The sequence below is a fragment of the Saimiri boliviensis genome, chromosome 20 (assembly GCF_048565385.1).
Source record: "Saimiri boliviensis isolate mSaiBol1 chromosome 20, mSaiBol1.pri, whole genome shotgun sequence".
Lineage (NCBI taxonomy): Eukaryota > Metazoa > Chordata > Mammalia > Primates > Cebidae > Saimiri > Saimiri boliviensis.
In genome coordinates, this window is record NC_133468.1 from 6,820,507 (window position 1) to 6,881,454 (window position 60,948).

The 60,948-nt window shown below is 54.5% G+C and overlaps 4 protein-coding genes across 5 annotated transcripts; 2 read left to right on the forward strand and 2 right to left on the reverse strand.

Moving 5' to 3' along the window:
• The first annotated feature begins 1,557 nt into the window (after positions 1-1,557).
• On the forward strand, positions 1,558-8,662 carry F12 (coagulation factor XII). Its single transcript, XM_003936097.4, has 14 exons — positions 1,558-1,664; positions 2,051-2,108; positions 4,855-4,954; positions 5,094-5,164; positions 5,468-5,578; positions 5,697-5,828; positions 5,967-6,071; positions 6,218-6,383; positions 6,469-6,653; positions 6,757-6,988; positions 7,229-7,365; positions 7,449-7,598; positions 8,097-8,245; positions 8,336-8,662. Exons 1-14 carry the CDS (start codon positions 1,608-1,610, stop codon positions 8,501-8,503), a joined length of 1,821 nt encoding a protein of 606 aa, XP_003936146.2. The 5' UTR covers positions 1,558-1,607; the 3' UTR covers positions 8,504-8,662.
• Positions 8,663-8,756: 94 nt separating this feature from the next.
• On the forward strand, positions 8,757-12,028 carry PFN3 (profilin 3). The gene has a single exon (XM_074390716.1). The coding sequence runs from the start codon at positions 10,354-10,356 to the stop codon at positions 10,765-10,767; it is 414 nt and encodes a 137-aa protein (XP_074246817.1). The 5' UTR covers positions 8,757-10,353; the 3' UTR covers positions 10,768-12,028.
• Positions 12,029-12,079: 51 nt separating this feature from the next.
• SLC34A1 (solute carrier family 34 member 1) lies at positions 12,080-27,478 on the reverse strand. 2 transcript variants are annotated; one of them, XM_010346605.3, is made up of 13 exons: positions 27,398-27,478; positions 26,640-26,768; positions 26,353-26,502; positions 26,139-26,267; positions 25,922-26,065; positions 24,825-24,936; positions 24,509-24,704; positions 24,327-24,422; positions 18,657-18,726; positions 18,225-18,392; positions 14,266-14,382; positions 14,041-14,165; positions 12,080-13,138 (listed from the first exon to the last, which is right to left on the reverse strand). In XM_010346605.3, exons 2-13 carry the CDS (start codon positions 26,746-26,748, stop codon positions 12,635-12,637), a joined length of 1,920 nt encoding a protein of 639 aa, XP_010344907.1. In that variant the 5' UTR covers positions 26,749-26,768; positions 27,398-27,478; the 3' UTR covers positions 12,080-12,634. The 2 variants fall into 2 exon arrangements, with proteins under 2 accessions (XP_010344907.1, XP_010344906.1); XM_010346604.3 differs by having other exon boundaries at positions 24,509-24,734.
• Positions 27,479-39,345: 11,867 nt separating this feature from the next.
• Positions 39,346-54,880, reverse strand: RGS14 (regulator of G protein signaling 14). Its single transcript, XM_010346606.3, has 15 exons — positions 54,450-54,880; positions 46,577-46,598; positions 46,204-46,382; positions 45,771-45,863; positions 45,529-45,672; positions 44,997-45,140; positions 44,737-44,848; positions 44,294-44,403; positions 43,637-43,840; positions 41,225-41,301; positions 40,855-40,981; positions 40,700-40,781; positions 40,547-40,593; positions 40,353-40,467; positions 39,346-40,071 (listed from the first exon to the last, which is right to left on the reverse strand). The coding sequence occupies exons 1-15, from the start codon at positions 54,492-54,494 to the stop codon at positions 39,869-39,871; spliced, it is 1,704 nt and encodes a 567-aa protein (XP_010344908.1). The 5' UTR covers positions 54,495-54,880; the 3' UTR covers positions 39,346-39,868.
• Between the last annotated feature and the right edge of the window lie 6,068 nt (positions 54,881-60,948).

Consider the following 60,948-nt stretch of genomic DNA (forward strand, 5'->3'; position numbering starts at 1 on the left):
TGGCACACGCCTGTAGTTCCAGCTACTCAAGAGACTGAGACAGGAGAATCACTTGAACCTGGAAGGTGGAGGTTGCAGTTAGCCGAGATTGTGCCACTGCACTCTAGCCTGGACCACAGAGCAAGATTGCATCTCAAAAAAAAAAAAAAAAAAAGGAGACATGACCAGAAATACTGGTGGCCTCTGGGAACTGAGGATAGCCCTTGGCTGACAGCCTACAAGGAAGCAGGGACCCCAGTCCTACAATCATAAGGAACGGAATTATGCAGACAACCTGAATGAGCTGGAAAGTGAATCTTCCCCCAGAACCTCCAAAGAACTCAGCCTGGATCTCAGCTTTGTGATATCCAGAGCAGAAAACCCAGTCATGCAGAATGGGATTTTTTAACTACAGAGTTGTGAACTAATAAGTGGGTATTGGCCAGGCACAGTGGTTCACACCTGTAATCCCAGCACTTTGAGGAGCCAAGGCGAGTGGATCACCTGAGGACAGGAGTTTGAGCTCATCATTGCCAATATGGTGAAACCCTGTCTCTACTAAAAATACATAAATTAGCTGGGTGTGGTGGTGGTTGCCTGCAATCCCAGCTACTTGGGAGGCTGAGGCAGGAGAATCGCTTGAACCTGGGAGGCAGAAGTTGCAGTGAGCCAAGATCACGCCATTGCACTCCAGTTGGATGACAAGAGTGAAACTCCATCTCAAAATAAATACACAAATACATAAAAAGTGGGTACTGTTGTAAACTGCTACTAAGTTTATGGTAATCTGTTACATGACCATAGAAAACTAAGACATTTTCTGCTCTTGTGTCAGTTTGCTGAGAATGATGGTTTCCAGGTTCATCCATGTCCCTACAAAGGATACGAACTCATCATTTTTGATGGCTGCATAATATTCCACAGTGTATATGTACCACATTTTCCTTGTCCAGTCTATCATCAATGGGCATTTGGGTTGGTTCCAGGTCTTTGCTATTGTAAACAGTGCTACTATGAACATTCATGTGCATGTGTCCTTATAGTAGAATGATTTATAATCCTTTGGATATATACCCAGTAATGGGATTGCTGGGTCAAGACGGTGGGGTGGGGAGGTGGGGAGAGATAGCATGGGGAGAAATGTCAGATGTAAGTGAAGTGGAGGAAGGCAGCAAATCACACTGCCATGTGTGTACCTATGCAACAATCTTGCATGTTCTTCACATGTACCCCAAAACCTAAAATGCAATTAAAAAAAAGAAAGAAAACTAACACATTTCCCAGTGGACTCCAAGATCCCCAAGAAAGAGAGTGTCTCTTTGATCTCCTTAACCCCTCATCTCCACAGGACCCAGAGCACAAGAGTGTCCCTTCTCCTGCTTCTAGTCCCACTATCTAGAAAAGAGAGGGGGAGTCCAGCTCTGCATCATTCTACCCCTACCTACCAACTCCCAACTTCCCGACCCTCCACGGGTGACCAAGGAAGCCGCTCCACTTGGCTATCCACAAACAGCCTGTGCCACACCAGGCTCAGGAGGGCAGCTTGACCAATCTCTACTTCCAAGACCTTTGGCCAGCCCTATTGATCTGGACTCCTGGGCAGGCAGTTGGACCAACAGACAGACGCCATGAGGGCTCTGCTGCTCCTAGGGTTCCTGCTGGTGAGCCTGGAGTCAACACTTTCGGTGAGTGCTGTGGGAACCAGGATTGTGCCTGGGGCGGGGGGTCGCTATCACATGCCATGATGGTCCTGGGGCAGGGGGTCACTATCACAGCCATGGCCTCTGCTCATGACCTAAAGTTTCAGGTGACTAGGCCTATGTGGAAAGGTGAGGCCAGCCCTGAAGGCCCAGGCAAAGGAGACAGACAACCAGAGTGGGTGGATACAAGGAAGGGCACAGCCCGCATTTCTCGGGGAGATGGGCCTTAAGAAGACAATGGGAGGAGGTAGAAAAGGTTTGGGAAGAAATCTCTGCATTTCTAGGCTGTGAGAGGAAGCTGCGGACTAGCAACAGATCGGTAACAGGCTATGACTTCTAGGCAGTTCCCTGCCTTCTTCTCTGCCTTGTAGATTCCACCTTGGAAAGGCCCCAAGGAGCATAAGAACAAAGACACAGAGCACACAGTGGGTAAGTGGCCTGGCTCCCCCTCCAGAGATACCCTTGGGTGGGGATGTGTATGGTGGGGCGTGTGCAGTCTTAGAGCAGTCTAGTCTAGTGCCTACCAGCTTCTAGGTCTTATGCCCATAGGCACCAGGGTCTCAGAGTGATTTTGAGCTGTGTGATCCTTGAGGGCAGGGCATGGGCTGTGTCTGAGTGCCCACAAGCCTGGCTCGGAGCAGGTGCTTGAGGTATGTGCTGCTGGCACCATCACACCTGGGCTCCTGCCAGCCTCCCTCAGTTTCATCAGCTTCTCCTCTTCTTTTCCTTTCCCCAGCACGTCTCGTGGGCAGAGAGAAACATGCCAGACAGAGGCCAGGGCCCTCAATGGGCAAGGAATGGTCAAGAGCTGGTCTCTGGCATTTGAATGCCTCTGAATTCCAGCTTTATTACTTATGAGCTGGTTGTCTCTGGGCGAGTGATTTGAGTTTTCGAAGCTTCTACTCCCCCTTCTGTGAAACCAGGTTGATAATAGTAAACCTCTTAGGCTTGTTGGGAAGGAAAACCCATGCGAGGCACTCAGCCCATTGCCTGGTGCATGGAAATGCTTTACAAATATTAGCTTTTATTATTAAACTACCTTTTAGATGAGGGGTACCTGTCATTTCCCCCTTCCTCAGGCCCTGCCATAGCTCCCCATTGCCTTCATTCTTCCAGACACTAAGTACCTAGAGGCGTGGTGTGGAGGCTCACGCCTGTAATCCCAGCACTTCAGGAGGCCCAGGCAGGTGGATCACAAGGTCAGGAGTTTGAGACCAGCCTGCCAACATGGTAAAACCCCGTCTATACTAAAAGAACGAAAATTAGCTGGGCATAGTGGCATGCTCCTATAGTGCCAGCTACTCAAGAGGCTGAGGCAGGAGAATTGCTTGAACCTGAAAGGTGGAGGTTACAGTGAGCCAAGGTCACACCATTGCACTCCAGCTTGGGCAACAGAGCAAGACTCTGTCTCAAAAAATACAAATTAAAAAAAAAAAAAAATGTACCTGTGTATGCAACATAGCAGGGCCTGTGAACCAGATGGACCCTATGCTGGTGGGTCTGACCTGGTGGGGTTGAGTCCCTGAGCATAGCATTGAGGCCCTGTGCATTCCAACCTTGAACTCCTTCAGTCTCTTCTCTTCACCACACACCCAAAAGTTTCTCCTCCCTCTTGCCTTACCTACACTTGGTGCTCTAACCTTGCCTAATTCCCTGCTTAGGGTCCCCCTCCTCTCCATCTGTCCATCCTATTTGCATCTTTTTTTTTTTTTTTTTTTAGACGGAGTCTTGCTCTGTCCCCTAGGCTGGAGTACAATGGCGCCATCTTGGCTCACTGCAACCTCCACCTACTAGGTTCAAGTGATTCTCTGCCTCAGCCTCCTGAGTAGCTGAAATTATAGGCAAGCACCATCATACCTGGCTAATTTTTGTATTTTTAGTAGAGATGGGATGTGTCTTCATGTTGGTCAGGCTGGTCTCGAATTCCTGCCCTCAGGTGATCCGCCCACCTCAGCTTCCCAAAGTGCTGGGAATACAGGCATGGAGTCACTCTGCCAGGTCCCCATTTGCATCTTAAAGGTCTAGCTCAGATCCCTCTATTTCCATTGACTGTCCTGGTTCTTGGCAAGTGCACTCTGCCTATGACAAAATAGCGGCAAATGCGTATTGAGCAGGTACTATGTGCCAGACACCGCTCAGTGTTCCACAGCATCGCCTTATAAGCCTCACAACAATTCCTCTAAAGAAGACCCAGGCAATTCTCATTATTTGCGGTGGTTGTGTTCATAAAATCACAGTGAACACTGAACTAGCAAACAGTATTACGTTCCTGTGAGCCCCTGCTCACAACATTTTCATTAACCAACAATATATAATCTTGTTTTATGTGTGATTCTGTCTAAAGACGTTTAACTTAACATATGTGCTGCTGATTCATTAATGCTAAGCTCATGGCACTATAGCTCACACCTGAATGAAGTGTATCTAACACACGTTTCCTCTCTAACATAGCCTTCTTGTGCTTAGGAACTAGACAGCTCTTCAGCAGTAGGCTCAGGGGCCATTTCCAAAAGCAAAATCACCAACAAAAGCACAAAGTGTGAAAAACATTGCACTAAGGAGACTGAAAAGGACACTTGTTCCACACGAGCACTGAAACAAGAAGCAGCAGCGTGTCATCTTGTTGAACCTTAACTGGTACCACAATGTGCAAATTTTTCACTACTCTGTGCATGTCCACAAATGGCCATGAAAGCATTTGAGTATTGACTTGGGAGTTACAAATAACATTTAGCAAGTAGGTACATTCTCAAATATAGAACCAGAGAATAATGAGGATCAACTGTACTATTATTATTGCCATTTTACAGATGAGGAACCCGAGGCTCAGAGTGGTTAACAGTGACTTCAACATTCGACAAGTATTATTTATTTATTTAAGTCCACCTAGACCATTTCTCAGGATCAACAAGTATTATTAAGTGCCCACTTTGTGGCAAGTGCTCTTCCAGGCCTTGAGACTCCAGACTTACTCAAGGTCACACAGATAGCAGGTGGTGGAGTCAGGAGTCTACTCCAGCTATCTGACTTCTGAACCCAACTTTTAAAGCGGAAAGTGTTTTCAGTGCACAGCGACCTTTTTGTGGGTCTGTCCTTTTCCCAACCAGACCCTGAGGGGCAGTGCCTGGGCAGTTGAGCACAGGGGAAGTCCTCAGGGAGTGTATTGTCCCTGCAGTTCTCACTGTCACCGGGGAGCCCTGCCACTTCCCCTTCCAGTACCACCGGCAGCTGTACCACAAATGCATCCACAAGGGCCGGCCAGGCCCTCGGCCCTGGTAAGACTACACAGAGCAGCAGGAGCAGGGGCCTGGGAGACATGGACTCTGCCTGTCCTTCTGTACAAGGAACTCTGCTTGGAGGGAGGGGGCTGTGATAGGGGAGGGCGGGCCAGGGAATCCTTGTCTCTTTCTACAGGTGTGCTACCACCCCCAACTTCGATCAGGACCAGCTATGGGAATACTGTCTGGAGCCCAAGAAAGTGAAAGGTGCTACACACAGCCTCTAGGGTGGCCCAGGGCTCTCTCCTCCCGCTTCGATACTCTCCTTGGTACCACCAGATCCCACACACCTGGGATTCTGGGCCCAGCCCCTTCTCTCCCTCCACAATGCCCTTTGGAAATCCAGAGGGAGAGTTCTGGGAAGGAGTGGTCCCATTTTGCAGGTGGGTAAACTAAGCCCTGGAAACTTGGAGTAGCAAGGTCACAAGGCAGGTAGGTTCAAGTAGGGCCTTGGCACCCATCTGTCTGACTCAGCTCCCTGCTCTTCCTCCCACCATGTCCATCTCTCAGACCACTGCAGCAAACACAGCCCCTGCCAGAAACAAGGGACCTGTGTGAACTCACCGAAGGGTCCCCACTGCCTCTGTCCACAACACCTCACTGGAAACCACTGCCAGAGAGGTGAGGAGATGCCGAGGGACAGGGGCAACCCCGGGTCTACAGAAGAGGTCACCGGATACCCCAGAGACTTGGCACAGTCGTAGACTCTCCTGAGACCACTGTCCCTCTTTGTCCCCAGAGAAGTGCTTTGAGCCTCAGCTTCTCCGGTTTTTCGACCAGAATGAAATATGGTATAGATCTGAGCAAGCAGGTGTGGCCAGATGCCGGTGCAAGGGTCCTGATGCCCACTGCCAGCTGCTGGCCAGCCAGGGTGAGCAGATGGTTGGGAACGGGCCAGGGAGGAGGATCAGGAAGAGAGGCTGGCAGGAGGCTGGGTGGTGTGCCAGGAAGGAGAGCTCTCTGGAGGGTCTGTAGGCCCAGGGGTGGCTCACTGTGTTCCCTCCCCCAGCCTGCCGCGACAACCCGTGCCTCCATGGGGGTCGCTGCCTAGAGGCGGAGGGCCGCAGTCTGTGCCACTGCCTGGTGGGCTACACCGGACCCTTCTGCGACGTGGGTGAGTGAGGGTCTGGGGGAAGCAGAAGGCCAGCCCCCGAGATGGGAAGGGCTTGCCAGGAACGAGAAGGGAGAGTGGGGAAAGCAGATGAGAGGGCAGTGGGAGAGCCCAGCCCTGTCTGCAGGGAGCCCCCTCTCTCCCCTCAGATACCCAGGCGAGCTGCTATGATGGCCGCGGGCTCAGCTACCGCGGCCGGGCCACGACCACTCTCTCGGGTATGCCCTGTCAGCCGTGGGCCTCGGAGGTCACCTACCCGAACGTGACTGCCGAGCAAGCGCGGAACTGGGGACTGAGCGGCCATGCCTTCTGCCGGTGCGCCGCGTGGGGCTGGACGACCCCTCCGCCCCAGGGCCCCGGGGTCCCGGCGCTCTAACTGCGCCCCCTCGTGTGGCTACAGGAACCCGGACAACGACGTCCGCCCGTGGTGCTTCGTGCTGAGCGGTGACCGGCTGAGCTGGGAGTACTGCGACCTGGCACAGTGCCAGGCGCCTCCGACCCGGATGCCCCCTAGGCTTGACGACCTGCCCATGCCCGCGCAGCCGACATCGCCGGAACCTCAGCCCACGTCCCGGACCCCAGGAGGTTAGGAAGTGGGGGAAAGCAGCAGCCCGAGGGGGCGCAGGGCGAGCTGGATTCCGGCCGACCGGCCGCGGGCTCCCGGTCCTCAGCCCCGGCTCGTCCGCAGCCTCGCCGACCGGGCGGAAGCAGCCGCCTCCCCTGACCAGGAACGTCTCCCCGAGCTGCGGGCAGCGGCTCCGCAAGCGTCTGTCCCCGTTGAGCCGCATCGTCGGCGGGCTGGTGGCGCTGCCCGGGGCGCACCCCTACATCGCAGCCCTGTACTGGGGCCACAGTTTCTGCGCCGGCAGCCTCATCGCCCCCTGCTGGGTGCTGACCGCCGCTCACTGCCTGCAGAACCGGCGAGTACCCGCCCGCCCGGCGCCGCCCGGAAGGCCGCGGCTCCTCCGTCTCCCCGCGCGGCTTCCGCGCCGCACCCCAACCCGCGCCCTGCCTTTTCCCGCCCCACCCTTCTTTCCACGCCCCTCCGGAGCTCCCCGGGAGGAAGCCGGGAACACAGGATGGGGTTCGGGAGCAGGGGGCTCCCCCAGAACGCTCGCGGTCAGTTCCGAGCGCGCTGCCTCGCCCCTATCCGCCCGCAGGCCCGCACCCGAGGAGCTGACGGTGGTGCTCGGCCAGGACCGCCATAACCACAGCTGTGAGCAGTGCCAGACGCTGGCCGTGCGCTCCTACCGCCTGCACGAGGCCTTCTCGCCCGTCAGCTACCAGCACGACCTGGGTGCGTGGGGGCGCCGTGCGTGGACAGGGAGGGACGGCGGGGCCGCGGCATCCGCGCCTCACACTCCTCTACGCCCGGGTCAGCTCTGCTGCGCCTGCAGGAGGATGCGGACGGCAGCTGCGCGCTCCTGTCGCCTTACGTTCAGCCGGTGTGCCTGCCAAGCAGCGCCACGCGACCCTCCGAGCCCGAGCCCGCGCTCTGTGAGGTGGCCGGTTGGGGCCACCAGTCCGAGGGTAGGCACGACTGCCAGGGGAGGAGATTTGTGATAGCCCGCGACTGTGACTTTGGGATCGTCCCGGGGCCTGCAGGAGAGGTGGCGCTGACCTGTGAGACTGTGCAGGGCCTCCCAGGGCCTGGGATTCACTGCTGGGATCCCCAGATCTCCTGGGGGTGCAGGTAGAATCGAACTTGCTCTTGGTTCTCTCTGGGCGCCGGGCTGCAAAGGCCAACGAGGACGCTGGCCCCGCGCTCCGGCTTAGTTTGGTAGCCAGGTTCGGTGGCTCTGGCTAGGAGGTGGGGGTGGAGTTTCTGCTTCTGCTCCCGAACTTTCAAATCCTGGCTCTTCTCCGGACCTCAGTTTCCTTGTCTATGAAATTGAATTCATGGCACCTGCTCCCCCTTGGGGAGGGGAAGAGCAAGAGTGGGTTTAGAAGAGCCTGCCGTCCATCGTCCACCGTCCGGGCGGCGCGTGCTGTCAGGTGGGGTGCGAGGAAGGCGCTCTGCTTTCGCAGGGGCGGAGGAATATTCCAGCTTCCTGCAGGAGGCACAGGTGCCCTTCCTGCCCCTGGAGCGCTGCTCAGCCCCGGACGTGCACGGAGCCGCCATCCTCCCCGGCATGCTCTGCGCAGGGTTCCTCGAGGGCGGCACCGATGCGTGCCAGGTGAGTCCTTAGCCGGGTTAGCGCCCTTCCCTGAGGCCATCGGGCACAAATCCCAGGCCGACGGCGCTGAGCTGCGAGTTTCCGGCCTAGGGTGATTCCGGAGGCCCGCTGGTGTGTGAGGACCAGACCGCAGGGCGCCAGCTCACCCTGCGAGGTGTCGTCAGCTGGGGATCGGGCTGTGGTGACCGCAACAAGCCAGGTGTCTACACCGACGTGGCCAACTACCTGTCTTGGATCCAGGAGCACACCGCTTCCTGATTGCTCAGGGATTCGTCTTTCCCTCCTCAGCGATTCCGCTGTGGGAGAGGGGCTGGGGCATGGACGGCAAGATGGTGTCCCATTCCCCCAGTGAGGCCAGCGCCGTGCCAAGATGGCGCAGGAACTCAATAAAGTGCTTTGAAAATGCTGATAAGGAAAGCTCTACTGCTTGGGTCCCGTCGGGAAATGCCAAGACAGAAAAGCGATTCACCCTTCTCCACAGCTCTCAGAAAACAAGGTCTAGGAGATCTCAACCTGCAAGATCTAGATCCCGGTCCAGCTAATGTTGACAGAGCCTAGGATACTGTATACCTAGCCCTGTGTAAGGAGAAGCTGCATGTTATTCCTCGTAAGAAACTCACTAACCTTTTGTTTACAGAGCAATAGTTCTCAGACCATACATTAAGATCACCTGGGGAGCTTTTTGAGCCAATCTGTGTCCAAGTTCCACTTCAGACCAATTAAATCAGTTATGTCTAGGGATGGGGCATAGGTACTGGTATGTTTTTAAAACTCCGCAGATAATTCCATGTACAACCGGCCAAGGTTGAGAATCATGGTTAGAAATACCTGGCATTGTCGGAGTGGTAATCCTAGCACTTTGGGAGGCCGAGGCAGGCGGATTGCCTGAGCTCAGGAGTTGGAGACTAGTCTAGGCAACACGGTGAAACCCCGTCTCTACTAAAATACGAAAAATTAGCCGGATATGGCGGTGTGTGTCTGTAGTCCCAGCTACTCTACTCAGGAGGCTGAGGCAGGAGAATCACTTGAACCCAGGATGCGGAGGTTGCAGTGAGCCAAGATTGTGCCACTGCACTCCAGGCTGGGCGACAGAGCAAGACTATGTCTCCAAAATAAATAAATAAATAAATAATACTAACAATATTTAGCATTGGCTGTGGTGTGGACCCTGAGGGCTGAGTGACATATCCTTGTCCCCACCCCAACATGCACTAATGTGGTGGGTCTCAGAGTCCCTTGGCTAGCAATATATCACCAGGGGACTTCTTAGACATAACAAATACTTGGGCTACACTTTATACTGCTGAACAGAAAGTCTGGGATGGGAAGCATCAATCTGTTTAACACCGTTGCAGGGGATTCTGATGTTCTTTTATGCTTGAGTACCACAATCTGGGGGTTTAATTGTTGGTTCCCTGACTCCCCGGGTGATCTTAATGTATGGTGTGCAAACTGCTTTATAAACAAAACAGTAGTTTCTTATGAGGAATAACATGCAGCTTCTCCTTGCACAGGCTTTGGCATACAGGTGGGGGTCTGGCTGTCCAAACACGGTATCTTTTTGTTCATAAAATCATCTTTTCAAAATTAAAAAAAGATTGGCCAGATGCAGCCGTTCATGCCTGTAATCTCACTTTGAGAGTCTGAGGCAGGAGGATTGTTTGAGCTCAAGAGTTCGCGGCCCGCCTGGGCAACATAGTGAGACTTCATCTCAATTAAAATTTATTATTATTATTATTTTCTTTTTTTGGAGACAGGGCCTGGCTCTGTGGCCCAGGCTGGAGTACAGCGGCAGGAACCTATAATAGTTTACTATAATCGCGTTATTGAGTTCAAGAGATCCGGCCGCCTCAGCCTCCGAAAGCGCTGGGATTACAAGAGTGAACCGTCACGTTCTGCCAAACCCGTCCTACAGGGTAGTCCTAGAACTGCCTGGGCACTAAACGCCCACGCCCCACGTGCCCTAGCCTGGGTGGTCGCTACAGGACGGCCCCTTGTGTGACGTCACAGCCCCGCCCCGCGAGCGTCATAGCACTGCAGGCATTCCCGGAGCGGCGCCCCTACACAGCCCAGAGAAGCGCGAGGTCGGGGGACGCACTCGGAGCACGATGGGTGACTGGAAGGGCTACATCAGTGCAGTGCTGCAGGACCAGCGCATCGACGACGTGGCCATCGTGGGCCACGCGGACAACCGCTGCGTGTGGGCTTCGCGGCCCGGGGGCCTGCTGGCCGCCATCTCGCCGCAGGAGGTGGGCGTGCTCACCGGGCCCGACCGGTGCACCTTCCTGCAGACGGGCCTGAGCGTGGGGGGCCGCCGCTGCTGCGTCATCCGCGACCACCTGCTGGCCGAGGGCGACGGCGTGCTGGACGCGCGCACCAATGGGCTGGACGCGCGCGCCGTGTGCGTAGGCCACGCGCCGCGCGCGCTCCTGGTGCTCATGGGGCGACGTGGCGTCCACGGGGGCATCCTCAACAAGACGGCGCACGAGCTCATCCGCGGGCTGCGCATGCAGGGCGCCTAGCCTGGCAGCCCAGGCCGCCCACGGGCGGCCCGGTAGCGCGGGCCAAATAAACTGTGACCTGGGTGTGGCTGGCGCCTCCTCCACTTGCGCGGTGCGGGGAGTTGTAAATAAGGAAACTGATCTTTGCAAGAAGGTTACCTGATGGAGCCGGGATTTTGAGTCTAGAGGCTGCCAGGATCCTGTGCCCTCCACCCTGCTCTCCCATGGACGCCTCGCGGAAGCCAGGGCCTGACTGCTGCTCCTTGGCGCCTTCCCAGGGTCCTAGGGACTTCGTAGCTGAGGAATAGTCCAAGGGTGGGGGCCTTCTCAAAGTCTGTTTCATCCTTAGCGTCCTTTCTCACAGATGTTTCCACACATTAGGCAGGACAAGTAAAGGGAGCCCTCTCTCTATCCCGCGAACACCTCTCCCCATCAGAGAGTGGGGCCGGAGGCCTGCGTGCTTCTCTTGCCCTCCACTCACATCCCAAACACTAGCAAGTAGTGTGAGTGGGTAACAGGATGGACCTGGTAGCTTGTAAAGCAGATTTGGGGCTCGCAGGGCACCTGCACCTTCACCCACATTCCTCCGAGGAGGCCCACTGAGAGGGCACATGTCCAAGACCGTCACAACCTGGGACCTTACATCCTGCCTTCCTCAGGCCTTCCCTAAGGCCCAAGAGGAGTTCCTGAACTAGAGAGAGGAACTCTGGCATCCCTACCCAAGGGGACTCACACTGTAGGCCTCAGTTTCAGGGTGACCTACGGAGGAGTGGGAATTGAAAAGCTTGGGTGGGTTTGAGGCCTGGTTTATTGCCCAAAGATAGTGGACAAAAGTGAGAGAGAAGGTGTCTGGTCCCTGCCCTCCATGTGCTGGGGCCCAGGGCATGACCTCCTTTGCCCACCACTACCATCCCCATCCCCTCTCCTCACCCAGCAGCCCTGATGGCAGATCCCACCTGACGCTCATTCTGGAGCCTTGATCTTGTCCTAGCAGGGAGGAGTGAGCGTCTGGCTGAGGTGGGTGAATTTAGAGGGCAGAGGGAGACCAGAGGAAGTTCAGCCAGGTGGGGGTCAGGGATGGGGGTGCAGATTCCTCCTGACACTTGCTTTGGGGGTGTCCCCAGGCCTAGGAGGGGCTTCCAGGGAGTTTGAATTGTGGATTGGACTCACTAAGGCAGACGGTTGGGGTGAGCCTGCAGGGCTGGCTTCTCTGGAACTGCACCTGACCAGGGCAGAGTAGGCTGCTCTTGCAGCAAGTCTTTGAGGGGAGATGGTGCTGCTGAACCCGATGGCTTGGTCTTCCCTTTTGCCATTGATGGAGACCAAAAAAGACTTCTGAATGCCTAAGAAGAGTTTAATTCCTCTTGTTTTTTCTATCAGGCAAGTGTTGTGAAGGGAGTTGCGGTGGAGCTGAAGACCCGGGTGAGGATGAGGTGAATGGTATCTTGGAGGAAGGAAGGTGGCAGGGAGGTGTGCAAATTCAGTGAGGCAGGCACCAACATCTATGCACAAACAGCTGCACAGTCATATGCTCAGACCCACTCTCACTCCTGCCTGTCCTAGTCTTGTGTACATATGCGGAGGACCCAAAGTCATACCCAGATACCCTGCAACTTGCACACAGCTTCCCACAGATGTGTCTGTGTATGTGTGCATAGGCTGGCACACGTGTACAGAAAAGCTTCTACACACGACAGGTGCACATGCAGACTCACCCCCACACATGCATACACACCGACACTGACACACAAGCCCAGACCTTTTCAGAGCCGCAGAAGGAGAGACTGGCACCCAGAGTAGCACAGACACATGCACGCACATACACACACACTCCCCTGCCTTTCCACCCAGGCCTTCCCCATTCCCAGCTGTAGTCTGGGCCCACAGCCTAGAATCGGGTGGCATTGTGGTGAGCAGGCAGTGCAAGGCGTGGGGAGGGCGTGGCGGGGGGTAGCTCCTCCAGGAATACCCTGGGGGGCAGTGGGGGTGAGCGGGGCTCAGGCCTGGCACAGCATAGAGTGGCTCGGGTGATGAGGCGGTCCAGGGGCTTCAGGGAATGCATCCAGCGAGGCAGGAAGTCCCATGTCTGTAACCACTTGGGCAGATGCCGGGGACTCCGACTCTGCAGGACATTGATGAGCACCACAAAGGCAAGCAGGGCCCCGAAGGGTGTGCCTACCCCTACCATGGCCTGCCAGCCTGCCATAGAGATGCCGAACACCAGTGAAGGCAGCAGCAGGAAGCAGACAAGGAGGTAGAGGACAGCAAACCAGCGGTACTTGGCTGTGCGCTTCCCCAGCGCCTTGGCCATGCGGATAGGCAGGCGTGTGCATGGCACCGGGTACCACAGAAGGATGCCCGAGATGTTGAAGAAGAAGTGACAGAGGGCAATCTGCAGAGGATGAGACAGAGGGGCTGAGGTGGGCACTGGTTCCCAGGTCCTGGGTCAGGTCAGCAGCGGTAGATGATAGGAACCCAGACCTGGTCTGGGCAGCAGGAAAGTTTCCACTGAGGGCTGATGTATCTCCCCAGGCCACCCCCGGGTAGCTGTGCTGGTTATGAAAGTATTGAAATACTTCTGGACCAGTTGGTAAATAACTATTGTCCTGAGCTCCCTACATGTTCACCACCGACCTCTCGCTCAGGAATCCCCCAGCAGATTCTGCCAAAATCTGGCAGCTAAAGGACTGATGTCAGTTTTGGGACCCTCACTCAGTCAGTGCCTTGGCTTGTCAGTTACTCCTTCACTCCTAGAACAATTCCCCCTTTGCCACTTTCAACCCTGTGCCCCACAATGGATTCCCCGAACTGCGCCAGACCCCCACTTATAGCACCTCTTCCTCTTCTTTATGGTGCAAATCCGACTCACTGCTATGTATTTCTGTGATTATGAGCAGTATCTCCCTGTTAGATGCTGAGGTCTTGAGGGTGATATTGGGTCTACTTTGCCCATATGGTTCCCATTGAGCAGGCGTCCCCAAACTTTTTACACAGGGGGCCAGTTCACTGTCCCTTAGACCGTTGGAGGGCCGCCACATACTGTGCTCCTCTCACTGACCACCAATGAAAGAGGTGCCCCTTCCTGAAGAGCGGCGGGGGGCCGGATAAATGGCCTCAGGGGGCCGCATGCGGCCCGCGGGCCGGCCGTAGTTTGGGGACGCCTGCCATAGAGCATAGTAGGTGGCCCTTAGTAGGCAGTCAAAATGTTTGTTGCATGTTGTCACACCTTTGTCAGGCCCCACACCCCGATCACAGATCCATCCTGCCCGAGGCAGAGCTATGCTCCCAGCATACCTGGAAAGCGCTGGACAGCTTCTCCCTGGGGCTGGCCAGGGCAGCCAGGATGGCCGTGGTGGTGGTGCCGATGTTGGAACCCAGTGTGAGTGGGTAGGCCCGCTCAATGCTGATCACACCGAGGCCTGGGGGCAGAGGGAGAGGAAGCGGGACTCCCAGCATCTCCTTCAGCCCTTTCCCTGCCCGCCCTGTCCCATCCCACTCCACTTCTGCATGGACACTCACCGATGAGTGGGGTGATGGCCGAGGTGAACACAGAACTGCTCTGAACCACGAAGGTCATGCTGGCACCCACCACCATGGCAAAGTAGCCTGTGACCCAGGTGAAGGGGGCAGGGAAATCTGCAAGGAAACCCCGTCCCAGCAGGCCGGGGTTAGAGCGGGGCTATTGGGAGAGCAGAGAGGAGGCATTTGGATGCCACTTTCCCAGTAGGACCTTGTCAGTCCCTGTTCAGCCACAGCGCAGTGGCTTCCATTGGCCTTTTTGCTTCTGGATTACAGGCCTTTCTCAGCCTGGCTCCATCAGGCGACTGTGACTTTGCTGGGGCTGTTCCCTCTGGTTGGAATATCCTACTCAGCATCCAAATATTCATCCTCAGACTCAACATGGATGTCACTTCCTCTGGAAAACCTTCCCTGACCCCCTGCTCTCTAGCAGACAGACATTTTCTCCCTTCTCGGAGCTCCCACAGCCCCATGATACCCCTTATTCTAGCATTTGTCATGCGGCCCCTCCCAGCGGATGAAGTTTAATATGAAAATCAAGGCCAGGCAAGATGGCTCACACCTGTAATCCCAGCACTTTGGGATACTGAGGTGGGTGGATTCACTTGAGGCTGGGAGTTCAAGACTAGCCGGGCCAACATAGTAAGATCCCATCTCTATTAAAAAAAATTTTTATAGTTAAAAAAAAAAGAGGCTGGGCATGGTGGTTCACACCTGTAATCCCAGCACTTTGGGAGGCCAAGGCGGGAGGCTCACTTGAGGCCAGGTATTCAAGACTAGCCTGGCCAACATGGCAAAACCCCGTCTCTACTAAAAATACAAAAATTAGCCAAGTGTGGTGGCATGCACCTATAATCCCAGTTTACTCAGGATCACTTGAACCTGGGAGGCAGAGGTTGCAGTGAGCTGAGATCATGCCACTGCACTCCAGCCTGGGTGACAAGGAAGACTCTGTCTCAAAAAACAAAAAGGGGGCCGGGCATGGTGGCTTACAACTGTAATCCCAGCACTTTGGGAGGCCAAGGCAGGTGGATCACCTGAGGTCAAGGGTTCAAGACCAGCATGGCCAACATGGTGAAACCTCATCTCTACTAAAAATACAGAAAAAAAATACAGAGAAAAAATCTGGGTGTGGTGGCGCACACCTGTAATCCCAGCTACTTGGAGAGGCTGAGGCAGGAGAATTACTTGAACCCAGGAGGTGGAGGTTGCAGTGAGCCAAGATCGTGCAACTGTACTCCAGCCTAGGGTGACAGGGGGAGACTCCATTTCAAAAAAAAGAAGGGGGGGGCACGGAACAAAAATCAGACGGTGTTGCTCCCCTGCCCCAAGTCTTCTCAGTACTCATGTTACTCTCAATAAAGGCCAGGCTCTGAGCAGAGCCTGGAGAGCCCACGCTCTGGCCCCTTCCCTGCCATCTCACTGACCCCACTCAGCCAATCCCCTTGTTCACCCTGCTTTTTCCAGCTACTAGCCACGCTTCTGTGCCACAGACCTGCCAAGCTGGTTCCTGCCTCCGAGCCTTTGCACATACTGTTCCTCCCAGAGTGCTCTTCATCCGCATCATAGCTACTAGTGTAGCTGCTCTGAGTGGCCTCAGCTTACCCATTGGAAGCTGTCTCTTCCATACCCTACTGCATTCCACTTTTGCTATGTCCTTGGCAGGTACCTCTCTCTGAATTTATCCCCCTTATTCATTTATTTTCCTTCCTTCTTTCTTTTTCTCTATTTTTTTCGAGACAGGGTCTCACTCTGTTGCCCAGGCTGGAGTGCAGTGGTGCCACCATAACTCACTGCAGCCTCAACCTACTCGGCTCAAGCAATTCTCCCACTCAGCCTCCTGAGTACCTGGGACTACAGGAGCACACCACCATGCTCAGCTAATTAAAAATTTTTTTGAACCGGACGTGGTGGCTCACGCCTGTAATCCCAGCACTTTGGGAGGCCAAGGCGGGCGGATCACAAGGTCGAGAGATCGAGACCATCCTGGTCAACATGGTGAAACCCCATCTCTACTAAAAATACAAAAAATTAGCTGGGCGTGGTGGCGCATGCCTGTAATCCCAGCTACTCGGGAGGCTGAGGCAGGAGAATTGCCTGAACCCAGGAGGCGGAGGTTGCGGTGAGCCGAGATCGCGCCATTGCACTCCAGCCTGGGTAACAAGAGCAAAACTCTGTCTCAAAAAAAAAAAAAATTTTTTTTTTTGGTAAAGACAAAGTCTCGGTTGGGCGCTGTGGCTCACACCAGTAATCCCAACACTTGGAGAGGCTGAGGTGGGCGGGTCACGAGGTCAGGAGTTTGAGACCATCCTGGCCAACATGGTGAAACCCCATCTCTACTCAATAACACAAAAATTAGCTGGGCATGGTGGTGCACACCTGTAGTCCCAGCTACTCAGGAGGCTGAGGCAGGAGAATCACTTGAACCCAGGAGGTGGAGATTGCAGTGAGCCAAGAACATGCCACTGCACTCCAGTCTGGTGACAAGGCAAGACCCTGTCTCAGAAAAAAAAAAAAAAGACAAAGTCTCGATGTCTTGACCAGGCGAGGTGGCTCAGGCCTGTAATCCCAGCACTTTGGAAGGCCAACGTGGGTGGATCACCTGAGGACAGGAGTTTGAGAGCAGCCTGGCCAACATGGCGAAAACCTGTCTCTACTAAAAATACAAAAACTTAGCTGGGCATTGTGGCAGGCGCCTGTAATCCCAGTTGCTTGAGAGACTGAGGCAGGAGAATCACTTGAACCCAGGCGGGGGAGGTTGCAGTGAGCCAAGATTGCACCATTGCACTCCAGCCTGGGCAATAAGAGTGAAACTCGGGGCCGGGCGCAGTGGCTCAAGCCTGTAATCCCAGCACTTTGGGAGGCCGAGGCGGGTGGATCACGAGGTCAAGAGATCGAGACCATCCTGGTCAACATGGTGAAACCCCGTCTCTACTAAAAATACTAAAAATTAGCTGGGCATGGCGGCGCGTGCCTGTAATCCCAGCTACTCAGGAGGCTGAGGCAGGAGAATTGCTTGAACCCAGGAGGCGAAGGCTGCGGTGAGCCGAGGTCGCGCCATTGCACTCCAGCCTGGGTAACAAGAGCGAAACTCCGCCTCAAAAAAAAAAAAAAAAAAAAAAAAAAGGAGTGAAACTCGGTCTCAAAAAGAAAAAAAAAAAGACAAAGTTGGCCGGGTGCATTGGCTTACGCCTGTAATCCCAGCACTTTGGGAGGCCAAGGCGAGTGGATCACCTGAGGTTGGGAGTTTGAGACCAGCCTGACCAACATGGAGAAACCCTGTCTCTACTAAAAATACGAAAGTAGCCAGTCGTGGTGGCAAATGCCTGTAATCCCAGCTGCTGGGGTGGCTGAGGCAGGAGAATTGCTTGAACCTGAGAGGTGGAGGTTGCGGTGACCCGAGATTGTGCCATTGCACTCCAGCCTGGGCAACAAGAACAAAATTGTTTCAAAAGCAAAACAAAACGAAACAAAAATACAAAAGAAAAAAAGTCTCATTATGTTGCCCAAGCTAGTCTTGAACTCCTGGGCTCAAGCGATCCTCCTGCTTCAGCCTCCCAAAGTGCCGGATTTACAAGGTGTGAGCTACTCGCCAATCTCGGTTAGTTTTCATTGCTTGCCTCCCTCTGCTGGGCTGTGAGCCCCTGAGGGAGGGACCCATCTCTATTTGTCTCACCTCTATCCCTGGCACTACGCCTTCCTTGTCACACAATGGAGGCTTAAGGACTGTTTGTTGATTGAATCAAACCATGGTCCCTGAGCATCTCCACTTGCTAAGAGGCAGCCACAGGTGTCTCCAGCTGTCAGCACCTCATTGGCCTCAGAAACCACCTTCTTCATATCGGGAAACTGAGGCTCAGAGATGGTAGGGTTTACCCAAATCAAGGCAGTGGCAGGACTTAGCAGGATCTGAAAAGGCCCATCCTGCAGCCCTGCCCAGCCAACTGCTCAAAGCTCACCAGTATTGATGACCTTCTGGATGACCTTGGCCACCTGGCCCTTGAGCAGGGAGTTGAGCATCTTGACGAGGAGGATGAGGCAGGTGCACAGCAGCACCAGGGATCCTGCCAGCAGGATGAGCCCCACAGCCAGGTCCGGCAGGCCCGTGTCCACAAAGATGTGTTTGCCTGCAGGGGTTGGAGCTCCCGACAGCTGACCCCACACCTGGCCCCCAGGTGCCCACCTTTGCCACCCAGTTGGGTTCTGGACCTAAGGCCCCACGCAGGCTCCTTGAGCCTCAACACTGGAGCTTGATCCAGGCTCAGGAGCTGGGCTGCTTGCCAGCTGTCCTTCTTGGGTCTGGACATAACAGTGGTTGGGCGTGGGCTGGCCCTGCCACTGCCAGGCTCTGCCCTTGCCTGCAGGACACCTCCCATGTTGCAGGCACTTACATTTCTCCATAGTGGCATTTCCAAGGGTCTGGCTGGAGTTGGCCTCTGCCCTGGACATGGAGGTGGGAGCCTAGATTAAGAGGAGGGTGACTCAGTGAATTAGGAAAATGTGGTCTGAGGTTGGGGCTGAGATGGGGATTGGGAGGGATGGGGAAGATGGAGATGGGCCTCCTGCTCTGTGATCTCTTGCCCTCTCTGAGCCTCTCTTCCACTGAGGACATGGGGTGAAAGTACCTGCCACACAAGGATCTGGCCCTCTGTGTGTTCTGCCCTGTCACTCCCCGGGGCCACATCCAGTGGCTTGTCTTTGTTTTCCTCCGTCTCTCAGTGGCATTGTGTGCTGCTGAACATGCTCCTGTTTGTCTGAAAACACCCCCTTCCTCATCTTTCATTACCAATCCCTTTCTTGGTGCCCTTTCCCCAGCATCCTGGCCCCATCGTCCCCTCCAAGACACCCTTAGCCCAAGCTCCATTCTCCTCTAGATCAATTCCTTACCCTCAAGGGGTGCCAGGGGACAGAGGGCCCAGCTCACACATCTCTTCTGTCCACCTACTGTCAGTGGGGCAAAGGGGCCCCTCAGGGAGGCCCCTACAATTCAGAAGTCCACAGGGCTGGGTGGGTAACCCAAGTGAGCAGCTTGGGCTATGTGTGGAAGAGGTGGGGAGAGTTTCTCCTGGCCCTGTAGACTCAGCAACTACTCAGCTCCTGGTCACTGTCACCATCCAGGAAGGCAGCCTAGCATGGCTAAATTGCCTGATTTCTATGTAAGAAGCCACAACTCGGAAGTTCTAGATAAAATCTCCCGGTCTGGGCCCAGAGCAGTGTGGCTCATGGCTGTAATCCTAGCACTTTGGGAGGCTAAGGTGAGAGGATTACTGGAGGCCAGTACTGGGAGGCCAGCTTGGGCAACATAGCAAGACCCTGTCTCCACAAAGACAATTAGTCAGGGCATGGTGTACGCCTGCAGTCCTAGCTACTCGGGAAGTTGAAGCAGGAGGATCTCTTGAACCCGGGTGGTCGAGGGTGGAGTGAGATAGGATCACACCCAGCCTGAGTGACAGAGCAAGACCTTATCTCGAAAAAACAAAACGCCTTCAAAAGCAACAAACTCTCAATCTGTAAATATTGGCAACTACTTTGAGATATCCTTTGCAGTTCAACGAAGGTCAGCAGAAGCAGCCCTGTCTGGCCTATGGACTACTAATTTGTAGCCTTGTTGGGTTAAGAAGTTATTTCTTTCTTTCTTTCTTTCTTTCTTTAGAGACAGCGTCTTTGCTCTGTGGCCCAAGCTGGAGTGCAGTGGCACGATCTTGGCTCACTGTCACCTCCACCTCTTGGGTTCAAGCGATTCTCCTGCCTCCACCTCCTGAGTAGCTAGGGTTACCGGCATCTGGCACCACACCCGGCTAATTTTTTGTATTTTTAGTAGAGATGGGGTTTCTCCATGTTGGCCAGGCTGGTCTTGAACTCCTAACCTCAGGTGATCCATTTGCCTCGGCCTCCCGAAGTGCTGGGATTACGGGCATGAGCCATCGTGACTGTCCAAGATAAGAACTTTCACAGCGTCTGGTATAACATCAGGGTTTATTTTAGCGGGATGTGCTCCCTTGAATGGGACCCTGTGCTCGTCTGTGCTCCCAGTTCACCACAACAGCGCCTTGGGGACCCATCAAGCCCCGGGCCTGAATGGCAGGCCAAGAAGCCTAGAAAAAATAGCCTCTGATGGGCTAGATGGGAAAACCAGGCCGAGAAAGTGATGGTAACTGCCACGAGGGTAAGGGAGAGAGAAAGCCAGGTGTTTGCTGTCAGGCAGATCTAAGTTCAAATCCTGCTTCTTATACCAACTCCCCTGGGTAAGCCATGCCACCTCTCAGAGCCTGTGTTCTCTAAAGCAGGGTGATAGAAGAGCTGCTGCAAAGGTTTCAGGGGGAAATGTGTTTAAAGCGCTCATCGCAGGGCGTGGCTCATGACGAGCCTTTAGTAGACTGCCTTCCAATACGGAGCGACCCTCTCCCTCCCTGGGCCCGTTCAGGATCACATTGTGCACGTGTGACTGACTCCCTAGGTCAGGACCAGTGGCTCCTGCAGACGACCCTGAGGACCCTGGCCCTGCTGGGGAGGAGCCTGCTGGACCTTCCTGGGAATTCCCAGCCTAGAGGCCCAGGGAGCAGACAGTCCCCTGAAATGAGTGGGTGCCTGATCAGCCTGTGCCCCACAAACCTAACCTGGGCTGGGCCCAGCGGTCTCCAGGGGGGGGACTGTGGGGCCCTGGGGAGGGTCGGGGAGAATGGGGAATTTTACTGGGGTTCCAGCTTAGGGCTGGACTTAGGGCTGTCGGAGGCAGCAGCGCAGAGCTGAGGGCCAAGGTCTCTATGTTTTTAAAACCTTGGCCTCCCTAGCTGGGGACATGTGGCCTCCGCTGAGAGCCCAGAGACCCTAAAGTACAGGAGAGGAAGGTAGAGGCGGCAGGAGGGAGAAAGCCAAGCAGAGAGGGAACTGCAGGGAGGGAGCAGGCCCCGTGGCTTCCTTGTGAGGCGGAGGGAGAAGATGGAAAGTCCAGCTTAGATGAAAGAGCTGGGAGGCCCAGGATCTGGGGGCATTTTCCGCAAGATGTGCCCATCCCTGCCTGGGCCTGGGGTTGGGTGGAGAGGCCAGAGGGGCCGGAAGTGGGTGGTGCGGCGGCTCCTTGGGAAGAACAGAATGGGCCTGTGGACGGCCCTAGGCCCATACCCCCAAATAAGCTGTTCCCAGCTGTGTGTCACCAGAGCAAACACTTAACCTCTCTGGGCCTGTTTCCTCCTCTGCCACATGAAGTCCGTAATGCTGCCCACCTTTACCCAGGGGCTAGTTGGAAGCATTTTGGAAGACAGAATTGGGATTTAAGTGCCTACAGGGACACCCTAAATTAAAGAGGCCCCTCTGGGAACTGAAGGAGGTGATTAAGCTCACAGGAGACTGTCAGGATGTGGGCCTGGACGGTCGTTCCCCCGCAAAGGAAGGGGAGCTCTGGGGCCTTTGTTCTTCTGGAAGCAGAGGGAGAGCACTGTGCCAGCAGCACCATCTGGTGGTGAAAAGGAGAACTCTTCCTTAGAGCCACACGGTCCACCTGGCTGTGGTCACCTGGTGGCGTTCATGGGCGCCAGGCCTGATGGGCAGCATGGGAAGCAGACATGCATAGTAGAATGTCAGACTGGTGAGTGAGAGAGGCAATGAGATAGGATTCCATCAGGATTTATAATCTACCTCGATTACGTGGAAGGATTCCATCAGGATTTATATCCTACCTCGATTACGTGGACTTGGGCAAGCTACTGCACTTTTCTGGGGCTCAGTTTCCTCATCTGTAAAGTGGGAGATGTGATAATTTCTGCCTCCTAGGATGCAAGTCCTCAAAAGATGCTTGTTTAAACCAGGCAGGTATGGTTGACAATCCACAGTGTGGCCACGTCGGAAGGTGAGTCCCGGGACACTGTCAGGGTCTCGAGAGACTCACGTGTCTGAACACTACAGCTGCTGCTGGTTCTTCTTTCCCCATCTGGAAGGCCTCAGACTCGCCTCCTCTCCCTGGTGCACCACTTCCCTGGAGACCGGTTTGGGCGAACTTGAGTCCAGCGTGGTGAAAGCGGGAGTCGATGGGAAAAGGTTGGAAGGGAGCACAGAGGGACTGTGGCCAAAGGACAAACCCGTGTCTTCAGGCAGGAGGAGCCAGGACGCACTTCACACTTTGCAAGAGCAAGCGCATCTATCGCCGCGTGAGTCACACTCCTTCAGGGCACGGTCCCAGGAAGAGGATGAAAGTGAGAGCTCGGGTCCCCCCCACCAGCTGCTCTCCAAGCCGAGGAAATCAGCCCCTCCCCTGCTATTAAGGAAAGTGTTTCCTGCTAGAGCGAGGAAGAGAAACCAGCTGGACAAGTGGCAGCTTCAGCCGTAGAGAACCGCCCGAGGGCAGCCTCCGCACACTGAGCCCGGGTGAGGATGACTTCAGGTTAGGACGCGGAGGCCGCAGGTTGAGAGCTGCCTGAAGCCGCAGCTGGTGGCCGGCGCGGAGCTCAGAGGCAGCGAGGAACAGAGCTCTCTTCCATGGCTTGCTTTTTGCGAAGATCAGAGTGTGTGATTTCTCTCCCTTCCAGATTTTGCTATGAAGTAGAGGCTTGTGGGGATTCAGAGGAGCTCTGAGAGTGCCCAGAGAGCTCATGAAAAGGCGGTTGATGTATTAAAGAGGTCACGAAGTCAGCGTAAACGCTGTCCGCTGGGGCTTTTTGATGTCAGGCTGCTTTGAACAGCTGAGAGGCTGAGTTGGAGCAACTTCAGACGCCAAGGAGCATTGCAGGGCTAGTCAGATGAGTGTTTTCTGTTCGCACCGGGATAAAGGTCCAGCCACACAGAGCAGCCAGTGGAAAGGGTGAGGGGAAAGGCTTGTGCTTGTGCTGGGGCTCCAGATTTCCTCATATCTCCTTCTACATGGAGTTACATCTTGTATGTAAGCATCAGGGAGAAGCAAATGTAGTGGGTTGTGGTTTGGATGAAGCATTTTCCTTTTTACGGCTGAGTAAGGAAGTGTGTTAATTGCCTGCTTCCTCGCCAATCTGGCATAATGAGTGGTCCATGAGTGTCCACGCAATTCAAACAGATCTCCCCAGCATTCGAAGCAGCAGAAACAGTGCAGAAGGACAAGGGACTCCTGCCTGTGGCAGTCTCCAGGAGAAGGAACCCCAATGCCAGCACAGGGGGCTGTTGTATCCCTAAGGAGGTCCCCATGCAGCCCACCTTCCTGCTCACCCTACTTTCCTGGGTATCCTTATAGCACTCTGCTTCCTCCCCACATTACCAGGGTCTCAAAACATGGCCCAGCTGAGTCACTAACCCCTCTGGGGTTCTCAGGCCCTGACACTGTAGGACAAGCTCTGGCACGTCTCTTAGCCTCTCTACCGGTGAAACCCAAGGGTTGAGCTACATCAGTGGTTCTCAAACTTGAGCGCAGAGCTCAGCTAGAGGAACTGCTGCAGCATAGGCCACTGAGCCCCACTCCCAGGGGTTTTCCAGATTCAATAGGTCTAGAGAAGGGCAGGGTGATTTGCATCTCTTCCCAGGTGGTACCCAAGGTGTTGGTCTGGGACCACACTTCAAGAACCACTGGGCTAGGTCAATTACATAACAACTCTCATTGATTGGTGATGTCTGCCTAAGGGAATGTGTGAAGTTGGGAGGAACTAGAAATGTTTACTGTCAGCACAGTAGAAGGGCCACGTATTTGCCCTCTCCTGGCTAAATGATCTTCAAGGTCTATCTGGAGCATTTTTTTTTTTTTTTTGAGACGGAGTTTCGTTGTTACCCAGGCTGGAGTGCAATGGCGCGATCGGCTCACCGCAACCTCCGCCTCCTGGGCTCAGGCAATTCTCCTGCCTCAGCCTCCTGAGTAGCTGGGATTATAGGCACGCACCACCATGCCCAGCTAATTTTTTGTATTTTTAGTAGAGACGGGGTTTCACCATGTTGACTAGGATGGTCTCGATCTCTTGACCTCGTGATCCACCCGCCTCGGCCTCCCAAAGTGCTGGGATTACAGGCTTGAGCCATTGCGCCCGGCTTATCTGGAGCATTTTAACAGACAATGAAACCAACAGTCTGAAGAGGGAGTCCTGTTACCTGGGGCTAGGCCTGAGACTTACCTCTGTGGAGTCTGGGCGGCACCAGACCCGGATGAGACTGTGGTTCCTCAGGGACTCGTCACCGGTGGCAATGCTGGTTATCACAGATTTGTCCAGCTGTGGGCAAGATGTGGGTGGGGGAGTGAGGGAGGGTGGGTCCCTTGCTACCACCACCCTTACCCTAGGCCAGGCTCTGCTGTCACCTGGATAATGAGCTTTGTGAAGGGCTCCGTGATGATCTTGAGCAGGTCAGGAGCGTCATGGCCACCATGGATGTTGAAGGAGGCCACCACGAGTTGAGTAACGTGGTGCAGGTAGCCGGTGGCAGCCTCCAGGGGCAGCAGGACCAGAACGGACAGCCAGTTAAAGCAGTCATGCACCGTGGCCCCCGCGAAGGCCCTGGGCAGGGAGGCCACATTGCAAGGCAGTCTGGAGCCAGAGCACAGACACACCTGGGGTTCCTAGCATCTGGGGTTGCCCTCCCCCAAGCACATGCCCCCAACCCCCAGTCCCCCTCACCGCCGGAAGTCAGTCCTGTCCCCCGCCTGCATCAGGGCCACGATGGTGTTGGTGACAGAGGTACCAATGTTGGAGCCCATGATGATGGGGATGGCAGAGCTCACCTCCAGCACTGGTAGAAGAGAAGGCATCCTAACGAATTTGGGGGTCACCCAGCTCCTGCCCTACCACCTTTCTTGTCAGGCCCCCTACCCACGTCCCAGTCCCCAGTGGCTGCTACTGCCATGCTGCTGAGTCTGCCTAACCTTAGTGTCACAGGTACACGTGGGCTCGTGCTGTGCATTCATCCATGTGAGTAGATGTGTACACGCACCGTGCATGGTGTATGCATGTGAACGTGTGCACGTGTGAGGCCTGCGTTATGAGGGCTCATGGGCTTGTGTCCTATGTGCAAATAGGGATTTGTGCTTGTGTGTGCACACATGTCCCTGAGTGTGATGGTTAGTTTTATGGGTCAACTTAGCTAGGCTGTGGTACCCAGTTATTCAACCCAACGCTAGCCTAGGTGTTCTGTAAGGCGTTTTGTAGATGCCGTTCATGTCTATAGTCAGCTGACTTTAAGGAAAGGGGTTTACCCTCGGTAACCTGGATCAGCCTCATCCAATAGGATGAAAGGCCTCGAGCAGGACTGAGGCTTCCCTGAGGAAGGAGAAACCCTGTGTGAACTGCAGCGTGGGCTCTTGCCTGAAAGTTCCCACCTGCCCGTCCGATGCCCTGGCCTACAGATTCCTGACTTGCCCAGACAGCCCCACCATCGGGGAAGCCAGTTCCTTGCTATAAATCATGCGGGTTGCATACAGCTGGAGTGTGGGCTCCTTTGGTGTCCCTGGCTGACACAGGAGTCACGCTGAATGGAGGCCAGCCTTCCTGTGGCCACGCTCCCCATTTGCCACCCTTCGCAGCTCCTGAGGCACCTCTGCTGGCTCAGACTCTTGGCCATGCTTTAGGGGACAGGGTGGGAAATGGAGCCCTGCCCTTTGCTCCCAGCCCTCGTTACACCCCTGCCCCAGACCCGAAGCCCTGCCTCGCTGCCCTAGTCCCCAGACAATTCGACCCAGTGCCTCCAGGCTCTTCCCCACCCTGGTGGGCCAACTCACAGCCAGAGGAGACCATGCTGACGATGATGGATGTGGAGGTGCTGGAGCTCTGCACCAGCACCGTCACCAGGATCCCCACCACCAGCCCAGCCACCGGGTTGGACAGGATGGCATTATCCTTGAAGATGTCACCAGCCACCTTTCCTGGGGAGCATAAGCCAGCATTGTCCAAGGCCCTTCAGGAACCCCTCCTGGGTCTCCTGCACCCAGGCCCTACCTCCAGCCAGCTGGAAGGCTGAGCTGAGCACATCCAGGGAGCAGACGAAGAGGTAAAGGAAGGCGAGCGTCAGCGGCACCTTGAGCAGCATGGCACCAGCCTGGCGCAGCTTGGGGAACAGCCTGGGCTCTGGAGGGGGGCAGCCATGAGCACAGCAGGCAGAGGCCAGGGCAGGAACTGCTGCTGCCCCTGCTGCCCCCCCACCCAGGCCCACCTGGCTTCTGCTCCTCCTCCAGGGCCAGCTTGGCAGGCAGTGGCTCATGGCGTTCCAGCGCCTCCCCACAGGGGCACGTGTGCTCGGCAAGGGCCACAGGGCCCAGGCTGGGAAAGGCATAGGCAGAGGTCCCCGGGATCCTGTGCAGGACTAGGGAGGAGGCTGGTCAGGAACTCCTAGAGGCTTCAAGGCGGGGAGGTGGGGAAGGACAGGCAGGAGAAGTGGCCTCACCCGGGATGTGGGCAACCGTGGGCAAGCAGGGTCCAGGGTGTGGGAGTAGCACTCACCCTGAGGGCTGGGCACATAGGCAAAGGCTGCCCCTCGCATCACGTGCCCCCCACGGACTGGGAGTGGGGAAACAGCAGGGGTCCCCAGCCTCTCTCCATAGGACAGCATCCTGGGCACCGCTGTGAGGCCTGCAGGTCAGTGGATCACAGGAACACTCAACGACAATGGCTGTGTCCTGGATGCTCACACCCGCACACCTTCACCTGCACAAACCCCCACGGTGCGTGATTCCAGACACACACCCGGCAAAGCACACCCTCCAACCTCACCACCACCACACACACCCCTCTGAGACTCACATGTGCACATCTGTGCTGGACACCTGCATGTGAGTCTCGGAGGGGTGTGTGTTGTGGTAGTGAGGTGTTCATTCATTCACTCATTCACTCATTCAGTATTATTGAGCTCTAGCCCGGGCTCTGAACCAGATATGCTGGGATATAGTGGTGATAAAAGATGCTGAGATCTTGGCTCACTGCAACCTCTGCCTCCCAGGTTCAAGGGATTCTCCTGCCTCAGCCTCCCAAGTAGCTGGGATTAGAGGTGCCTGCCACCATGCCCAGCTAAGTTTTTGTACGAACTCCTGACCTCAGGTGATCCGCCCACTTGGCCTCCCAAAGTGCCTGGCTGGACTGACATGTTATATGGGGCACGCTGGGGTGGGCACAGATAGGACAGAGATGAAGGGGCTGGAGTGCTGGGCTGTTTCCTACTCAGAGCTGGGGGTAGGGTTGGGATGTGAGGGCCCTGGGCTCACCTTGGGGTTCTGTGTTTCCGCTTCGGCTCAGCAGCTCAAGGAAGCCTCCAGGACCCTGAGGAGAACTGGGACCCTCCTCCTCCTTTATACCTTCGGGTCAAGGGCAAAGTCCCTAGAACCCTAGCTGCCCTCCCTCTGTTCCCCGATTAACTTCACCCCTGAGATTCCTCCCGGTTAATTGCTAATCGTCAGCTCTGCGTGGGGAATCTGTGGTCAGGCTCTCCCATCAACCACGATCCAGACACATCCCCCACCCCCAGTCAGAGACCCTGATGTCACTCAGCACCTTATTCCCAGGGTCCCCTCATTTCTGGCCTGACAGGACTCCCAGGGAGTGACCTAAACATCCCGTGGCCTTCAGAGGTTGCCGTGAGCTGAGATCGTGCCACTGCCCTCCAGCCTGGGTGACAGAGAGACTCCGTCTCAAAACAAAACAAAACAAAACAAAAACATCCTATGGCTTTGCCAAGCATCAGGGTGTCTGTGAGTCTGTGGGGATTGGCGTTGGGGGAGCTCAGAGGAGAGGGAGTGTGAGATGAAGCCCTAAGCCGGAGAGGCCACAGAATGTTGAATCGTGGCGGGTCTCTCATGCCCGACTCTGGGTCCACAACGTGCGTCTGAGTGAACGTGGAGCTGCTGGCCCGACTGAGAAGGGCCTGATCTGCCTTTTAGAATGGCCCATCTGGGGTGGAGCCAGGACACGTGGAAGGGAACCTGGAAGTGGAGAGGCCAATTAAGAGGCTGACGAAGTGGTCCAGGCGAGAGATGAGAAGGCCTGAACTAAGACGGGAATGGAGGGGCTGGGGAGAACAGGTGCGTCCCAGGGACACCTGGCCAGTAGAATTGGTGATGGGAGGGAGAGAAGGAAATCGATCGCATTCCGGTCTCTGGATGTTTGGCGAGGGCTGGGTTCATGCCCAGGTGGGAGGGTGTCTCTGAGTCAGGGAAATGCAATCATTTCTGAGTTCTTGTGTCAGAATCGCTGGGTCCTTGGGCTCGGAGGTGCTGTTAAGGTCACATCGAGTTTCTCCACCTCCGAGCAAGCTGACATCCGCACAGTGGGCCCAGAGACCCCGACCCACATGACCTGTTTCTCTTCCCCGCCCACGCGGCTCAGACCCTTGGCAGGAGCAGCTAAACCCGAGGTGCTCCTGGTGAACTGGGGGTGTTTCTCCTTTTTAATAAGGTTGTGCTTTTTGACGTTTTGGAATTTTGCCTTCCCTGCTGTCACGGAGCTCTGGGTTTAGTGGGGGAGGCAGTTATCGATCAAATCCATCATAAGAGATGTAGTTCCAAAATGCTGCGGATTTACACAGCCACCACTTCCAAAAATTTATTTTGGGGTACAGCCCCAGTGAAAGTGAGAAAATGCTGGATCTGATCAGAACTGCTATTGGGACTCATAAAAGCAGCAGAGAAGGCGGCTCCATTTCAGCCCTAAAGTGGCTCTTCCCAACCTCTCTGCCATTTCAGTGCCTCCCTGCCTACTGCCTGCCTCCTCCCTGGTCAGTGACGGAGTCTGTGTGTCCCCCTGAGTGGCGACTCCTACCTTGTCTGTGCACCTGGGCTCTGGCCATGGCCTCCCCAGACCTTTTCTGGGCTGAGAGCCTGCCTGGCTGGGGGTGTCTAGCGCTGTGAAAAGGTACCCAGCAGGAGGAGCTGTTTCGGAGGGAAAATGCCAAGCTCTGTCTGCTCAGGCTGTCTGAGCGGCCTCTGGCACGAGCAGTTGGCTCTGCAAGCCAGAAGCACACACAGTGCTCAGAGGATAGGCAATGTGCCCTCACAAGGAACTCCTTTTCCCATCTACCCCCTCAAGGGGCAGTAAACACTGACAGGCTTGCTTCAGGCCCCCTTGTTCCCGCACTGCCCAGGAGTCTCAGCTATTGGGGTGGAGGCGCCCTGGTCTGCCGAAGCACTCCCCACATTGATTGTCCCGGTGTCCTTGGCTGTTGTGGTGGGGGTATGCAGAGCTGAATTCAAGCGCTGGAAGAGGAGTCTTTTTTTTTTTTTTTTTTTTTTTTTTTTTGAGATGGAGTCTTGCCCTGTCACCCAGGCTGGAGTGCAGTGGCACAATCTCAACTCACTGCAATCTCCGCCTCCTGAGTTCTCACCCCGTACCTGGGTCTCCTTCTTCTTCCTGATCTTGATGAGCGGCACGTGGTCCATCCATCTGGGCCGGACACCAAGCAGGCCTCCTTGCTGTTTCTTTCCCCACTTCGTTTCCAACCCATTCCCCAATTCTCCCAACGTTATTGCTCCAGGAGCTCCCTGATCTTTTGCTGTCAGTCATCTTTGTGGCCACCTCCCCGGACTGAGCCTGTCATCTCCCCTGGGTCCTCATGGTGGTCTCCCAAGCACTCTGTCCCAATTTCTGCCCTGGCTGCCCCTGATCCATGCTCCAAAATAGCAGACAGCAATCTTTTCAAAATGCCAAGCTAGGCCTGGCGTCGTGGCTCATGCCCGTAATCCTAGCACTTTGGGAGGCTGAGGTGGGTGGATCACCTGAGGTCAGGAGTTCAAGACCAGCCTGGCCAGTATGGTGAAACCTCGTCTCTTCTAAAAATACAAAAAAAATTTAGCCAGACGTGGTGGCTCATGCCTGTAATCCCAGTTACTTGGGAGGCTGAGGCAGGAGAATCACTTGAACTCAGGAGGTGGAGGTTTCGATGAGCTGGGATTGTGCCACTGCTTCCAGCCTGGTGACAGAGCAAGACTCCATCTAAAAAAAAAAAAAAAACCAATTTCCCCAGAACAGCATAACTGCTGAAAGGAGGGAGAGAATGATCCCAAGAACAAGTGTACGCATCCAGGAACTGAGCAAGCCGTGGAGGCTGGCACGACCTACCATCTCTGCAATTCTTCTTCAGATCTGTGTGCTCCTTAAATGCACAGTTTGCTACATGTGGGATTTCCACAGGACCTAAAGTTTGAAGACAGTCAAGGGAAGAAAAACCAACATCCAGCTGGGAGTGGTGGCTTATGTCTGCAATCTCAACACTTTGGGAGGCCAAGGAGGCCAAGGTCAGGAGATCGAGACCATCCTGGCCAACCTGGTGAAACCCTGTCTCTACTAAAAATACAAAAATTAGCCGGGTGTGGTGGCACTCATCTGTAGTCCTAGCTACTTGGGAGGCTGAGCCCAGAGAATTGCTTGAACCTGGGAGGTGGAGGTTGCAGCGAGCCAAGATCATGCCACTGCACTCCAGCCTGGTGACAGAACAAGACTTCATCTGAAAAAAAAGAAAAAAAGGAAAAAAAAATCCAACATTCGGGACCTTTCTGGCCAAGCACAGTGGCTCACACCTGTAATCCTAGCACTTGAAGTCTGCAGTGGGAGGATCATTTGAGCCCAGGAGTTCAAGACCAGCCCGGGCAACATAGCAAGACCCTGCCTCTAAATAATTAAATAAATAAATAGCCAGGTGTGGCAGCATGTGTCTGTAGCTCGGAAGGCTGAGCTGAGAGAATTGCTTAAATTTGGGAAGTCAAGGCAACAGTGAGTTGTGATTGTGCCATTGCCCTCCAGCCTGAGTGACAGAGTGAGACCCTGTGTCAAAAAAAAAAAAAAAAGAAGAAGACAGGTGTGGTGGCTCATGCCTGTAATCCCAGCACTTTGGGAGGCAGAGACAGGAAGATCACAGGTCAGGAGTTCGAGACCAGTCTGGCCAACATGGCGAAACCCTGTCTCTACTAAAAATACAAAAATTAGCCAGGGATGGTGGTGCACACCTGTAATCCCAGCTACTGGGGAGACTGAGGCAGAAGAATCGCTTGAACTCAGGAGGCAGAGGTTGCAGTGACCGAAGATTGCATCACTGCACTCCAGCCTGGGCAAGAAGAGTGAAACTCTGTCAAAAAAAGAAGAGGGCCGGGCGCGGTGGCTCAAGCCTGTAATCCCAGCACTTTGGGAGGCTGAGGTGGGTGAATCACGAGGTGAAGAGATCGAGACCATCCTGGTCAACATAGTGAAACCCCGTCTCTATAAAAATACAAAAAATTAGCTGGGCATGGTGGCGCGTGCCTGTAATCCCAGCTACTCAGGAGGCTGAGGCAGGAGAATTGCCTGAACCCAGGAGGCGGAGGTTGCGGTGAGCCGAGATTGCGCCATTGCACTCCAGCCTGGGTAACAAGAGCGAAACTCCGTCTCAAAAAAAAAAGAAAAGAAAAGAAAGAGAGAGAGAGGAAGGAAGGAAGCATGGCGGGGAGGGAGGGAGGAAGGGAGAGAGGGAAGGAAGGAAGGAAAGAGAAAGAGAGACAGAGAAAGGGAGGGAGGGAGGGAGGAAGGAACCATTCTGTCCATGACCTGGATTTTTGTTTTGCAGGGGTGGGAAACTGACTAATGACCAGTGTAACCTCATAACTGGATTTCCCATCAGTGTAGTTTGAGAGCTCCTGCCTCTTCTCACAAGCAAGTTATTTATTCAACAAATATCTAAGCTCCATGATGAGTCAGGATGGTGCTGTATGTTGGGCGTATGGCAGAGAACATCTCATCCTGGCAGCCAGACCAGCACAACTGCCATGCACACAGTCACGAGTGCACACTGCACACATCAGGGGCTCATCTCCTCTGTATCTCTGGTCAAAAAAGTGGGTTCCCTTTGGGGAACAAAGCAATGCCTCTCCTGGCCCCCTTGACTTCGTCCTCTCTTGGAGAGCCTGGCCTTCAATCGGAGCTGCCCGGCCCTAAAACATTGTCTGTTCCAAGTTCTGTTTTCCAGATGGGGACCCAAGGCTAAAATAAATCCTATGGGCCTAGGGCACTGTTGGCTGACCTGAGAATGCCTCGTGCCTGTTTAGGGGATAAGCGCCCTGTGTATATTATTAATCTTGGTGGCCCAGGCACTGGTCACTCATTTACTGATAAGGCCAAAGTCTGTGGCCAAAAGAGCTGAGGCTGCTTTGGGCTTTTCTCAGAAGTCACCTCTTTCCCTGCAGCTTACTTCCTCATGTGGCTCCAGCCTACCACACTGGCCTCAGGATGAGGCCAGAGAGCAAGGCTGAGTGCGTGGTACCAAAGCGGGCCTGGGTCTGGTGTCCAGGTCTGGACACGCAGCTCTGAGGTCTGGCTTTAGACTTCATATCTTGGGCTCCGTATTCCAGGCCTGGAGCTTTCCTCCAGGTTCTGGGATCTTCTCCCCGCTGGGAGCTCCAGGCCCTGCTCTCTCAATTCTCAGGTTCAAGCTCTGAGTTCTGGGCTCTGGGTTCTGCGACCCAGTCCCCTGGCCCTAGTTTCTGGCTTCAGATGTCAGACTTGGGGCTCTGGTTCTAGATAGTGGGCTCCAGGTTCCGGGTTCCAGGCTCCGATTCCACATTCCAGACGGCAGGTTCTGCGTTCCAGGAAGTTCCACTTCCACACTCCAGGCTCCCGGTTGTGGTCTGGGGTTCCTTCAGCTGGTCAGCACTAGGTCAGGAACAGGGTGACCTCCCTGGCTAGTGGGGTGATCCCCACCTACCTTTCTTAGCCGGGACTTCACACTGGCAGCCAGCACACTAGGCCAGCCTCAGGGGTGATGCTGGTTCTGCGGCAGACCTCCTTTACTTTTTGCCCCTGGTCTAAACCCAAGCCAGTTCTCTGGAGACAAGTGCTAAGATGGTTACCGAGCACCCCTTGCCCAGATCCTGCAGTTTTCACAGTCCACATGGGCAATTCCTGTTCCCAGCTCTTCCTGGGCCCCGCCAGGACCATTGAGGATATGAATGACACCCCCTGGAGTTGTGCAGCCCCCTGTGCGCTGCATTTGATTCAATGTAATGAACCAAGAGTGTTCCCCACAACCTGGGCCTTTGTTTCCCCATGGAAGCTGACTTCCAGCATCTTCTACACCTCCTCAGGAGCCTGGGTCACCTGACTACCAGGCTAGACACCCTGTGGGGTGCGTCTTGTGATCACCCCCCTGGGGGTTGGGGCGGCTGCATCAGCACGTCCAGCAGGGGCTCCAGAAGAGCAGCCTGCGCCTTTTCCTGCCCCCTGGAATCCTGGCCCAGAATCCAGGATACTGTGCTCTGTGCTTGGCCTGTGCCCATCTTGTGCCATCCTATTCTCCAGCCCCAAGATTTGGTGAACGTGGGGGGAACCAGAGACAAGTAGCAGATTGTCTCTTGGGGACTTGGAGCCACATGGGCTTGGGTCCTCTGCACGTCCTCAAGAAAGTCATGCCTGCACTCTTAGCCAGTGCCCTCTGCTAAATGGAGTGTTGAAAGGATACAGAGAAGTCAACCAACAACAGTGTGTGGGCCAGGTGCAGTGGCTCATGCCTGTCATCCCAGCACTTTGGGAGGGCAAGGCAGGTGGATTACCGGAGGTCAGGAGTTCGAGATCAGCCTGGCCAACATGGTAAAACTGTCTCTACTAAAAATAGAAAAATTAGCCGGGCATGGTAAAAATTAGCAAGGCATGGTAAAAATTAGCCAGTGCGTAACCCCAGCTACTCAGGAGGCTGAGGTGGGAGAATCGCTTTAACCTGGGAGGCAGAAGTTGTGGTAAGAAAAGATTGCGTCATTGCACCCCAGCCTGTGTGACAGAGTGAGACTCCGTCTCAAAAAAAAAACCCAAAAAACAAAACTGGGTGTGCTGTCTCTTCCTCCATACTGTGAACTGGATGGACTGGCCCCTTTTGGCTTCCTACCTGGTAGGGTGGGGGGAGTGGCTCCACCATCTTTTTCAACCACCTACAAGTCAGCTTGGAGCAGTGGCTGTGAAACAGGCCCCTGGGCTCACCAGCTGGTGCCCCTCACCCTGCCCTGGGTCTGAAGGAGGAGGTCATGGATCTGAGCCTCTCTCCCCACAGATGGGGCCTGGCCAGACTGGGAGGTGAGGATTCTGGGAGCACAGAAACTGGGAGGAAGGAAGCAGGTCTCCCTCAGCCCAGGGCTGCCTCAGCGGGTATGTTGGGAAAAGAGTCTCAGAGGAAATCATGGCAGACGGGCACACTCTGCCGACTAAAATGAGCCAAGAGGGGTGGTGGGCTCCAGCCTCCAAAGGAAGGATTGAGCTCCACCAAAGAATGGTGGCCCAGGAGGGACAAAGAGGGGATCTTGGGAAGTCCTTTGTATTATTGTAATTATTAAAAATTGTATTCTTGGCCGGGTGCGGTGGCTCAAGCCTGTAATCCCAGCACTTTGGGAGGCCGAGGTGGGTGGATCACGAGGTCAAGAGATCGAGACCATCCTGGTCAACATGGTGAAACCCCGTCTCTACTAAAAATACAAAAAATTAGCTGGGCGTGGTGGCGCGTGCCTGTAATCCCAGCTACTCAGGAGGCTGAGGCAGGAGAATTGCCTGAACCCAGGAGGCGGAGGTTGCGGTGAGCCGAGATCACGCCATTGCACTCCAGCCTGGGTAACAAGAGCGAAACTCCGTCTCAAAAAATAAAAATAAAAATAAATAAATAAAAATTGTATTCTTAAAAAAAAAAAGTTAAAGCTAAGGTAAAAGTCTTTTTTGATCACTACCCCCCATCCTGGTCCCCTTCCTGTTTCCCTGCTAGTTTGGCATGTATCCTTCTAGAACATTCTGTCTCCTTTCCCTGCACTTATTAAGTGCCTGTGTGCTTGTGGTTTACATAAAGTTATCATGCCATGTGTATTGCTCTACTTTATTTCACAGAACAACAGCACATCTCGGAGGATTTTCCACATTAGAACATGCTGTACCCAATTTTTTTTTTTTTTTTTTTTTTTTTGAGACAGAGTCTCACTCTGTCACCAGGCACTAGGCTGGAGTGCAGTGGCACAATCCCGGCTCACTGCAACCTCCGCCTCCTGGGTTCAAGCAATTCTCTTGCCTCAGCCTCCCAAGTAGCTACAGGCGCACACCGCCGCCACACCTAGCTAGTTTTTTGTATTTTTAGTAGAGACGGGCTTTCACCATGTTGGCCAGGATGGTCTCGATCTCTTGACCTTGTGATCCGCCCACCTCGGCCTCCCAAAGTGCTGGGATTACAGGCTTGAGCCACCGCACCCGGCCCCTTGTACCCAATTCTTTATCTGCTGTGTGGTACTGCAGGGCATGGACACGCCACAGTGTGTTTTAATGCCCACCCCCAGCCACATAGAGTCGTTTGTCTTTGGGTCACAGATAACCCTGCAGGGAAAGGCCCCTTCGTGCCTGGGAGTGAGTGATTCTCTAGTGGCATCACTGGGGTCACACACAGTTTTTAATTTTTAGCAGAAACTCCCAAAGTGTCCCCTGGAGTAATCTGTATTCTCCTGGAAGAGGGCCCTGGCTCCCATCGGGGGGTTCTTTTTTTCCTTTTTTCTTTTTTGAGATGGAGTGTTGCTCTGTCAGCAGGCTGGAGTGCAGTGGCATGATCTCGGCTCACTGCAACCTCCGCCTCCCAGCCTCCCAGGTTCAAGTGATTCTCCTGCCTCAGCCTCCTGAGTAGCGGAAATTACAGGGACACACCACCATACCTGACTAACTTTTTGTATTTTTCTTTTTTTAGTAGAGGTGGGTGTTACTATGTTGGCCAGACCGGTCTTGAACCTCGTGATCTACCCGCCTCGGCCTCCCTAAGTGCTGGGATTACAGGCGTAAACCACTGTTCCCAGCCCCATCAGGAGTTTCTACAGCATCTAGGCCCCCTGGGGTGTATCCCCATCAGACAACCTGGGTGCTGGTGAAGCTCCTGTGACAACTCCTTGCAGGATCCTGGGCTAATCACTTCCCCTCTTGCAGCCTGAGTTCATCTTCACCAGGCTGTTTTGTTATGGAGGCAAAAAATGAGATAAAGGATGGAGCATATCTCACTTGGGGACCTCAGTAAATGTGAATTCCTGCAGGGCTGACCTCTGTACTTGCTCTTTTACCTGGCTCCTAACCCTTTACGATGGGACAATCCCACTGGTTCCTAACAGTAGCTGGCATCCCTACTGGGCCCACAGAAGTGCAGGGTTTGGTGAAAGGTGGGCTTGGCCTGTAGGATCTGTTAACTTTGGAGAGACAGCCCATCTCTCACCTCTTTATCCTGGAGAACATGGAAGTGTGTCTCCTCCTACAAGGAGAAAGTTCTGTGGCTGGTCAGAGAAGGGATATGGGTTTGTCTCCCTACCCCCACCCCTTGCCCCACACTGTGATTGTGCTATGCAGTCCTCTGTCAGGATCTTCAAGGCCCTGCTGCCACTGCCTGCTTTGCTAAGACTATGTGAAACTGTAGAGTCATTTTTCAGCCCACAGGCCGAGGGGACAGAGTGGTGATTAAGACGAACAATGTTGGCTGGGCATAGTGGCTCACACCTGTAATCCCAGCACTTTGGGAGGCCGAGGCAGGTGGATCACTTGAGGTCAGGAGTTCAAGACCATCCTGGCCAACATGATGAAACTTCGTCTCTACTAAAAATACAAAAATTAGCTGGGTGTGGTGGTGTGTGCCTGTGATCCCAGCTACTCGGAAGGCTGAGGCAGGAGAATCACTTGAACCCAGGATGCAGAGGTTGCAGTGAGCCGAGATTGCACCACTGCACTCCAGTTTGGGAGTGAGACTCCAACTCAAAAAAAAGAAAAGAAAAAGAAAGAAAGAAAGAAAAGAAAAGAAAAAGAAAAAATGATGGATAAGGTCCCTACTTTTGGGGCATGAATATCATCATATTGTCAGCACTTGAGTTTCATTGAGTAAACAAGATAATTATGCAGTGTGATAACTATTGCGAATTTAGAAAACTGTCTAGAATGATAGAGAACAGTCAGGGAGCCTTCCTCTGAAGTGTTTAATGAAGCAGGACTTTTGTGTTTGCAGGTCTCAAAAACCTCTCACAGTAACAAGCACACACATTAAAATGATTTATTGACATACACAAGGAGAAAATAAGGAGTGTTTCACTTCAGGTATGGCTGGATTTCGTCAGGAATCTTCTTAGAGATGGAATCTCACTCTGCTGCCAGGCTGGAGTGCAGTGGCATGATCTCGGCTCACTGCAACCTCCGCCTCCTGGGTTCAAGCGATTCTCCTGCCTCAGCCTCCAGAGTAGCTGGGACTACAGGTACACACCACCACGCCCAGGTAATTAATTTTATTTGTAATAGAGATGGGGTTTCACCATGTTGGCCAGGCTGGTCTCGATCTGTTGACCTTGTGATCGGCCTGCCTTGGCCTCCCAAAGTGTTGGGATTACAGGCATGAGCCACCCCACCCGGCTTCCTTCCTCCCTCCATTTTTTGAGACGGAGTCTAGCTCTTGTTGCCCAGGCTGGAGTGCAATGGTGCTATCTCAGCTCACCGCAACCTCCGCCTCCCAGATTCAAGCAATTCTCCTGCCTCACCCTCTGAGTAGCTGAGATTACAGGCATGCACCACCACGCCCGGCTGATTTTTTTTTTTTTTTTTTTTTTTTTTTTTTAGTAGAGATGGGGTTTCTCCATGTTGGTCGGGGTGGTCTCGAACCCCTGACCACAGGTGATACATCGGCCTTGGCCTCCCAAAGTGCTGGGATTACAGGCGTGAGTCACCATGCCCGGCCGCTTTCTTCCATCTCTTAGTCTTGCTCTCTAGTGTTGGCTGCATTCACATGCAGGTTCTCTCCCTAAGAGTCCTTTCTACGAACGGCAGGAGATGGTATAAAATGACCAGGACTGGGACTCTGGAACACCTGAGATCAGAGGACTATGTCTGGACCAAATTCTGGCCAGGGAAATGTACTATTCTGATTGGCTAGTGAATGGAGTGCTCTGATTGGCTAATGGAGCGGAATACTCTGATTGGCCAATGGAATGAAGTCTTCTGATTGGCTGGGCTTGCCAGGGATTCCCGGGTTAAGTCAGCAAAACAAAATGGGTCCAGGGGGCAGAGGCCTGAAGCCCCCATAGGAGGCCAGGGTGGGCTGGCAAACCCCACAGATCTCAACGAGGAGGAGAAGCCAGTTGACTGAGAGGGGGACGGGTAAGGGGAGTTCCTGGCAGAGGAGACGGCAAAGATTACAATGGGGAAGGCAGGGTGACCTGTTAGAGGCAGTCAGGAGACCCCCTCACCCCATCAGGTGCCTTCTCCTGGCCCCTGTGCCTTCCAGCTTCCCCTGCTGCACCACTGACCTCTCTGGGTTGGGACCAAGTCTGGCTTCTCTCCCCGCGGTCTAGGGCCCGCCTCTGAGGTCTTCCCTGTCTCCCCGTGTGAGGAGTTTCGGCTTCCAGCCAGACCATCCAGCGAAAGCGGGTAACAGCGAGAACCTGCCCCTGGTACAACCATCAGTGTCCCCCTCATAGGCCTTTGACGCACTCAAAAGATTTCCGAGTTACGTGTGCAGAGGCACACTCAGTCCTCAACAGAAGCAGAGAACAGTGACCAGAATGATGTACTCAGATCCACAGAGACCACGGAACAACCGCACCATGATGGAGAGGCACAGCTCCTCACAGGGTTCTTCGCCCCCACACTTCTCCCCACCCTTTCTCTCACCTCCTCTCCATGATAGGGTCTCACTCTGTTACCCAGACTGGAGTGCAGTGGCATGATCTCCGCTCACTGCAACCTCCGCCTCCCGTGCTCAAGCGATCCTCTTTCACCTACGTCAGTCTCCTCAGTAGCTGGGACCACAGGCATGCACCTGGACCACACCCACCACCACCACACCCAGCTAAAATTTTTTTTTTTTTTTTTTTTTTTTTTGTATTTTTGGTAGAGACAGTGTTTCAACATGTTGCCCCAGCTGGTCTCCAACTCCTGAGCTCAAGCGATCTGCCCCCCTTGGCTTCCCAAAGTGCTGGGATTACAGGCATGAGCCACCTCACCCAGCTCCCATATTCTTTAAAAAAAAAAAAAAAAAAAAAAAACCTCTAAGATGTTCACACACCACACTATATACTGTACAGTCAGGAACAGAGGTTCTGAAAACAGGAAGTCAGGAGGCACATCCTGAGGTCCCCAAGAGTTTCCTGGCACTAACCTTGGTGACAGAAGCAGTATGGTTTGAGGGTGGGGGAAGCCACAGGACAGTCTGGCACACAAGGAAGACAACTCATGGCAGAATAATAATAATTATTATAATAGTATCATACATCACGGACAAACCCAGCTGCCCCAAGCTTACTGCAAAATCCGTATGTACAATATAGTCTATGAGGGTGGAGTACAGGGCCGCCCACCTGCACCCTCAGGCCTAACTCATACCAGCTCCCTGAGGAGGGGCCAGCCCCTCCTCCTGCCCCTGTTGAAGCTTGGCACAGGCTGGGGAGGCTGGCACTGCCAACGCCACCCCTCTGTGTGGGGCAAGCCTGTACCAAGGGGCTAGACCTACCTCCCCCACTGTAGCCTGGCTGCAAGGGATGCGGGAGTGAGCCCGTTGAGGGACCAGGCGGTGGCAGTTGCAGGGTGTGTCTCATCTGAGTCCCCTGTCTACCCCTACCGGCTCTTCCTGCGGGCCTGCCCATGGCAGGAAGGGGCCAGGGACACTCATGGCACAGACAGGGCATGCAGAGCGGACCCATGGCATGCTCGGCCCGCCAGGTGCCATGCAGCTGTCCTGGACTGTTGAGCAGCTGTCAGAGGGCTGAGTGGGCAGTGGAGTTCAAGGATTCCCCGCTGGGCTGGGCTGCTGATTCAGTCTCTGGTGGGGTCTCCTGGGGACCAGGCCCTTGGGTAGGCAGTTGCAGAAATTCTGGAAGTACCAGGTCCTCTTTCCTCAGAAGGCCCCTCTGGTCGTGGGCCCCGCTGCTCTGCACCCGGTTCAGCAGCTCCACCAGGCCTAGAGGCAGCCACAGCATGAGGGTTCCCCCCAACAGACCTGCCTACATGCTAGCCTGCAACAGTTCCGCTGCCTTACTGTGGCCGCAGCCTCCGTGGCCCCAGCGCCAATGGCCTGAGGCCCCTTATTCCAGCCCCTTGCTCCTAAACCCCCATCCTTCCTGTTCCATGCCCAATGGCATGCAGCCTCCTGCCTTAGCTCAAGACTCTCTGATATCACCCTGAACGGTCCCCAACCCCCCTGCCCTAGTCCCTCTGATCCCCAGCTCATCCCTCATGTACCTTCGATGTCACAGGTCTGCCGCTTTCCAGTGGCACTACTGGGCGCCTTCACCAGAGAACTGGGGGACACTGAAGGGGGATGGGTGGCCTTGTCCTGGGTTCTAGGTGGGCAGCCCTGCGAGAATGTGGGGTCAGAGCCACAACTGGGAGGGGAGAAGCAGAGGGTGGAAGAGGGCGCCCCACCTTTCGCTCACCTGGCTGCGGCAAGGAGATTTGTCTCGGACTTTGGAGATCTTCACACCTGTGACAGAGATCAGCACAATTAGTGTTTGCCTCCTGCCTGGACCGCTTTCCTTCTGGGCCAGGGCCATTCCAAGAGATCAAGCTCCGAGGCCAATGTCCCCTACCTGGAAGAGTGTCCAAAACCAGTCTCTGGGCCGCCACCGAGCTCACTAGCTTCCCCATATCCAGAGGCTGCTTCTCGCCTGGCTGTGGGGAGAGGTCAGCAGCCCGCGGTACAGGCCGCCGCGGCCCCGCCCCGTCCCGCGGCCCCGCGGCTTACCCGGTGCAGCGTCACCTGCAGTGGGCTCAAACCATGCTTCTCCAGAATGGGCTGCAGCGCCTCCCGCAGCCGCTTGGTGGGCTTGGCTGAGATTCGTACCACGCGCTCCAGCGCCGCCAGCTCGAGCCTGCGCGGAACCCTCGGGCAGCACAGGGCCGGGGGGCAGGCCCCGAACCAAACCCGTCCCCGGACAAAGGCGAGGGGGCGGAGCTTGAACTGCAGAAGGTGGTACTGGCTTGTAGGGGGCGGGGCTTGCCCAGGAGGCGGGGCTAGCGCGAGAGGCGGGGTCTGGGGAGCCAGGCAGCCAGAACAGAGCCTGAAGGGAGGAGCGTCAGGACCTGGAACCCAGACTTGGGGACAGGACACTCACTCGAAGGTGATCCTGTTTTCTAGACGCACTTCCTGATCCGCCAGCACGGTGCAGTCCTGATCCAGGACCAGGGCCTTCTGTGGATGCCAGGCAGGGTCTAAGAGTCCCTTCCCCCACCCCGAGCCATCCCTGTGGGTCTGAGAGAACAATTCCCTGTCCTCCCATGGCCACCACTGGGGCTTCTTAGAGAGAGGGAAGGAGGGTAGAAGAGCTGTAGGGAAGCAAATGGGTTAAGGTACCAAGCTGGAGTCCGAGCCTGGGAAAGCCAAGGCCAGAGAGGAAAGTGGCAAGAATGCTGGACATTCTTGGGAAAGGACAGAAATTATGAGAAAGGTAGCCGCTGGCATAAAATGATCAGGGGCAGACTTAGGTCCCGGATCCCTGGCCTACTCTTTCTGTACCAGACAGCCTCTGCCTCCAGGACAGCTGCCCCGTGTCCCTCAGGTGTGTGAAACCCAATCAGACCAGCTGGACACATTTCCTCCCTCACCGCCAACTTTTGGTCAGCCACCCTGGCCTGGTCCCCTTTTTGACATTTGTCCACTTCTCTCCATTCCCCACTACCAAGGATACTTCTTGTTTCCTCATTCAAAAAGGGCCCACCCCCAAAACTGCTGTGAAACCAGAGGATGTGAAGCATCTGGCACAGTGCCTGGCACACAGTAGTACATAAACAGTAATTCTCTTGATAACCGCCCTCAGAGACCCCACTGCCTGCTCCAGCCTGATGTGGCGGTTGGGGGCAGCCGCTCCCAGACAGTAGGCCTATGCTGTGCTGCAGGAGCAGGTGGAGTGTGGGTGGGGAAGTTATATTTAGCACATATGAAAGCCCATCCGGGCTGCTGGCAGCCACCCTGGAGGCCTGAGAATAGTGGGCAGAATGCCTCCCACTACTGCCCTTGCACCCTCGCACTCTAGGCTCTGAACATGTCCTGCAAGTACCCACCTGTAGGCCTTTGCTGAAGCTGTTGCCTCTGCCTGGGATATCCTCCCCCACAGCTCTGCCAGACAAACTCCTCCCCGTCCACATCAACTGCTGCTTCTTCCATGAAGCCTTCCAGACACCAGCCAGAAATGCCTACCTTCTCCCAAGAGACCCTCTCTGGATTTTTTACTCTTCCTTCTCCCTGCCTGGCTCACCTCCAGCCTGTGGACCAGGAGGACAGTTTCTCTCCCCCACAAATCTGGCAGGGCCTTAGGACTTGTCTACTGGAAGGCAGTAATCCTCCTTGAGATTCCCCTTACTGGGTGGTTTTCTTTAAAGCCAGTTTTCCTCTAGCTCTTCTCCTCTTTTTTTTTTTTTTTTTTTTTTTTTTGAGACAGAGTCTTGCTCTGTTACCCAGGCTGGAATGGCATGATCTCGGCTCACCGCTGCAACCTCTGCCTCCTGGGTTCAAGCAATTCTCTGCCTGGCTAATTTTTTTTCTTTTTCTTTTTCTTTTTTTTTTTTTGAGATGGAGTTTCACTCTTGTTACCCAGGCTGGAGTGCAGTGGCACGATCTCAGCTCACCACAACCTCCGCCTCCTGGGTTCAGGCAATTCTCCTGCCTCAGCCTCCTGAGTAGCTGGGATTACAGGCACGCGCCACTACATGGGCTAATTTTTATATTTTTAGTAGAGACGGGGTTTCACCATGTTGACCAGGATGGTCTCGATCTCTTGACGTCGTGATCCACCCGCCTCGGACTCCCAAAGTGCTGGGATTACAGGCTTGAGCCACCACGCTAATTAGCCACCACCACCTGGCTAATTTTTGTATTTTTAGTAGAGACAGGGTTTTACCATCTTGGCCAGGCTGGTCTTGAACTGCTGACCTCGTGATTCACCCACCTTGGCCTCCCAAAGTGCTGGGATTACAGGTGTAAGCCACAGAGCTGGGCCCCCTCTAGCTCTTCTTTAAAGTGTAAGCTAACTTGCATTTAAAGAAAAAAGTTCATTGGTTAAGTGCCATTGGGCGCCCCTAGAGGCTAAGGAGGTGAGGCACCCCACAGATGGCCATTTCCAGGATGAGTCTGTGAGGATGCAGTCTGGACTCTGGGAATGATGGGGGCAAACCTCAGCTCCAACAGTGGTTCTCCCCAGTTTTACCCACCTGAGATCACCAAAGTAGGATGATGGATAAAGCTGGAAACCTGGAAGGGTATTAGGTAGGAGGTGGGTAGATGTCTGAGTGAGTGAGAGTTGGTGCTGAGGTTGCTTTGGAGTTGGGTGTGGGTATAGGAGTGGGATTGCACTGGAGGCTGGAATTAGGAAGAGAGTGATGATAGAAAATTGAGTTGAAATTAGGGTCAGTCCAGGGGATTTGAAATGGAATTGAAGTTGGAGCTATGACTGAGCAGAGACAGAAATGGAGTTGGGGTCAGGATCAGGATCAGGAAGGAGGTTAGAGTTAGGGCCAGGCTGGGCTCTCACCTGTTCATTGCCCACCAAGTAGACCTTGATGTCAGGTAGAGAGAGGCCTCGTTTCTCACAGATCCCTGCCAGCATGTCTCGGATGGTGAGGCCGGGTCTGGCCAGGGCTAAGGAGGCTGTGCCATCGGGCAGGTACACACAGCAGTACTTCCCTGGTCGGCTGTCACTCTCACCATCAGTGCTTCCAAGGCTCTTCCGGTGGCTCTGATTCAGGGCAGGAACGGGGGAGGTTATGTGTACACATGCAAGGACATGCAGACAGGTACACAGAGACAGGTAAGCTCGCTGGGGCTCAAGCATGCACATGCACTCCCAAGGCAGGCAAAGATACGTCCTCCTGCAGGAACACATGTATGCACAACTAGGCCTATGGACACCTAGAGACAGGTCCACCTGCTGATTCCCACATGCATGCTGTGTACACATCCCTGGGCACTGCACATGTGCACACATCCGATGACTGAGAATGTGTCCCTATGACATATATGGGAACCGATATAGTGAGGACAGGAGAAAAGAGGCTAAAGGGTTGGCCATGCAGAGCAAGCTGGGCGACACAGTGAGGACAGCAACTTGGAACGAGGGCCGCCACGTAAACGGGCCTGAGTAGTAGCCCTAGCCCATAGTGCATCTTGTCTTCCCCAACAGTCGGCTCACCTCAGATTTGCTGCTGACGAAGGCTAGGAAGCCAAGGTCCAGGCTGGCGGAGGAGTTGAGGGAACCCTGAGACTCTCGGCGCAAGGCGGCGTTTGCCGGCCCGCCCAGCTCTAGGGAAGAGGGAGCGATGAACTCGAACAGCCCCCCTTGCCCTCACCCATCCTCTTGTGGAAGCCTCTCCCCAACTGGTGGGCCTTGTTTGGAGCCATCCGCAGGGGCCCAGGTGTAAATGCCTGGGAGCGTCACCACCGTTGGAGATTTCTAAACGTCTGTGGTCTAGCCCAGGACCCGAACCACCCGGGGGAGTGTGGTGGTCACTGGGACCTGCGTTCCGATTTTCATAGACTTACAAACTGAGGGCCACGAAGGAGAAAGGGGGCACTCCCCAGACTTGGCCGTACTCCCGCCTTCCCCCCATCTCTGTTGCTCACTCCTGCCCTCACCCCTGCGGAAGGACTTGCGGAGTGGGCGGCCCCCAGGACCCTCAACAGGCGGCAGCTGCCCCAACTCTTCCACGCCCAGCGGCAGCGACTTCCCGGGCTTCAGCTTCGGCTTCTGTAGGTACAAGGAAGGCGCTGGCACTGGGCTGGACCCCAGCCCGCATGCAGACAGTGGGCACACACCCGCAGATCTGCACCCGGGGACGTCCCCTCTTGCACGCGGTCCGCAGGGTCCCCTGCCCCGGCGGGTCCCTCGTCCGCACCTTCCTCGTGGCGTCCGGGCTGCCGAGGCGCAAGGAGCCGGGTTCCCGCAGCGGGCGCCCCTCGGCCTCGGCTAGCAGGCACTCACGGTACAGCGGGGACTTGACGAAGCGCGCATAGCTGTCGAATTTCATCAAGTTGAAGATCTACGGGGCGAGCGCGGGGCAGGTGAGCAGGGGCTGGGGCTGGGGCAGGGGCGCTGGGCCGCCGGGATCCAGGCCCGGTCCTCGGGGCTGGCCCCGCCCCCAACCTAGGGCCGGATTTCCAAACCTCGCCCCCACCTCAGTCCCTCCATCCGCCCCCAGGGTCCAGGCCCTGCCCCGAGCTCAGCTAGGCTCCGCCTCTAGCCGGCCTTCACCGTTGCGTCTGTTACCGCCCTCTGAGTTCGGCCAGTCCTGCCCCGGCTTTGGCTCTGTCTCCGCCTCCAAATTTGCCCCCTCCCCTTTGTAGTTTAGGCTCCGCCCAAGGATCGTATCCCACCCACCCCGCCCCTTTTGTATCGTTTTCAAGGCCAATCCACCCGGGACCGCTCACTTGAAGCTGCTGTGCTCGAAACATATCCGGCCGGGGCTCGGCCAGCACCTCCTCGCCAAGCCAGGCCTGCCGGTCAATGTTGACTGGGCTCAGCGCCTGGCTGGACAGAAACTCCTGGTAGATGTTGCGGGCCTCCTGAGCTAGCTGAGGGAGGAGGGACAGGAGGAGTTGTTCACGGAGCATGGCCCAGGCCATGTGTTTCCCTCTCCCAAGCCCTCGGCGCCAGCGCCTCCTTTCCCCACCTGCTGGGTATCGCTGGCCGGAATCTGTTGGAAGCGCTCGCAGGCCTTCCAGAAAGTCACGTTTTCGGCACTGAACTCCTTCTTCAGGAACTCCTGGGAGAGGAAGGATGGGGAGGCGGGCAGAAACTCTAGACACAGAGACCAAACTGGGGAATGTGATTAAAGAGATTGGGACAGAGACAGGGCCAAGAGACCAAGCCAGATAGGACCAGACAGACAGATGGAGCCAGATCTGGAGGCAGGGAGAGAAAATGAGAGGCAGAGACAAGGACAAGGAGAAGGAAAAGTTCCCAGCTGGGAGAAGAGGAAGAGGGTGCTGCAGGAAGGCTAGATGAGGGAGCTGACAGAGGACCCCACTCCGGCCAGCCTGAAGCTCCGCCCACACCCTGCCCTCTCCCATGTGCCTCCTTCCCGTTCCCCACCCCAGGCTTACAGTGAAGTAAGCCAGGCCCAGTGGGTCCTGCAGCAGCCGCTCGAAGGACACGGCCCAGCTGGCCACAGGCTGCTCCTCAGTGGGGAAGGGGCTGCTGGGGCCACTGGGGAGGCTGTGGATGCTGAGGGAGCTGCCGCGGCCCTCGCCCTGGCCCTGGGGCCCCGTCGTGCTGCTCAGCTCTGCAGGGGGATGGACAAGTAGGGTGAGCCTTGCTGCCTTCCCCAACCCCTTGCCCAACCAACCCTCCCCCAGGCATCCACTCTGCAGGCATGTTCCCCGGAAAGATAGCAGGTGGCAGGGGCGTCCCCACCCATCTCCACCTCCCTCCTCCCTCCCACTCAGCCAGGCCTCCTCCACACATTCTGTCACTTACCTCCATCTGACACAGCCAGAACCTATAAGAGACCCGACAGAGAAAGTCAGACAAGCCCAGTGAGGATTCCCAGGGGACAGTTCTGGGCCCAACTGCCAGGAGCTAGAACTGTATTCTCCTCCACCTGGCATCCCCAGCCAGGTTCTGCTTGGTCAGAGTTTTGCCCAGGCTGCCCCCAGCTCCCTTTCTATCCTGGGCCAACCACTATGTCCTGGGACTTATGCCAGGTACCTTCCAGCTGCCCCTGGTTCCCTCCTCCCCCAGCCCCTGCTGGGTGAGCCAGGTGTGCATAGCATGGTGGGTAGGAACAGACTTTAGTCTCTGCCACTTACTAGCTGTGTAACTTTGAGCAAGTTAGTTAACTTGTTTGCCTCCATCTATAATCTGTAAATAGGGGAGAATGCCTGTTTACAGATGGAGGCAAACAACGGGCTGATGTGAAGATCAAGTCAGTTTAATATATTCCCACAATCGATCAGGTGTGGTGGCTCACACCTGTAATTCCAGCACTTTGGGAGGCTAAGGTGGGTGGAGCACCTGAGGTCAGGAGTTTGAGACCAGCCTGGCCAACATAGTGAAACCCAGTCTCTACTGAAAATACAAAAAAATGAGCAGGGCATGGTGGTAGGCGCCTGTAATCCCAGCTACTGGGGAGGCTGCGGCAGGAGAATCGGTTGAACCCAGGAGGCAGAGGTTGCAGTGAGCCAAGACTGTGCCATTGTCCTGCAGCCTGGGCAACAAGAGCAAAACTCTGTCTGAAAAAAATAAAAATGAAAATGTATCCACAGCATCTAGAACAGGGGGCAGCATGTGATATGGGCTGTATCAACAGGTGCTGTCTTTGAGGAAGGAGAGGTGTCTCTGCAGCCAGTGATCTCCTTAATGCAAGTGTTTTCTGTTGGGCCCAGGGTCTCCTACAGGTCCCATCACACCCTGGGAGGGCACAGGATTCTGTTCTACAGTATAGAGCAGTGGTTCTCAAACTTCAGTGCAGAGTGGGAGGACCCCACCTCTGAAGATTCAGGTTCAGTAGGTCCGAGATGGGGCCTGAGGCTGTCCATTTCTACCAAGATCCCAGGTGATGCTGATGCTGCTGGTTCAGGGGCTACTCTGTGGCATCCTTGCCCCCAACGCACAACTCTGGTTTCTCTGGGAATCCCAATCATTAGCGAAACAGAAAAACTTTCCTCTCAAAATGACTCTTGCGGTGGTTTCTCTTATTTCTCTTTTTGCCTTCCTAGCAGCTCCTCCAGCTTCCCCACCATCTCCCACTCATGCAATGTGGCGTCAACCCCTCCCTAGCTCTGTCCTGGGCACTTTGTCCCATCCACAGATCCGAACCTCCAGACACAGATAACCAACTTCCTGGTAACATCTTCCCCCAAATATCCCACAAGTCCTCACACTCCCAAATGGAAGTCCCAAATGGAAGCTCCCTCTGCCTCCACCAAAATAGAGTATCGAAACCAGCTTTCCTGCCCCCATCTTCCTTCCCATCACCTGGGCTTCCAACATCAGGGCTTGAGTCATCTCAATTCCTGCTTCCCCCTCACCTCCTACATTTTCACCATGCCCTGACACAGGAGTTCCTACCACCAGCCCCTTCTTTCCATCCCAACTGGAAACAGGCCTGCAAACATCTCCACCCCTGGAAAGCCCCCCACCCCCACCCTCCTGAATGGAATCTCCCTCTCTCTTCCCTACTCCCACCCTGAGAGTATTCAGGTCACAGGGCAGCCATCGGTGGACCAGATCTGGTCTGCAGATATGTGGGGTAGTACTATCGTCTTGGCCCTCACAGTTTGAGGGTGTGTGTGTGTGTGTGTGTGTGTGCTTAATTTAAAAGTGTTTCCATATCTAAAAAGCAAGAGAATTTAAATTCCACTTGCTCCTTAAGACTGTGATGCTCCAGCTTCTTCCTAGCAGGACAAATCTTGTTTGGCACTGAGCAGCCACCACTTTCCCCCAAAGGGCTTAAACTCTCCTCAGAGGCCTCTGGGGCCCTTTTAATGCATTTATGTTACTTGTGGCGGCAGTGGGAGGCAGGCTCAAATTTGGGAGGTCGAACTTGTGCTGTGTGACTTTAGACAAGGTACTTAATCTCTCTGGGCCTCAGTTTTTTTCTCTCTAAAAATGGAGCAAATAATGAATGGTCCTGACTCGAAGGATTGCTGCGATTATAAATGAGTTAAATACCTATAAAGAACTCAGAACCCTGTCTGGCGTGTAGTAAATGTTCAAGGAACGTTACCATTAATGTTCTTGTGTCAGTATTGGTTCCTGACCCTGCTAGGCATTCGAATTTGTCACTCCCCCTATAGAAGGAAAGAGCACAGGTGTAGGGGGGTCTCTCAGACCCGGATTCCAAACCCAGTCTGACTTTTTCTAGTTTTACAACTTCGGGCTCCTCCCTGAGCTTCGCTTCCCATCTGGAGCCGGGGGACGAGAAGTTGCTGCGGAGGGCAGTGAGTTCTTGCAGCGCGCGCTGGGCGGGGCGCCGGACCCAACACACCCCACCCCCGGCTCAGGCCCCGCCCAGGCCCTGCCCCCGCCCCGCTCTCCCTGCTCTGCCCTCCCCGCAGAGTCAAATCCCCCAACAAAAGTCGGGGCTTCCCACGACTACAGGAGAAAGTCCCCACTCCGAGGGCGGCAGAGGGCTGCGAGGAGGGACGGGGCGAAGCCTTTCCCCGCGCGCCCTCAAGGTTTCTCCGCAGGCTGCACCTCTCTGCCCGCGCCCGGGCTCCTCCTCCCCCGGCTGCCCGGCCAACGTGTTCCCAGCCTCGGAGACTCAGTCACCGCCCTCCCCCAGATCCCCGAGAATCGCCCGGACTCGCCCCCCTCCGCCGGGCTGCCTGGCCTGGCCGTCCTCGCGCGCACCTGGGGCCTGTGTCCTGCCCTCCAACCCGAGTCAGGGGTGATGGGCGCTGGAGCTGGCTCCAGCCCGCACTCCAACTTTGGCTCTCACAGGCTTATTTTCCATTCTGCTTAACTAAATGTAGTTAAGCGGGGCTGGTTCCCAGGTCGCCCCGCCCCCGCCAGGACCCACCCCTCCCCGCGGAGCCACCCCGGGCCCTTTCCCTGCCCCCGGAGTCACGTTGCGGTTGCCAGGTTACGGCTAAAACTCTACCTGGGCCTGACTAATGAACCCCTTCAGCCTCACCCATTTCCCTCCCCCTCAACTGCACCCTACACTTCACCGAACGTTTCTATTTTCCCCACACCCCTACACACCCCTGCTTCCGGCTTTGCCGTTGCCTCTGCCTGGTATCGCCTCCTGCTGTCCTTATGGAATTGATCCCTGATCTCTGCCCATTGACATTGGTCATCTCTAAACACCAGGCTCCTTGAATGCCCCTTCCCACCACGTGCTAACCACCCGTGTCCCAGCCTCTCTCCCCTGCCCGTCTGGTGGCCCCTGGAGCGCTGGCCTGGTTGGTGGAGGGGGCTGGATCTGAACTCCCTCCTCAAGAAGCATCCTCCTTGCCCTAGTGCTCCCAAGCAGCCATCAAGGCGCTGGCCTTGGCACCCCTTCACTATAGACTCTCAGCCCTTGAATGCCACCTGTAGCTCTCCATCTCTAGCCTCTCTTGCCCTGACAGTTGTTAATAGCATAACTGGAGCTGAAATTGAGTAGGGGCAGAAATCTGGAGATGGGTGGGAGTGTGGGTGGAGTCCAATTCCAGCTCTGCTATTTGGGAACAAGTAACTTCTCTGAGTCTCAGTTTCCCTCAGGCTGGCAAGGGGCTTAGCCCTCCCAATCTCTTGAGGCCGCTGTTAAGGTTGAATGAGGCCCCAGGAGTGAAAGCGCTGGGCATGCCACAATCAGAGCAACACCTACGGCAGAGTGAGGCTCAGAGGTGCAGTGCCCTGCAGTGCCCGGGGAAGCTGTACTAAGCAGGGCTGGCCTCCCCCACTTCAGCTTGCTTGAGAAGTGGTAAGTGAATGGGAAAGGGGAAGAAAGCGCAAGGAAGGGTGTGGTGGCCAGTGACACAGCGACGCACGCTTGGACCTGGGCCAGCCATTTTTTTTTTTCTTAGGAATTTGGTCCTGGAGGAGCTGCTGGCACCCGAAAATACTAAGGTGAGAGGAAGGCCCCAATTTCCTGAGCTTTGGCTGTGTGGCAGGCATCCTCCCGAAGCACACACCACGTCCTCACTCCATCTTTACATCTTTATCCTGTGTGGCAGGTGTTGTTACCCCTGTTTCACAGATGAGGAAACTGAGGCCCAAAGAAGTCATGCAGCTGAGATGTGGCAGAGCTGAGATTAGAACTCAAGTTTGCCTGACTGTGGAGCCTGAGGCCTCCCCACCTTCCACCCAAGCTGCCTCCCTTTGGGGACCAGGGAAACTTGGAGGCCCAGTGCCTCAGCCCTTGGGGCACAGGGGGGCAAGTCTAATCTGGCATGACCGGCCCAGGGGCTCCTCTTGAACTGTGGCCACTAGAGGGATCGGACCTTGAAGGGGGGCCAATTTACTGAGCACCTTCTATGCTGGGCACCCTCTACCAGCCTCTGATTTCATCCTAGCTTAAGGAAACTGGGGCTGCAAGACCCTGTCTGGGGATGCCCACACAGAACCTGGGTGTCTGGTCCCTTCAACTTGAACCAGTCTGTGGAGATGACCCCTGGCCTCACCCCTGAATAAGGCCACCCTGAACTCGAGTGCTCAGCCCTGAACTGGACGCCAGGGACAAAGAGAGAGGTGCATGGGATTTTGCCTTGCGGGTCTTCCTGCCAGGAGGCGAAGACTAAGGAGGCCGTCCGATAGGACAGGCTGAGTGAACTGCCTTCTCCAGGCTTAACTCTCAGCCTCTCCTAGGCCCCATACCTGTGTTTGCCCACAGCCAGGCCTGTGCCGGGCCCTCCCTCCTCCAGCTCAGAGACCCTCTAGGGACCATCTCCTACAGCATGGTGCATGAAGTTAGTGGAGATGTTAGTTCCCTCAAGCTGTTTCTACTCTTGACTTGCAGCTCTTGCCTAACCCTGATCCCTTTCCCTTCCCTTTCCCTTCCCTTTCCCTTCCCTTCCTTTCTTTTTTGAGACGGAGTCTTGGCTGGAGTGCCGTGGCATGATCTCGGCTCACAGCAACCTCTGCCTCCCAGGCTAACCGATTCTCCTGCCTCAGCCTGCTGAGTAGCTGGGACTACAGGTGCACCACCACACCCAACTAATTTCTTGTATTTTTAGCAGAGATGGCATTTCATTGTGTTGGCCAGGATGATCTTGATCTCTTGACCTCGTGATCCAGCCACCTTGGCCTCCTAAGGTGTTGGGATTACAGGCGTGAGCGTTGGCTCTTGACCCACCTGCCTGCCTGCGGTCCCTCCTTCCTTCCTTCCTTTCTGCCCTCCTTCTTTCTCTCCTCCCTCCCTCCCTCTCTCTTTCTCTTTCTTTCCTTTTTTTTTTTTTCTTTCAGCAGGATGTTGCTCTTTCACTCAGACTGGAGTATAGTGGTGTGATCACAGCTCACTACAGCTTTGACCTCCTGGGCTCAAACGATCCTCCCACCTGTTTCTCCAGTAGCTAAGACTGCAGGTGCACACCACCATGCCCAGCTAATGAAAAGAAGATGGGTTCTCACTGTGTTGCCCAGGCTAGTCTCAAACTCCTGGGCTCAAGTGATCCTCCTGCATTGGCCTTCCAAAGTGCTGGGATTCCAGGCTTGAGCCGCCACCTGGTATTTTCACCTGTGTCTTTTGTGCCTTGCCAGACTAGGGGGCAGGGGCTAGAGCTGATGGGCCTGAGTCGGGAGTGCCGAGGATAGGGTGGCAGCACCAAGCTGGCAGTAAGAAGGGGTGGTTGAATGAATGAGTGAATAAGTACATGAATAAATAAAGTGGCAGAGAGGCTGTGTGAAGACATTCCTAGGAGGGGGGCTGGGAGATGTCTTCAAGTGACAGGTTTCCTTGCAACTGCCTGACAAGCTGAGTGGCAGAGAGGCGAGGCTGACAACTGAAGCTACCACAACAGGGAATGATGGTGGGGGTGGAGCGAGAGAGGGAGGGGAGGACCAGGGCCAAGCAGTCCCGGGGTTCAGATGCTGACCGCTCTACCCTCCAGCTACCCTCAGCACAGCATTCACTCCTCTGAGCCTCCCTCTGGAGGTAACTCATGGAGGCACCAGAGACACATCTGTCCGCCAGGCGCCCCTTCATCCACATCCCTTCATCAGACACCAGTGCCTGTCTAGCTCTTCCTGCCCCAGCTGTGCAGAGCCTCGGGCAGCAGGCAGTGGCCAGCAGGCAGCCAATCTGTGACCCTTGGGATTCTAAGAGGTGGCACGGAGAGTTCAGAACAGGCCCAGGAAGGGCGAAGATAAACCCGTGTGTGACAGTTTTGAGAGGAGCCAGGGCGTCTGTGGGCTTGATGGAACTGGGGGCAGGCCTTGGGGGCACCCTCCCTGCTCTGGGTGACTTTTGGGTAGGGAAGTCACAGGCTGATACAGAAGAGGCAGGGGCTGGGTCTGTCTCTGGGCCCTCTCTGTTGGCCTGCAGTTCTGGCCACTGTCCCAGAAGCATCAATCCACCCCTCCCGGGGTGGGCCTGGTGTTAGCCTCCTTGGCTTCCTGGCCCGGACATCTAGGGAAGGACGAGCCAAGTGTCATGCCTGTGGTGTGGGAAGGCAAGGGAGGTGGATTTTCTTTTTGCACTTTCCCGGTAGGGTCAGTGCTGGAGAGTGAGATGCGGGGGCTTGGCTGGCTTTGAAGAACGGTCTCTCTCCCAGCTGGCCAGCCTGGGGCTGGGCAGGAAAGAGATGCTGGAAGAAGGGGTAGAGGCCCGTCTTGGGAACTAAGGGGCAGGAGTGGTGATGGGGGTTGTTCAGCTTCTTGGCGAGGCAGGACACCTTTAAAGAGGGGCTGAAACTGTAGGGGACATCAGGCTTACGACTACACAGAACCCACAATGAGTCAAAGGTCTCATATGCATTATTTCAGTCAGTCATCTCAGCCTTGAAATTCATTCCAATCACTTCACTTTACTGATGAGAAAACAGAGTTGGTGAGGCCCCCTGTGTCCAGTAAGAAAGAACAGAACCAGGACTAGAACCCAGGTCTCTCTGGAGGCACTAGCTTTGGGCTCATGATACTAGGCTGGGGCCCAGTGGTGGGCCAGGACTCTGGCCTTCCTGAGGTTGTTAAGAGGGGCTCTTGCAAGTGAGGGGGGCACCCCAGGGAGAGAAGGGAAGCCCAGCACAGCTTGACCCATCTGATGAATGAATGAGAAGAGCCAGACCCTCTGAGGGCAGCTCTGATCTGGAGCTAGGAAGAGGGTTAAGTGGTTGGGCAGCTGCAGCCAGGGGCATCCTAGTGCTCAGCCCTTCTTGGAAGCTCAGGAATAGAACTTGGTCTGACCCTGCTGCCCCATCCTCAGGCTGCCCAAACAATGCTAGTTCTGGCAGGAAGCCTCCAGAGCAGCTCTGGCTGGAGGGCACTGACCGAGCAAGAGCTGTCACTAACCTGACCTTGGGCACCTGGGGCAGGGGGTGAGAGGCGAGGACTCGGGCTGAGTGGGATGTAGGGGCTTGAGCCACTGTGGGGGGTAGGCAGGAGGCAAGGAGCACGTCGGGTCTCCCTGTGACCCTGGGATGCAGTCCCAGATGCAGCAGGTGAAGGAGCAGTCAGGCTGGACCAGAAGCCTGTGTCCACTCTGCTCTGGCCTCATCACCAGGGTTGTACCATGCTCCCAGTTGGACCATCCGGAAGGGTGTTGGGGTGAGCGCACCAGGTCCCACCACCTGCTGCTGTCTGTACCCAACTTCTCCCACCTGCTGGCAGCCCGTGGGCTCTTGCCTGGCCCTGCCGGGCGTGCCTCCTGGGCTCCACCCTGGGTGTGCCCACCCCCTCCTCGTGGCCCTGGCCCGGAGCCCACACTCACCATGCGCCCGTTGGGGACGCCCAGGTGCTTGGGCTTCCCTGGCATGCCGCTGCTGATCACGGGTCCCTGCTGCAGGGGCTGCCCACCATGGGGACTGTGGGCAGCGCCGGCCAGAGCTTGCACGGTGGTGGGCAGGCAGCGGAGAGAGCCCGGCTCGGCTCCTGCGGGCCCTTACATCCTGAAACACCAGCTCACTACCTCTTTTCTCTGCCACAGGAAGTGTTTCTATAGAAACCAAACCACAGAAAGAAGCAAGGTCTAAGAGAGCGAACGCCTCTTCCTACACACACACACACACACATACACACACACACACGCACACACACGTTCACACATGCACACACGCCACCAACACACTCTTGGCATCATCTCGCACAGGCACCAACACAAGGCAGAGGCCTCCGTGTGCCCAGCAAGGAGCCCAGCCTGTCTGGCCCTGCCCAGGGAGCTCTAAGGTCATGCCTGGGCTCACAGAAGCATAAGTAAATATACCTAGGCACCATAGTCCACCCTGGGGCGTTCCTGTGGACATGCACACATGTGCACTGGGACCTGTGTATCCACACATGTACTTTCACTTGGCACACACTTCTCTCATACCTACTGTGTGCCACACAAACGTGCTCAGTATCCCTCTCCCCTGCAGCTGTCCCCTAGCCCCAGACACCTACAGGCTGTCCTTCCACACATGTGGCCAGGTGTGCAGAAAGATGGATAACTTGCCTGTATGGCTGTGCACACAGACATTCAAGTATGCATGTCATAAACACATGGACTCTCCCGCACAAGAGGGACTTCGGTATAGAGTTGTGTATGCACAGTCGCCTGGACAGGTGCATGCGACAGGAACGCCTGCACATAGGACATATGTATGCCGACACTCCAGTGACATGTGTAATAACCAGGTGGGCACATGCTCACCTACCTGGATAGGGGACTGGAGCAGGTACATCTGTGGCCGAAGACCTGAGTGCATTCAGACTCACTCAGAAATTCTGCCTTGGTCTAGAACTTAGTCACCTCAGGCTGCTGTAACAAACATACCATAGACGAGGTGACTTAAACAACAAATGTGTATTTCTCACGCTTCTGGAGGCTGAGATGTCCAAGGGCAAGGTGCTGACACATCTGGTGTCTGGAGAGGGCCTTCTTCCTAGTTTGCAGACAGCCGTCTTTTTGCTGTGTCCTCAAGATAGCAAGTGGAGATAAAGGACACAAGCTCCCTCCTGTCTCTTCTTATAAGGCCACTAATCCCTAATCCCACCCTAAGGGGTTCCAATTACCGCTCAAAGGCCCCATCTCCAAATATCATCACTTTTCGGGTGAGCATTTAGACATATAAATTTTGGGGGACATAAACTTCAGTTGATAGCATGTAGTCTTGGCTGAAGGGTGGGCATCCTGCCCTCTTGGCCTGACCTGGCCCCAGATGAATGCTAGTTTTGTTGTTTTTTTTTTTTCTTTTTGAGACAAGTCTCACTCTGTCACCAGACGGAGTGCAGTGGCGCAATCTCAGCTCACTGCAACCTCTGCGTCCTAGATTCAAGCGATTTCCCTGCCTCAGCCTCCCAAGTAGCTAGGACTACAGGCACCCACCACCATGCCTGGCTAATGTTTGTGCATAGAGACCGGGTTTCACCATGTTGGCCAGGACAGTCTTGGTCTCCTGACCTCATGATCCACCCACCTCAGCCTCCCAAAGTGCTGGGATTACAGGTATGAGCCACTGTGCCCGCCCTGAACTCTAGTTTTTAAAATTTTAATTAGAGTCCTTGGTTTGCCTCTTTCTCACACGTGTGTTCCCACTACATGGACTTACATTTTCCTCTAAGTGTGGGCTTATCAAGACCCCTCAAGTCACCCACTGTTCTGGTTTGAGCTACTCTTTCTTTTGCTTTTCCTTTCATTTCATTTCTTTTCTTTTCTTTTTTCTTTCTTTCTTTTTTTTTTTTTTTTTTTTTTTTTTTTTTGAGCCAGGGTCTTGCTCTGTCACTTGCTCAGGCTGGAGTGCAGTGGTGAGATCTTGGCTCATTGCAGCCTTGACTTCCTGGCCTCAAGCAATCCTTCCATGCCAACATACCTACCTAATTTTGTATATTTTGTAGAGATGGGGTCTCCTATGTTGCCCAGGCCGGTCTCAGACTCCTGGGCTCAAGCAATCCTCCCAGCTCAGCCTCCCAAAGTGCTGGGATTACAGTTATGAGCCACCACACCCAGCTTCAGCTAGTCTTTCTGTAGGGACAAGGTGATACCCACTTCTCCATATTTTACCCTCTGCCCCACTGCCCCCTTCTAGGGCTGTGATCTGAACTCTTCAGTGGCAGAAACTGAGTATCTCTTCACCACAAATTCATGTCCTTTTCTTCCTGGGCACATGGTTAACCTTACTTTCCCAGGTTCCCTTGCAGTCAGGTGTGACCCTGTGACTACTTCCCAGCAATTGAATGTGAGTGGGATGACACGTTTCATTTCTGAGCCAAGGCTTTGAAGAATGAAGTGTGTGCCCTCCACCCTCTCTCTTTCTCCTTCAGCTGATGGATAGAGAAGATGAGGAGACCCAGGGGATTGTGGAGCCACAAGAAGGAAAAAGCGGGGTCTGTGCACTAGTGCCTGAGGGCAAGCCACCCGCCAACCTGGAAACCAGCTTCAGACAGTTATGTAAGTGGGAAGTAAAATTTTTTGAGCCTCCTGACAGATAAACGAACTTTGTAAAAAATAGTTAAAAAAAAAAAAAAGAGGTTAGGCATGATGGCTCACACCTGTAATCCCAGCACTTTGGGAGGTCAAGGCGGGTGGATCACAAGGTGAACAGTTTGAGACCAGCCTGGCCAAGATGGTGAAACCCTGTCTGTACTAAAAATACAAAAATTAGCCAGGCATGGTGGTGGGCGCCTGTAAGCCCAACTACTTGGGAGGCCGAGGCAGGAGAATCACTTGAACCCAGGAGTTGGAGGTTGCAGTGAGCCAAGATCGCACCACTGCACTCTAGCCTGGGTGACAGAGCAAGACTCAGTCTCAAAAAAAAAAAAGAACCATCAAAAAAATTCTTTGGGCCATTATATACATTAGGGCCTATTTGTTATAGCAGCTAGCACTGCCCTAGTTAATACACTTCAGCCAGCCCCGACTTACCTCTCTCCAGACACCTTTCTTCAGGGCACCCAGACAGAGGAATTCAGTCAAACTTGGCATGTGAAAGGGGTTAGGGTGGGGGTTGCTCTGGGCCTGGACCATTGCCAATGGTGGTCTTAATACGGTGTGTGACTGTTTCAATGTGCCTATGGGGCTTGCAGGGTGTGTGATGTGGGTGGAGACTTCCTGTCTGCTGTGCCATGGATCTGGGCCTTTTCCTAGGTGGCCTTACAGTCCTAGTTCTCACAACCGCTTTGTGAGTGGTGTTTATTATTCCCATTTCACAGATCAGGAAACCAAGGCCCAGGGAAAAGTGAGTTGCCCAGGGCTTTACATTCTGTTAGAGATCTGCTAAGCTATGAGTGTGCTTGGGGTGCCTGGAGCTAGGGCTTGGCCACCACCAGCCCAGATGCCAATAGCTCATCTTCCTCCTGCCAAAGGACCAGTCACAGGCTCTGCCTGGGACCCCCTTCCAAGTTTGTCCTCTCCTGCTGCTGCAAAGATACCTCTTCCCACCTCTCCAGCGTGGATGCAGTTCCAGCTCTGACCACATCTTCACCACAGCTAACCCTGGCTCTTCCCACCTCTTAGCCCTTATCTAGTCTTCTCCATGCCATGAGAGTGGTGGAGTACCTCCACCCTCAGAGCACCATTCTCCGCTTTTCCCTTCCTGGCTGCCCACAGAGCATCAGTTCCTGGTAAGTACTCTTGGGCTGGGACTTCTGATCCTTCTTCTCTGTGGAGACCTCCTTGGCGTAGGCCTTACCCTCTTCCTCTGGTCACGATGAATTCAGTCTCTTTGTCACCCTCCAATCTCTTCTCCTCAGCATAGCTAGAGAAATCCACATTGCTCACTCCCATGCTTAGAACTATCCTATTGAGTTCTGGGAAAAGGCCATGTTCCCTAGTTGGAAATTGAAGACTCTTTGAGTTTTGGCTTCAGCTCCCCCCAGCCCCCAATTCCAACTTCTCAGTCATTCCAAACTGCTTGTATTTCATCTGCTGTCAGGCATCTCTCCCTAGATTGCAGCTCCTCTTATCTTTGCTGAGAATGCCTTTACCTTTCCCAGAAAACTCCTATTGATTCTTCCTGACCCGATTCCAGGTTCTAGAGCAAATATTCATTATTTAACCAATTACTTATTAACCACCTCCTATGTGACAAGCACTACTGTAGACACCAGGGATTCAGTAGTGATCATAGCTGACAAAAATCCCAGTCTCCATGGAGGTCCCATGGAATGTGCATATTTTTTGTTTGTATAGGTACAGATAAATCTCTGGAAGGACACAATCCTTGGGAGGGGAGCGGCAGAAGATTTTTGTAGTGTCTTTTTTTTTTTTTTTTTGAGATGGAGTTTCGCTTTTGTTGCTGAGGCTGGAGTGCAATGGCACTATCTTGGCTCACTTCAACCTCCACCTCCTGGGTACGAGCAATTCTCCTGCCTCAGCCTCCTGAGTAGCTGGGATTATAGGCGCCCACCACCACACCCGGCGAATTTTCTGTATTTTTAGTACAGACAGCGTTTCACCATGTTGGCTAGACTGGTCTCAAACTCCTGACCTCAAGTGACCCACCTGCCTCAGCCTCCCAAAGTGCTGGGATTACAAGCATGAGCCATCACACCTGGCTCGTTGTGTCTTGTATATCTGTTCTCTCTCTCACACACACACCACAAGAATGTGTGACGTTTTTCTTCTTTTTTTCTTTTGAGACAGTCTCACTCTGTCGCCCACGCTGGAATGCAGTGGCAAGATCCTGGCTCACTGCAACCCCCTTCTCTTGGGTTCCAGTGATCCTCATGCCCCAGCTTCCTGAGTAGTTGGGACTACAAGTGTGCACCACCACAACCAGCTAATTTTTTGTAAAGACAGGGTTTCCCAATGTTGGCCAGGCTGGTTTCAAACTCCTAGCCTCAAGTGATCCACCCACCTCAGTCTCCCAAAGTACTGGGATTACAAGTGTGAGCCACCATGCCTGGCCAGAATCTATGACTTTAATAATAAAAAAGCTAATTAAAAATATATGACCCAGCTGGGCGTGGTGGCATGTACCTGTAGTCCCAGCTACTCGGGAGGCTGAGATGGGAGGATCGCTTGAGCCCATCGGGTGTCCGCACTAAGTTCGGCATCAATATGGTGACCTCCCGGGAGCGGGGAGCCACCAGGTTGCCTAAGGAGGGGTGAACTGGCCCAGGTTGGAAATGGAGCAGGTCAAAACTCCTGTGCTGATCAGTAGTGGGACCGCACCTGTGAATAGGCACTGCACGCCAGCCTGGACAACATAGTGAGACCCTGTCTCTAAAAAAGAAAAAAAAAATTATATATATATATCCCAGAAAAGATTAACTACTCAATCTTGAATAAGTTAATTCATTTAAGATGGCAGTTTCTGCCGGGCGCGGTGGCTCAAGCCTGTAATCCCAGCACTTTGGGAGGCCGAGGCGGGTGGATCACGAGGTCAAGAGATCGAGACCATCCTGGTCAACATGGTGAAACCCCGTCTCTACTAAAAATACAAAAAATTAGCTGGGCATGGTGGCGCGTGCCTGTAATCCCAGCTACTCAGGAGGCTGAGGCAGAATTGCCTGAACCCAGGAGGCGGAGGTTGCGGTGAGCCGAGATTGCGCCATTGCACTCCAGCCTGGGTAACAAGAGTGAAACTCTGTCTAAAAAAATATAAAAATAAAAATAAAAAAAAGACGGCAGTTTCTAAAAGGAGCAACCAACCAACGGCCCTCCCTGTGATCTGTAACAGACGGCATTGGTTCAAATATCTAGAGAGGCCAGGCAAGTGCTGTAAGTTAGTGGCCAGGTGGGGACCAGCCTGGAAGAGGAAGGCATTTGTGGAGATTCAGCTCCAGCCTATTGTTTTGTTTCGGGAATGTGTGCCTAGATCTTTTTCTTCTTCCTTTTTTTTTCGTAAAAAACTGGAAGTCTGGATTTCTCATGTGAATGTACATATTCTGACTTTAAAATATTGGTAGGCCGGGAGCGGTGGCTCACGCCTGTAATCCCAGCACTTTGGGAGGCCGAGGTGGGCAGATCACGAGGTCAGGAGATCGAGACCATCCTGGCCAACACAGTGAAACCCCGTCTCTACTAAAAATACAAAAATTAGGCGGGCGTGGTGATGCACGCCTGTAATCCCAGCCACTCAGGAGGCTGAGGCAGGAGAATTGCTTTAACCCAGGAGGCAGAGGTTGCAGTGAGTGGAGATTGCGCCATTGCACTCCACCCTGGGCGACAGAACGAGACTCCACCTCAAATAAATAAATAAATAAATATGCAGCGAAGTCACATTAGAATATTAGCAGGCAAAACAGAGCTCTATTCAGCTGCAGGCCACCAGTTTTCAATCTCTGAT

Bases quoted from the DNA above. Each gene is read 5' to 3' on its own strand.
- PFN3 (XM_074390716.1), top strand. From the start codon at position 10,354: ATGGGTGACTGGAAGGGCTACATCAGTGCAGTGCTGCAGGACCAGCGC.
- SLC34A1 (XM_010346604.3), bottom strand. From the start codon at position 26,748: ATGCTGTCCTATGGAGAGAGGCTGGGGACCCCTGCTGTTTCCCCACTC. The intron at 26,268-26,352 runs GTGGGCCTGGGT...GCCCCCCTCCAG, and splicing joins GGAGGAGGAGCAGAAGCCAG to AGCCCAGGCTGTTCCCCAAG. The intron at 26,066-26,138 runs GTAGGGCCTGGG...TATGCTCCCCAG, and splicing joins AGCCTTCCAGCTGGCTGGAG to GAAAGGTGGCTGGTGACATC.
- F12 (XM_003936097.4), top strand. From the start codon at position 1,608: ATGAGGGCTCTGCTGCTCCTAGGGTTCCTGCTGGTGAGCCTGGAGTCA. The intron at 5,165-5,467 runs GTGCTACACACA...TCCATCTCTCAG, and splicing joins GGAGCCCAAGAAAGTGAAAG to ACCACTGCAGCAAACACAGC. The intron at 7,366-7,448 runs GTGCGTGGGGGC...CGCCCGGGTCAG, and splicing joins CAGCTACCAGCACGACCTGG to CTCTGCTGCGCCTGCAGGAG.
- RGS14 (XM_010346606.3), bottom strand. From the start codon at position 54,494: ATGCCAGGGAAGCCCAAGCACCTGGGCGTCCCCAACGGGCGCATG. The intron at 46,383-46,576 runs GTAAGTGACAGA...ATCCCCCTGCAG, and splicing joins TCTGGCTGTGTCAGATGGAG to AGCTGAGCAGCACGACGGGG. The intron at 45,141-45,528 runs GTGAGCGGTCCC...CTCGCCCCGTAG, and splicing joins TTCGAGCACAGCAGCTTCAA to ATCTTCAACTTGATGAAATT.